At 53.1% G+C, this 68317-nt stretch overlaps 3 protein-coding genes and 2 pseudogenes across 6 annotated transcripts in view; all 5 read left to right on the top strand.

Moving 5' to 3' along the window:
* Positions 1-15927: 15927 nt before the first annotated feature.
* On the top strand, positions 15928-55974 carry KIAA1671 (KIAA1671 ortholog). 4 transcript variants are annotated; one of them, XM_066609669.1, is made up of 12 exons: positions 15928-16074; positions 16756-18475; positions 19272-19365; positions 19871-22867; positions 24018-24143; positions 47854-47972; positions 49692-49932; positions 50026-50203; positions 50753-50886; positions 51590-51729; positions 52755-52843; positions 53405-55974. In XM_066609669.1, exons 2-11 carry the CDS (start codon positions 16806-16808, stop codon positions 52831-52833), a joined length of 5778 nt encoding a protein of 1925 aa, XP_066465766.1. In that variant the 5' UTR covers positions 15928-16074; positions 16756-16805; the 3' UTR covers positions 52834-52843; positions 53405-55974. The 4 variants fall into 4 exon arrangements, with proteins under 4 accessions (XP_066465766.1, XP_066465765.1, XP_066465767.1 ...); XM_066609668.1 differs by having other exon boundaries at positions 19868-22867; XM_066609670.1 differs by lacking the exons at positions 15928-16074; positions 16756-18475; positions 19272-19365; positions 19871-22867; positions 24018-24143 and adding an exon at positions 38762-40083.
* Positions 55975-58457: 2483 nt separating this feature from the next.
* Positions 58458-61928, top strand: CRYBB3 (crystallin beta B3). Its single transcript, XM_066609745.1, has 5 exons — positions 58458-58680; positions 58999-59117; positions 59984-60116; positions 61262-61404; positions 61649-61928. The coding sequence occupies exons 1-5, from the start codon at positions 58540-58542 to the stop codon at positions 61812-61814; spliced, it is 702 nt and encodes a 233-aa protein (XP_066465842.1). The 5' UTR covers positions 58458-58539; the 3' UTR covers positions 61815-61928.
* Positions 60688-60804, top strand: LOC136634916 (5S ribosomal RNA; annotated as a pseudogene).
* On the top strand, positions 60834-60956 carry LOC136634580 (5S ribosomal RNA; annotated as a pseudogene).
* A 5371-nt stretch (positions 61929-67299) lies between the features above and the next one.
* The window catches only part of CRYBB2 (crystallin beta B2), a 3796-nt gene continuing 2778 nt past the window's right edge, over positions 67300-68317 (top strand). Inside the window, exon 1 of the mRNA XM_066609797.1 lies at positions 67300-67347. Within this exon, the coding sequence (XP_066465894.1) occupies positions 67300-67347 (48 nt within the window). The remainder of the gene's footprint in view (positions 67348-68317) is intronic.

The following is a 68317-nucleotide window of genomic DNA, read 5'->3' as shown; positions in this document are numbered from 1 at the left end:
CCTACACCTCCTCGCATTCATGAAAAGCCCCCCCAGCCTGAGCAGGTCAGCACTGTGCCCTCTTTCGCATCCATGGAACACCCCCCAAAGCCCCCTCCTTGCCCCAGTGCCAGTCCTGCCCCCTCTTCCTCAAGTCCACCCCTGCCCCTTTAGCCCCGACCTCATCCCCGGCGCCCCATTTCCTGTTCCCCCCAGAAAATCCACTCTCTGGCCTGAGACATTCTCTGCCCCCCCATTAACATCTTATCTTTGAGCCCCCCCCCCCGTTCATGAGACAGGGTCGCCCCCAAAGAACCCTGTCCCACTGCTCTGTCCTCATCCAGGTGCCCCATTTCTTGCTGGTCCCCACAAAATCCATTCTCTGGCCCCCATAAACATCTTATCTTCATGTCCTTGCATTCGTGAGGCAGGGTTGCCCCCAAAGACCCCCACTCCTTTGCCCTGTCCTCACCCCAGGTGCCCCATTTCCTGGCCCTCCCCACTAAAAGACGTTCCCTGTCCTGAGACATTCTTTGCTCCCCTCCATAAACTTCACTTCCTCACATTCATGAGACAGCCCCCCCCTTGAGACAGCTGCACCCTTGACCCTTTCCTTGCTCCTGCAAGAGGCTCCGCTGGACACCCTTCACACAGCCCTCCTCATTCCTCCCCCTCCCATCACATCTCCCCTTTGATTTTCTCCCCCTCCCCTCACATCAGTGGGCACACCCCCAATAACAAAAGCAACACCTTGCTTTCCTAGGTGCCTCTTTCCCTTTCTGGGGAGGGCTACACCACCTGCCCTCAGAGAAAAAGCCCCCCCAATCCCAGCTGTCGCCCCCACCCTTTCCTGCCTGGCAACAGCCCTGCCAACCTTGCATACCCCCTAGCCCGGCTTGGCTTTTCTGCTTGCACTCTAGTGTGTGTGTCTGCAACAGCTTGGGGAGAGAGGAGGAGGAGGAGAGAGCAGCAAGCCTGCCATTGCATGCCAAACCCTTCATCCGTGCAGAGGTCGGTGCCTGCTTCACCTTCTTTTCTTTCCCCTTGCAGAGATTTGCAAAGGGGCGGAGGGGGGAGTTGGCTTGCAGGGAAACCCTCCTGGTGGTCTTAGGGGAAGGAAGGGGGCCCTTCTGCGGCTCCCAACTCCCCAGGCGTGCCTGTTCTTGCTTTGCTCTTCGCCATGGACTCTCCCTTTTCTGCCAGCAATAAGCCAGACCCTTTTGATGGGATTAAAGGGCAGAGCTGCAAGCAGGGAGGCAGGCTGGGGTTCCTTGCTTTCCTCCTTCTCCCCATTTTCCCAGCCCCTTTCATGGGCTCATGTCTCCCCCTCTCATTAGTTAGCTGTCAACCACACAAAGGACTGTTCTGGCTGATTATCAGTCAGTCAGGCAGTTCTGCTTGGACGGTTCCAAATTTGGGTTGCTTTTTTGGGGGGGGGGGAGTGAAGGCAAAATCAGCCTTCCTTTTTAAAACAAAATTGTATAAATCTATTCTGAGAGCCTTCTCTTGTGCTGCTACCTGTCCTATTTAAACCTCGTTAAAGCCTCATGGGGTAATTAAGGGATTCTGTCATCTGTAATTTGTCTTATTGCCTTTACGATGATTACACTTGCTGGGGCTATGTTGTGAGTGTCGTGCTTTATCCTCTCTTTCCTTGAGAGATTATTAATCATTTATTTCTTGTATGCAGCAAACAGGCTGAAGGTCTGTGTTTGGGTGTGTGTGAATTGTTCTGTGCACTTGACAATGGAAAACTGGTGTGTGTGTGGTGCGGATGACAATGTCCCTTCAATTATAGGTCATAATTTTATTGTTGTAGTATTAAAAAAAATAAATCAGTGTGCTCCCTCCAGCTTCCCCTAGTCAGGTTTTGCAATCCAAATTTTGATTGCTGATTTCTCAGCTCTGCTGCTTAAATTGGTTTGGATGCATAATCATCAATACGTGATTTGTGTCTGGGTGGGGATTGTTGAGCTCATGTTCTTTGGACCTCCTGCTGGAGATGCACAAGGACCGAAGGTTGGAAGTGTGCATGGATCTAATTTCTGAATCACAGAGTAGAGATGGATATTTTATTGGGCAAACCCAACTGTTTGTAGAGGTGTGTTCTGCGCCCAGAGCAATGCTGTAAGAAGGATCTGAATACCTTTCCTGATTCAGCCAAAGTCATGGAATTGACTTTTTGAAAAAACCTGGTTATTTGTCTGTCTGGTTTCTATGTGAGGTCTTCTGAAGGTGGTAATATTTGAACCAGTTTGTTTCAAGAGTGTAAAAGCTCAATAGTTAATGTATTAATGATGCTTCAATCTTTCATTTTCTTATTCTTTTCTTTACGTTAACCTGCTGGAGAGGAGGGTTGCAGCCCAGCTTTTCTTCTTGACATGCTGGGTTTCTGTGACTATGGCATGGTCCTGGAGCAGCTAAGAACATGAAAACAGCTGCTTTTGTTGCCCACTGTGGAGGAAAGTGGGGTATAAATTGAACAAGTGAATAAATGAGTAAAATATGAGGAGCCCCAATGGGAGAGACCAAAGGAGTCCATCTAGCCCAGCATCCTACCGCCCCTTTTTCTAGATGCCTGAAAGCAGGACTTGCAGAGAAGCCCCTTCTCCCGTTGTCACTCCCCTTAGCTGTTACGTTGTGGTATACTGCACCTCAACAGGGAGGTTCTGTGTGACCACTGGTTTTACCACCTGATAGAATTGTTTGCCTAGACTAGAGGGACTTTTAGTTCAGTGCCCCACACCTAACCAGAAGTAAGCCCAATTGAAACTAATGGGACTTACAGTACTTCCTAGCTAGAATATACTGACAGCATTTGGGTCTCGGTTGTCTCTTCTATAAAATGGGGATGTTTGTGACATACTGTTCTTGATGCCAATTAGGAAAAGGAAAGTGATAAAGATTTTGAGCTGCTCTGTTTGTGCTCTAGCTACAGTTTTGCAAGCCTGTATTTTCTTGACGGTTGGTGGAATAGCATCCCTTGCTTGGCGCGTGGGGCAGAGTCCTCCAGTCTTGTTTCACTTGCTGCTTTGCCCCATTGCAAGGGTTTGGGAAGCTTGGTTAGCTCTGCTGGTTCCTAGCAGCATGTTAAAAGGCACGCTGGCCTGGGGGATTCATTGCCTGCCTCAGTGCTATGTCTTGTTAGCTGGAACTATAGGTATATTGTGGAAAAGATGCCCAATTATATCTGTTGCATCAGAGCTGTCAAACAGTGAAACAGTCTGTTTGTGCTTTGGATTTGAACATAATTTATGAAAACATCCGTTTTGTGTCCCAGTGGAATGCTGTGAGGTAGGAATGTGTGTGCTGCAGGTGTTCTGAATTTGCAATTTAAATGTTTCTCTCAAGTTCTCATGCGCTCTTGATCTCCCTCTTTGAATGCTGTGCTCAGTTTTAGCCACAAACCACCTCTGCAAACCCCACTGGAGGACGCCCTGCCTATTGTGCAATAAACTGAGCAATTTAATGCGGGCGGACAGGTGCTCTCTTAATGCCTGGATTGTAGAAAGTTTTGCATTTGCTGTGTTTAAAGCAGGATTAGAAAAGTCATTGGCAGATGGCAGGATATGAATTCTGTCCTACTACGTGGCATCCAGTTCATATGTTAGGGGGTTGTCTTCCCCCTCCCCCAGCATTTCTGATGAAATTTTTCTAATGTGAATGCCTCCTTCAGGTAATTTGAATGCTGTAAATCAGTTCAAGATAATCTGTTGAATGCAGGTTTGCACTGCCATTTGGAGACCACAGCATATGGTCTTTGATCTGTCATTTTTCTCCCCTCCCCTTGCAAACACAATCCACTGCATAGACTGTGTTGGTGGGCATGTGGCATTGCCCAGTGGTCAAGCACATGTCTTGCATTCATGCCGCCCCAGGTCCAGCCCTTGCCATCTCCTGCCTCAAGGCTGCAAAAATGCTCTGGCTGAGCAGTGCCAGTCATAGCGGGTAATGCTGTGCTTGATGGACCAGAGACTGAGGGCGTAGGCAGCCTCATGCTCCAGTCTTGCAGGAATGCTGTGACAGAACCCTGCCTCCAAGCTTGCACTCTAAATAAACAGACCCAGGAGCAAAAGGAAGGAAAGGCGGTGGCTGAGAGACAAAATGCCCGCTCTCTGGAGAAAGCAGAGACGGGGTCTTGGACTATTTGTCTGGTGCATTTCTGCCCTAGAGCTGTTGGTGGTGCAGGTTGCTACTTAGGTTACTTGTACAGCTGACTGACCTTGTATACAAACAGCAGCTTGTTCTCCCCCACCTTGTGTGTGTCCCATACATTTCCCAGGCCGTTGGCTGCAGTTCCTCCAGTGCTGGAGGTCTGGAGATAACCCAATTTGATGGAGTAGCAACAGATGATTTCAAAGAACAGAAAGCATCAGCTTGTCTCAAGTGCCTCCTGGGATCTCTCCCATCTTAAGGATTGCCCCTCTGAAAATGAAACAAAAAGTGAATCCTCCTCCTACTGCTGATAAATCTGTGGTGTGAGACTGACAACGGTGATAAGATCACAAGCAATCCCTGCTCCTCTCTCTCTCTCTCTCTTTGAAATGTTTTTGCTTAGATCTTGTGTCTCCAGCTTGTTTATATGGCTGTAGAATGGATTTTCACTGCTTGTTCCAGTACCTGGCAGAAAATGGAGCGGCTCGAGGGAATGATTTTTCCTTTCCTGCTTGGGATCACTGTCTTCTGTTACTGCCAGCTTTTGCTAAAGTTCAGTGGTCACTGATGGATGAGTAACCTCCTTGATAAAGATATATCAGTTATTTAATAACTTAGCTTATGCACTGTTGCTAGTGCGTAGGGGCAGATCAAGTTGTACAGGTTGAGACTCCTGCTCTCAAGCTATGTGAGCTCAGTCTGCTTCCTTGTACAAGAGTCAGATTTAAAATGTGATGTTGAGTCCTGCAATACGTGCAGATGAGAATCGTTCCAACCTCACTGTCCCTGGTTGTTTCTGCCTGCCTGTGTAGCTAGATCAAGGCACACCAGGCACAACTCCATACTACCCTCGAGTTTTGAACAGCAACCCTCTTGAGAGCTACTCACCTCCCTTTGCTCATGTTTCGCATGTACGTTGGTGGCGCTGAATTTACTCCTCAGAGTTGGTGTCATGCCACCCGTAAATGGGCCAAGGCAAAGGCCATGGGTATAAAGCCACAGGACTGTCTGTGTCAGGCTCTCTGGTCCAAGCCATACTTCCCTCTCACCATTGCTCCCCTGCAGCTGGTCATTCATAGGCAGGTTGCTGCTGGAGGTGGGGGTAGCACGCGGTCATCATGACTAGTGGCCGTAAAGAGATCAGCCCTCTATGAGCTCGCCAATCCCTTTGAAAGCCATTCAAGCTAATGGCCATTGCCGCGTTTTGTTACCAGAGATTCCACAGGCTGGCTATGTGGGGTTGTGCCCATCTCCACTTCCAGGGGTGTTGGGCTAGGGGGTCAGTGCCTCGTGGGGGTCATTACAGTGGGGACAGGCACCACATGTTGTACTTTGAAGTGCCACTCATTGAGAGGCACCAGCCTGCTCTCTCCCCCCCTTCTGTCCTGCCTTGGTTGCGGTCATTGGGACTGTCTTTCCCTGCTCTAAGCAGGTTTCCCGTAATGTTGGGAAGTGGGACATGAGCCCCTGGAGAGCTTTCTGTGGAGAGGTGGCTTCGCAGCAGGGCCTGAGGTGGCTTCAGTTTTCCAACTGGCCTTGATAGGCTTATTGTGTCTTCATGTGCCAAGTATTTATAGTCTTGAAATATGCCTTGGATGTTGTGATCTTCCTTAAGCGGAATCAGTGGGCGCCAGGAATGTAGACCGTTTGCTTTGGAGAATCCTCACATCACTGTTTGCTCCTTATACTCAGTGAGCTCATATTAACGTTCACTCCCTGCCAAACCGTGGCTTGGGAGCCATAGGTGGCTCTTCGACTTACAGTGTGCGGCTCTTGGAAATTTGTTGGCTGAGCTCCTTTTTGCATCACAATTAATATAAAAGAAACTTTTGAACTTTATGATTACTCAGCAGTACAAACTGAGAGTCCACTAAATTGAAACATCAATTTAATGTTCCTGATGAGTAAATATATTTAAGAATTTAAATGCTTCTTAAATATTGTGGATCCCAACCCTCTCTCTTGCGGCTCTCAACATCTGCAGTTTATCGTATGTGGCTCTGATGTTAAGCAAGTTTGGCCACCCTGCTTTCTGTTGTGCAGCAGGAAAACGGTGGAGTTGGCAAGGTGTGTGAAATATACATTATTTTCGGCATGGAGAGAGGGGCAGGTGAATGTTCTGCCAAGCTCTGTTAACGCTGCCCCTCGGCTGGCTCCCTTGGGTGGGGACGTGTGTTTTTGGCCCACTGCTTAATTGTGGCATAATGGAGCTACTGTCAGGAGAACAAAGCCCTGCTTTGCGGCCTATGAAATCCTTCAGTCCTTCAGAGGGATCTGAGAAGAGAGGTCGTTCCCTGGTGTGCCACAGTTGGGAGGGATGGCATTGAGTTGGGCCTGCAGCTGCAAAGAGTTCACAGGATGAGTGTCGGTTGTGCTCTTGCTTGAGAGTGCACTGCTGCCCGGGGGGGGGGGGGAGTTTGGTGCGCTGTGCCTTCGCTGAAAGGACAGAGAAAAGCCTGTGGCTGAGGTAATTGCTGCGTTTGCTCTGCCTCCACCTGAAACGTTCAATCCACTGACCACCATTTACTCTTCGTTCCTTGTTTGCTGCCTTTTCTACCCCTCCTCCTTTTGTGCCCCCAGTTCCCTAAGTTGAGAATGAGATCATAAGATGGCCGGGACAGGACAAAACTTCCCCCATTTGTTTATGTTACTCTGTAAAGTCTCGTGCGCAGAAATGACACAGTGCAAGAAGCAATATTTGTTTGAGCAAAACTTGTGCATCTGTTAACCAAAAAGGATCTTTGCAGTGTCACGAGGCTGCCACGTCTTGCAGCTGAAAACACCAAAAGAGAGAGAACCCAGGAGAGCTCCCATCCCTCTGGCTGGCTGTTCTTCTCTTGGTTTTGCCTCTTGTCCACCAGAGATGGAGGCACATCCTTTATTTGTGCTGAGCCTTTATAGAACGCTCTTGATATTTGTGACCAAATACCCCTCTTTCCTTGGGGCTGTGTATTTGTGGTTGCCCTGCTGCCCCTTGCTGGGCTCTTGTTATACGTCTAGCTGTGAAATGGCACAAGTGTTTGGAGTTTCTTATTCTTGGTGAGTAAATAACATTGGCCTTTTGTTCCTACTTTCAAAATACCTCTAGGATTATAAACAGATACAGAGTTAAGCCAAGGGGTTCAGTTAATGAGTGAGGATGGCGAAGGCCATTGGTGTGCCAGTAACTTCATTTCAATGTCCAGGCCACAAACTTCGCTGAGCACAGGTATTCCTCTCATGATCAGAATGGTTAAGAAACCCATTGTGAGACTTTTGTTAAATGTTGACAGTGGGGTTTCAGGTTATTTGTTCTATAAACCCCCAAGTGGTTCACAGTCCTTCCCCAGCTCTCCAAGGCCACAGAACAAGTTTCTGTTTCTGCAGTACTTTACAGGCTGCACCATATCCCCTTTAAGCACATGGGAACCAAGATGAAGGAGCATCTTAAGGCCAGGAAGAAGGCCCCTTGGAAAAAAGACTGAGAATTGACCCTCTAGGCCAGGGGTTGGCAACCTGCGGCTCTAGAGCCGCATGTGCCTCTTTCAGCTGTCTGCTACAGCTCCTCCAGGTGAAAGTGGCTAAGGGGGTAACAGGAGGCACCTGTGTTGGGAGGGCAGGCTGCTTCCCTCCGCCCCCTGAGCTCACTGCCCTCCTCTCCCTTCACCCCCACCTGCCCCACATTGGTTTCCCTTCTCAATTTTGCCCACTCTGCAGGCTTAAGCTCCCTGTTTTTCCCTTCCCCAACTCTCCAGCAGGACGCCCTCCTCAGCCATTGCGAGCCCTTGCAGGTCCCCACTCAGTGCAAGGAGAGGCTTTTCCTCCACGGCAGAGGAGACATCCTGTGTGCCTACTCAGCAGTAAGCCCCATTACAGCGGATGAAGCTTACTCCCAGGAAAGGGTGCCTGGATGGCAGCCTTGGAGCCTGCTCAAGGCCAAGCGCAAGGAAGGGTAAGTGTGAGCCCGCGCAGGTCTGTTCGAGAGTAAGCCCCGATGTAGTCCCTGGGCTACTCCCAGGAAGGTGTGGAGGGCTGTAGCCTCGGCCTCCTCCTGTGCAGGTCTACGCACAAGTAAGCCCCGCTGTAGTCAGTGGGACTTCCTCCCAGGAAGGTGTGGAGGGCTACAGCCTCAGCCCCCTCCTAGGCAGGTCTACTCACAAGTAGTCAGTGAGGCTTCCTCCCAGGAAAGTGTGGAGAGGACTGCAACCTGAGAGCTCCAACCAACTTGTCTGCTCAGAAGTCCCATTGTAGCCAATGGGGCTTACTCCCAGGATAGTGTGGAGAGGGTTGCAGCCTGAGTGAGGGAGGGAAGGCAGGCAGGGCAGAAGCTGGCCTGTGGCTGCCCCCCCCTAGCTCTGGCTTCTTCTCTTCCCCACCTCTGGAGTCTGTGTCCTTTTTTCCTTCCAGCAGGGTGCCTCTGGATGGTGGGGGGAGTTCTTTAGTATCCATGTAAGATAAGCAGATGTCATAACCGCCATATGTATTGGAATCCTGGAAGATCTGGTGAGGAGGTAGATGTGGTGTCAGCAGTGGCCCCTTTAAGCAGAGTGTGCTGCACAGCTGCAGCTACTTGAAGGCAATAGGGCCCTCAGGGATATAAGGAGCACCTCGGGCAGGAAGGGGGGTGTGGGTTGGAGAAGGAGTGCAGGTTGGAGAGGAGACTTTGACTTGGATACTCTGACTGATTTGACAGACTTACTTTGAAATCTGACCTTGGACTGTGGCTTGGCTTATTGACTTTGGACTCTGCCCTGGATGCTCTGACTGACTTTGTGACTAATGGACTGCTGGAGACACTGGAGTTTGGTGTGTGGCTGCTGTGCCCAAGACCTGCTGACGATCCACTACAGCAGTGGTGGGAGGCTGCTGGCAGGAGAGAGGACCTCTGCAGGTTGAACAGGCGAACTACCCTGGAGGTGGGGTCCAGCAGGACTGCAGGGCAGAACCAGGGTCATTTGTTGGGGGAAAGAAGGGGAGCTAATTTGCTTAAAGTGGGCATAATTCTCCAGGCAGAGAATGGCCTTGGAATCAGGCAAAACACCATAGAGGACCAGGCATCTGAAAACACAGGACAAGAATGTATGACAAAACTAACTAAAAGCTACAAGAGAGGGCTACATTATAAAAATGGGACCTATAAGAGCATAAAGGTAAAAAAAAAACAACTATATATGCAGTATTATCTTCATTTTAGATGTCAAAAGGGTTTTGTGGCTCCTGAGGTTTTTTTCCTCCGGAAAACGGGTCCAAATGGCTCTTTGAGTGTTTAAGGTTTCCGACCCCTGCTCTATGCAGAGAGGCTCTCTCGGACCACTAAAGCACCAGCGGTTTGTCGGAGAGGCAGCTGCCAAGGAGAAACCGACTGATGGCCTGCTGGTTTGGTTTTGGGCTGGCTCTCATACAGCAGGTTCGGGGAAGATTTCAGCTTGTATCAGCTGGCTCCCTTGTTGCTTCTGTGGTTGGGGCAGGTTGAATGTCTGTTGTTAAGAACGTGCTGGGTAGAGCTCCCTAACATCTCTGGCCAGGCTCCACACTTTGGCTCTCTTGGGTTGCACTGTTGTTCTTTTGCACTAGTGCTCATTTGTGCACAGAGGAACGTTCTCTCAGGAGGGGGTCGCGTCCTCCTTGTTGAATGCTTTACCAGGGGAAATCTGAGGTTTCCTTTAGTTAACCTGACATGCAGATGCACCCACTAGATTGTGGTTTGTGGTTTGTGCCCAGTAAGACAGTCTTCTGAATCATTGTCTAGATTTTGTGCACTTGTCTAGATGCATCTTGCACCAGCTACTTTAACAGTCCCGTCCTTGCCAGCGTTTGTGCTTCACGTTTGCCAAGACAATTTCTGAAGGACTCTCTTGCAAAAATGGCACATGCCTCTGGGTTGGAACTCTTGGGGAGCTGTTTTGGGTTTCTGCCTGTTTGAACTGCATTTGTGCCTTCCTTCATATGCTCACGTTTTGCCGCGCTGTCTTGGTCGCAACTGGCATTGGACTAACTTAGAGTGAATGTACGAAGGTTTAAAGCTACAGTATTGTGTGAAACTCTGGAATTGCAGGTCTGGTCTGTTTCTGGCTTCCGCCAATCACGGGAAGGAACAGCCAGGGATGACTTTCGTTGTCTGGTCCTGCTCATGAATTGCCCTGTGGCGTCTGGCTGGCCACTCCTCTGACAGAGAGCGACATTTATTTGATCCATCTGAGAGATGCTTTGATATCTTTGTGGGTGGAACTGGCTGAGTGAAAGCACAGGAGCGGGTTGTTCGTGCCAGCTTGGTCTCCTGCTTGCCGCAGGCTTTGCTAGAGGGCAGCTCTGCCTGGCTTGTTTACTCTTCAATTTTGTCTTTGGCATTTCACATTCTGAGGTCTGCAGATGCCTTAGCTGTAGGGACTGAATTAGTATAATTCATCTGCATCTAGGCTGGAGCTGACTGATTGCCCACACAGCAGAACTCAGCAGTGGCCAGCAAAGGAGAACTGGCAGTTGGCCCCCAGCTGAGCTGCTCTGCTCACGTTTCTGAAATTTAATTTTATCTGTCCAGGTTTAACAACCACAAATGCTAGTGGTTTGTGAGGCCAGCTTGATGCCAAATATCTCAGCATCTTGCAGAGTGTTCTGGCCAGTGGGTGGTTATTGATATTGAGAAATCTGAATCGCTTTGGTTTCTGTGTAAAAACAGCTAAGTTTGCAATTTGGTGTTGTTGTTTTTTACTCAGTTTCTTTATTTCTTCTTTGGTTCTGAGTCTACTGCTTCTTTTCTGTGTTTGGCATTGTTTGGCCTAGATAAGGCTACTGTGCGTAGCCCACCACCTCCACAATCCTTACTAAAGCTTTGAAACTGAGGGGGAATAAAGATAAAGTCTGGCTAGAGGGGTGAAAGTCGAGAGCCTGTACTGGAAGCAAATGGCCTTTGATGTGATCCACGGAGCCATTTATTTCGCAAAGCATCATCCCTGCACCGGCCTGCCTCACGGGAGTGTGCAATCTAGAGAACAAGAACAGAGACAAGGGCAGCAAATGGAGGCAGTGGTGAAGGCAGGGAGAATGTGTCTTGATTTCAGTTGCAGGGACTTCTGCTTGACCATTTTAGACAGCATAGTGCATAAAAAGAAGTGGATAAATTGCAAGGTGGGAGCTGCAGGTGCGCCAGGGAGGCTCCCTTAACGGGCAGGGCAAGTGCGAAGAGGGAGGTTGTTTGGGGAGCATAAGGCCCGGAACCGCTGCCGCTGTCACTTTGAATTCTTTCTGGAGTATCTCGACACAGTTCAGGCATGAATTCAGATGACTGGGGGAAGGCAGAAGCATCGTCAGAGATCGTGCACAGAGGAGAGGAAAGCAGATGGAAGATCACAGTTCTTGCAAAAGGGGGAAGCGTGTGGGCAGAGGGGCTCTATGCTCAGAGGAGAACACTCGGCAAAGAACGTGGATCCTGGCAGCAGACTGGGGGAGACCAAGCTGGAGTCCCTGAAGGCAAGTAGGAAGCTGACTTGAATGCTTTCCAGGGTTCCCGTCTCAGATAAGAGATCGAAGCAGAGGAGCTCCAGTTAAGAGTGTGTGCATGTGTCAGTAGGAGGCTGACCTTGCCTGAGCCAGGTTGGGGTTCCATCTCTCCAAGGCCCAAAAGGAGCCTTCACAATCCTACTGCTTGAAATCCATTAACTAGCGGACCTCCTGCATGCCAAGCGAGTGCCCCCTGTGGGTTTTGCAGCATGGGCTGTGTAGCCATTCAGAGATAGAGCCAAATGTTTTGTGTTCCGTTGCCTTGTGCTCCTGCAGGCGTTGTACGTGCATCCTGGCATGCATCTCCAGGGTGCACCAGGTAGGTACACATTGAAGTTAAAATGCGGATTTGAACGTAGATTCCTAATGAAATGGCATTTTTCTAACCATGTCATCTTGCACGGGGTACTCGGCAGCCCACATCTGGTAGGACTTCAGTAAATATGCTGTTTAACTGAATAACTGGGTACTGTTTGTTTTCTCAGTAACTTGACTCTGCCAAGAGGTACATTACTTGCTATCGAAAGGGGTCGCCTGCAAAGTCTTAAAAGACAAATGGGCCTCCCCTCCCACGTGGCATCCCTGAGGGTTCCGTGGGATTATGTTTGCTGACCAGGTATTGGAGCACATGGCAAACCTCCACATCTTTGACTGCGGACTGTGTGAAGTTCTTGTGTTTTGCCTCTGTGCCCCATAGACTTCTGTCTGCGTTTGTGGGGCTCGGTGGGATTGCTGTGGTCTTTCTTGGCTTCTTTCTTTAGCCAGCAATGAGTGACGTGGAAATGGAGTTAAAACGAGAGCGGTGTCCACTGTTGAGCCTGGGAGCAGAGCAAGAAAAGGAACGGAGGCCCACAGGTGTAATCGCAAGGTCCTCTCCGGAGTCCTTTTAAGTGAGGGGAATGCCCGCTGCCTTGTATCCAGACTGGTGAGGCTTGTTAGGCAGGCTTACAGTGAAGAGCAGGTATCGGCTTCCTCTCTTCCCCCCCCCCCCGCCTTACTAAAAAAGAAAAAGTGACATGTATTGAATAACCAGCCTTGGTTGCGGGAAGCCGGGGCTTGTGAAACATCATAATAGAGGGATGATGGGGAATCAGGAAGAGTCAGCAGCCACAAAGGCTTGGGGTTAACCCTTTTGGAATTCCGGCAGCCTGTGCGGTGTAGGCAGAGGAGATCTCCTTGCGCCTGCTTCCCGTGGGTATCAAAAGGTTCTGCTTTGTTCTCTTGAACTCCTTTGCACTTGTCGAGCCATATTTTTCGGTTTGCCATACACACAGAAGCCCTGCCTCGATCTCAAGACCCTTCCTTCTCCTTTTATCGCTTTGCTGGGCTGGCTGTTATATTTCCCCAGAGTTAATACTTTGGCACTTCCTTCTGGGTTCATGCAAGTGCTCAGACAGGGGAACTGATGCTTGACGTCTGAGAGATGGATTTTTCTTAGCACAACTAACTCATTTTGGCTGTGCAGCTCTCCTGAAGGAGGACTGACTGGTCGAGGCTCTTCCCAGTTAACTCCTCTGGAAATGTGGCTGCCTGGACAGAGCCTTTGGCCACTTCCTTCTCTCTGACCACCTTTTCCTGTCACTTGCTGTACTGCAGAAGGACAGCTTGTCACTCAGGGCCTGCAACATTCTTGGCTGCCCCTGTGCAAACACTTCGTTACTTGCAGGAATAGCTGCACTTGGCTTTTCATGGCTTTGTAATGTTTAACCGAGAAGACTTTTTCAGGGCCTGCATTTGTGCTTGTGGTAACTGATCTTTAGGCTTGAACTGGCCCTGGGTTTTGGAACAAACCACTTGGAGCTCCGTGCAGATCTGTTCACAGGGGTTTGACATTCATCTGCGTTCCAGGGTAGGGTCGGCATCTCATTTTTGGTGACGCTTCCTCCAGTAAAATGGTTGGAGGGCTGGCTGAACGGAGCTGCACAAGCCCTTCCTCCTAGCTTCTGTGGGTTTAAGCGGTGCTGCTTAGCCACCTAGCTCTGTAGTGAACAAGGTCTGATTGACTTGTCAGAATGGCTGTCACTAGGCTCTCCATGCTGCATTATGAACCACTAATCTTGTCCTCTGGTTGAAGGGAAGGGATGGAACCAAAAGCTTACCGTGGTGTGTAAACTAGAGTTACTCTAGCTTTGTGGGGCCCAGTTTTTCTGGGGTCCCACACATAGGACTGCACGGATATTTCAAATCCTTTTCTGCTGCCATCAAAGTTTTAGGTGCTGGAGTGATTGAATGTCTAGAATTTTTCTGTTCTTGTTCACCAACATCTTTCAAGAAGAGATCTAATTCCCCCTCCCCGTTATCCCCCCCCAAGTATCATGTGCATAATCAGTTTTTGTTTTTTTTAAAGCTGCCAATGCTTTCTTTCAGTTTTGACACCTGGGGCCTTAAGCCTTGCCTTGAGAGAGGATCTGAGTGTCCTCTCTTGCACAGTGGATGAATTTTCTTCTTCCCAATAAATTGTTGACCTGCCGGGTAATGCAGTCCTTGGAGCACGGCCTTTGCAGGGGAGGTGAGTGCCACACTCTTGATTAGGGCACAGCAGCTGCGCGCATCCTCCTGACACCCCCCCGCCTGTGAGCAGAGGTGCTACATAAGCTGGTAGGTAGTTTATGGCGCTGGGCAAGTTCCAAGTGCTGGGCGTTTTGTGCCAGCTGCCTTGTGAACCGATCTGGCCAAGCAGTTGCACTTCAGAATGTGCGCCCCCTTCTTTAAGTCTGTAAGCCTAAAGGAGGTCATAAGACCAAGGGAAAGAAAAATAATCGGGGCAGTGAATCAGCAGCACATGCCCCCGTTGCCTGGGAACCACTCCTGCAGGGTGAGCCTGGGTGGGGCGTTCTGGGTGGTTCCTTGCTAGTCCCCAGGGCTGCCTCCGCTGCTTCCCGGAGGACAAAGGGCACAGTTCAGAGGGAGTGCTCGTCCTGTGCCTGCCCTGCTTCATTGTTTCGCTGGGAGCATCTCCCAGGCGAGCCCAAGCACATGTTCCGCAAAGCATCCGAGTCCACGTGCATCTTGACCTGTGGCTTGTGGGTGTTCCTTCGAAAGAGCAAAACGGGAAGAGAGGCTTCCCTTTGGATCCATAGTGATGTTGGAAAGCAGCCAGTAGATTCAGCCGCAGGGCCAGATCTGGGGAGGGAGGGAATTGCGGCAGTTCCCTGTGCAGTAATCTTGCTAGCAGGAAAGCTCTCCCTTCTTTTCCCCAGTGGGTTGGGAGGTGGTGGTCCCCACTGGCTCCTTGCTCTGTACTGACGCAAGCATGGAACCCCTCTACACGGGCTGTCCATGTATGCAACGTGGGGGCTCTGGCTTGATGCTGCAGGGACGGGAACCGGCAGCCTGTTTAGCCTTTGGAAAGTGTTGCGTACGTGTGGTGGCTGTCAGACACCTGGCAGCTCTGAGAATTCACAGTGCTGTTTTTTTACCTCTTCCGGTTTGATCCTCATGGGGTGCAGTTTTAACATGAATCATTCTTTTGTACAAAGTGAGACAACCACATGGATCTCACAGATGTCTCAGGTGGGACTACTTGAAGAGGGCAGAGAAGGCCCAGGAGCCAGCTGGGGGAGAATACCTGGCAATGAGGCTGGCATAAAGCTGGAGACAGGCAGGTGTCATGAAAGCGCAGAGCATTTTTCAGTCTGCCTTGTGTTCTAACAGCGTTTTAAAAATGTGTGGATGTTACACAACTGTTACGTTTGTTCATGCCCCTACTTTACCCTTGGCCTTTGTGTTAAATAAATCAGTCAAATTCTCTGTGAGCTTCAGAGATCACCTGGAGGTGACATCTGTGATTCCAGCTTAGACGTAGCAACAAAATTAGGGACTTGGAAACTTTTATTCCTGCCCCTCTTGAATGGACCTTGTTTGCACACCTGTTCCTTCTGCCCTCGCCAGTCTTCCCTGCTCTTGGCACTTGCAACCCGGTTCCAGCTACCATTGTTCAAGTTGTCCAGTGGTTCTCAAACTGTGGGACCCTCCACTGGGTTGTGACCCAATTTTTTTATGGTTCACAAAACTGCAGGGCAGTTAGGCTCTGTGCATCAAGGGTTAAACAAGCTGCTCCTGGGGGGGGAGCACTGCTGCCCAATCACCATTATAGCCACACCCCATGGCATTCATAAATCAGGCAGCAGCCTCTAAGGCCTCTAAAATGTTTGCATAGTCAGTCTCATTGAGGTGTGCAGTGAGTGGTGCAGCTTGGGGGTGAGATAGATGGGTTCCCCCACATTTTGAATAACACACCCTGCAGATCTGCCTGTGGCTTGTCTACTGGGGATCCTCCTTGAACTCTAAAGGTCATCTTTGCTTTATTCACAGAAGTAGCCCAGCAGCAGGAATCCTGGGACTCCGCTTCTCTCTTGAGCTCTCATTGTGCGATGAACGGAGCAGGCTGTCTTCAGAAGGACTCCCAGTTCAGCTGACCTCCCTTTCCAGTGGCACTGCTGACAAAGGGCCATGGCCATCAAGGTAAATAGCGCTGCACCTGTGAAGTTGTCTCAGGGTAGAGCTTGTGGGCAGATTTGATGGTAAGAGTTTTAGCACCTTGACCAAGTGCCGCCAAGAAATCGCTACAAGAACACGTGCCAATTAAGGCAGCCATGTTTCTGGGGTGGTATTCTGAGGACCTTGGCGCTGAATTGTGTGTTGGGATTCTAGTGTGTGCGAGAGACTGTGGGAGATGGGGCATTACTTGTGGGGTCCCCTGAGGTCTTCTTGCAGTACAGAATAGAGGTGGTTGGATTCCACCTTGAGAAACCTCTTGCTTATTCTGTGTGGAAATCATTGCGTGGGAAGGAGTTAATCCAGATACGTTTCTCGATGAAGACCCTCCTGAGCCCTACTCTTGGGCCCCCATTGCCCCCAGTCCGTGATCTGTCCCTGGCTTCTGTCTGTCCTTGCTCACCTTTGCTGAGCCCACCTGTAATTTGCTCTTCCCTGTACATTTGAGGTGGGTCACAATGTGTTGTTTTAATGAATTGATGTTTGTATGGTGCTTTGCATGGCACCCTAACAAGGCAGGCAGTTGCTTGGCTGTCCTGCACGCCATATGCTTGCTGAGGAGTGGCAGGGCTGGTAGCAAGGGATCATTTGCTGTCATGCTGTTGGTTCTGCTCAGGTGGTAACCCTTAATTTTTCTTTTTTGGATAGCATGTTCTTCCTCACGGGATCTTCCTCGTTCCACTGGATTTTTAATTACGATGGCCATGCAGGTGGAAGTTGGCGCTGCCCTTGCTGCCTTGGCCAATCTGAGTGAACTCACGAATGAAGCGAAACTGCAGCGAGCCTTGGCCAGCCCTCTGTCTGATGCAGGCGGCCAGCCCGGCGAGCTTCCATTGTCCCCGCTGCTTCTGGAAGAAAGAGGCTCCTTTGGGAATCCCCTGAGGACAGCCACGATGACTCCTGCCACCGCAAGGCCACGCCTGACTCCCAAGCCATTTTGCAGGGAGAAGTCTGCAGAGACCTTTGCCATAGTGAAGCCTCCTGTCCCAGTACTCAAACCTAGCACTGCTGCCCCCAAACCCTCTGTGTTTGCCCAAACCTTAGACACGTCAGTCACCAGAGGGTTAACTGGAAGTGTCCCACCCCTGGTTGATCAAACACTGGTTGAAAGCAAGGCCAGCAACAACTTAGTAGCCAATATACCCTTTTACTCCAGCCCCCAGGCAAACACGGTCATCCTCTTTGAAACCGGGAGCGCTGACAGAGTCAGGATGACATTGACGCCCGACAGAAACATTGTTGGTGTGCCCAGAACACTTAGCACTTTACCAGCCCAAGAGGGGAAACTTCCTTCTTCCAAGTCAGAGGTGTTCTGCAGACGACCAGATGGTGCTGGCATCCACAGGCAGCTGTCTCTTTCCTCTGAATCCAGACCAGGCCCCTGGAACCCTTGCAGGCCTCTTGAAAGGGCAGACACCTTGACAGACACTTCTGAGGAGAAGGCTAAAGAGGGGCAGAAACAGCTCAGCAGCCACATTAGCCCGGCTGGCGAGGGGCAGCTGAGGCTGAAACAGAGACCTGTGTCTGCCATCTTCCTGGAATCGTTAAAGGATCAAAAGCCCTGCACTCTTGCCGTTTCTGATGAGAAGCCTCTTCTTGAGAAACCTTGGGTCAGGAAGCCAAGGCCGCTGTCCGTGGATCTCACAGCAAAATTTGAAAACAGAGACCTTTCTGTGCAAAGGAAGTCTTGTCCGTTTGAAGTGAAGGAGAAGAACCTTGCCACTCATTTGGCTGATGTGGGCTCCGGCAGGCCCTCTGAGAAGAGTGAAACAGCAGGGCTGGGTCGAGCAGATTTATCAAAGTCTAATTTGAAAACTGCTGTCCGTACGGCTGACTCCCCTGGTGCAAAGAGTGTCGCTGATTCTCAGGCACCCTCTGCAAATGAGGCCGCCTCTTCGTGCCCCAGCGCTCCAAAAGACTTGGTCTCTGAAAAGGAAAGAAAATGCCTGTGGGAACCCAGGCTTAAAAATCAGGATGAGCAAACTGACAGAGAAGTGGACACTGTGGCAGCCGCAGGAAAAAGCCAGGAGCGTCACAGTAGCGCAGGCCGGTCCGTTCAAGAGAGGGCACTACTGGATCGAAAGGAGATCTGCTCCATTAGTGAAAACGGTGCAGGTACCACAGGCACAAAAAGCAGAAGCTCGAAGGGAGGCGATGCGAAGAAACTTCTCAATTTGCTGGATGCATCGGCAAACGGAGCAGCTCCAGTGAGTACCGAACTGCGCCCCCCAAGTCCTGAAAAAGAATGCCGAATTCTCAACATCCAGCAGAGGATCAAAGAACTGACTGCAGAAAACACAGAAGCCAAACCGGGAAATCTGCACCGATCGTTCCGTTCGCGGCCTCTTTCCACGGACTTGACCAAACTGTAAGTTATATGAGTTGAGCTCTGCGCTTTGTGGTTTTCACCAGCATTTATGTGGTTCAGGTTGCTTCCTCCAGGGGTACTTGAGTCTTGGAACGCTTCTCCGGAGGTGTTGGTGCTTTTGGCACTTGCACAGTTGAGGAGGCCAGGTGCACAAGTGACTGGGGAAGGTGACTGTTGCTGGTGTCAAGAGAAGTGCTTTTTCCCAGACCACATTGTTTCTCTTGGAAACGGTGCATTCTGGTTGTGGGGTGGGTATCCCTTCAGATGTCGCAGTACAGCAGGGAGAGGCAGCCTCCTGGTTTTCCAGCCAGCCGTTCTTTTCTTAGTTAAGAGCCCACAATACAAGAAAGGACAAAAGTTCAGTTTGTTCTTTCAAGAATGCAATTCTGAACCAGCAAGTCTTGCCTGGTGTGGGACCAGCAAGTCTGTGTTGTTGTTGGCCTTGCAACCTTGTTGTGTCACGACGATGACCATTTGTTTGGTGCCATCAATGCACAGAGCTTACTGAGCTTTATCACTACAAAGTGAAAAAGGCAGAGGTCCCCCCCCCCCCTTGAAGGACATGCTGTCCAATGTCTTAACCTGATCAGTGCTGCGGGAGAAGCTGAGCAGGGTCTAGTCTCCGGCCTGTTCTGGGTCCAGGCTTGCCTGCCCACAAGGCAGATTTGCATGTTTACCTTGTTATATTTTTGAGTGTTAAAATATGCCAACCAACGTCCAGTTGGAACGAATGACTGGAAACTTGTTGCGCTCACATTATTGTTTCCCTCCGACGATGTGGATTCTTTGCCAACAGGTTTTCAAGTCCTGCAACCGGCAGCAGAGTGAGGCTGGAGAGGCAGGCTGAACTGAACAGGAAGCCGCTCAGTGAGACGCAAGAAGTTCCTGAGGTGAGAGGGGGTCACAAGTGCTTGGCGTTGGCTCTCCCAAGCAGAATCCTACTTAGCTGCTGTGTGGTTCCCTGTTTGCCCCTATGGCTGTATGAGAAAGGGGCCTTGTGCGTCTTAAGAATGGCCTAATCCTAATAAGCTTAGCTTGCTAATTCCTTTGCCGAACTAGGAAGGAAGCCTAGTGCAATTCCATATATAGGGCTGTGTGGTTAATACGGACACAAGAGGGAGCTAAACAGAGTCCTGCCAAGGTGATGCAGAAAGGAGCCGGGCATGGTTAAAAAGCAGGGAATGAATATGTAGGGCCATGGAAATAAGCAGGATACCTTTGCTTTTAAATGTGATATTTAAACAGTAAGTCAAGAGTTTTGTTAAAGTTTAGCATGACTTGGAGCACAGTCCTCTCCATCCCACCGATATTTACTCTTAGGTAAATATGCATGGAATTGCAGCTTTAGGATAGTTTCATTTTTCAATGGTTGGACATTGTTGTTTGTTTCAGAAGGAGGCGAGCCCCGCGTGTGGACCAGACCGTGGTGAAGAACGTGTGCTTGGACCACCGTGGAAGCCCCAGCAGCCCGTGAAAACCCCACACACATACGGGCACCTCGAGAAAGACAGCGGTGTTGTCAGAGAGAGGCAAAACATGGCGCTGCAGGGGGATCTGGCCCCTTCACTGGCAGACCCGAAGCCTCACTCCGTGGCTACTTCAGAAAACCCCCACCTGAAGACAGTCAGGGCCACTGTGTTCGAACACAGCGTGCAGAGGCACAATGTGGCTGCTGACCGTCTTGGAACTGAGCCCGTGTCGCAGCCCACGCCTGAGCTTGCCGGGGGGCACTTGGGACACGGTTGGGAGCCGTGGCTGGAGAAGGCACTGGAGAGTCAAACCAGTGCCAAGAAAGTGCCCCCCAAGCAGGCCGGTGTGTCCCCAAATGCAGTAAAATACGGACAAGCAGCATTTTTAAATGAAGACCCAGCTGTGGCTACTTGGGAAAAATACACCACGAAGGAGACACTTGAAAGGCCCGCTCAGAAGCACATCGAGGACTCCTTGAAGTACCAGAGGATAGAACCCAGGTACGAAATCCTCCAGACGGTTGGCGAGAGGGTGCAAAGCGAGGCCGTGGCCGCCGTGTCGGAGGATAAGGCCGTGACGCTACGGAGCAGGCGGTCTTTGAAGGAGAGGAGGAGAGCCGAGGAGGGCGTTGCGGCTGGGTCTTGGCCACGCAGTCTTGACCTTCAGGAGTGCAGCTGGGGGGAGGATGGCTCAGTTTCCAAAATGAAGGGCCCAGGGGAAGCTGCTGTGAAGGGATGCAGCGTCTCCCACGACCTGCAGGTTTCCCACGAACAAATAAGCGGGTTGAACAAAAGTCAGGCCAGGCAGCAGCAGGCCCCTGCGAGAGCACCCTATTTTCCAAGCAGGAACAAGGATTTGGGGACAGCAGATCACACAGTCTCCAGAGGAGAGAAGGAGAGGCCTGAAGTCTGCTTTCCTGACAAAATGGAAGGCTCCAAAGTATTGAAACGCTTCCCTGAGAGTTTTGGAGCGGGACCAGGCAGGACAGACAGCTGCGAAGCAAGAGCCCACGTGGGTGAGAACACGACTTTAGCCAGGGCTGGTGAGCACGAGAGCCCATCTTCTCCAGGGGGAACCAGCCAGTGGCCCAGACACAGCAGCAGCAAGGCTTCCCCCCCAAGTGTGGACCTGAGGACTTACAAACAGGAAGACTCCAGAGTGCTTGGATCAAGGAAAACCTCATCTGCATCTTGTGCAAAAGAAGAGTGGGGTGTTTCAGGCCGTTTAGTGGCAGGAGAGGGATTTGGGCAGCTTGATGTGGAAGAGGGGATCAGGAGAAGCACCCGGGGTGTTTCTACCCCCAAAGCTACCGAAAGGTGGCGAAGGAAAACCTTGCCTCATGGTGCCATCCGCTTTGAGGACGCTGGGGCTCTGGCTCCAGAGAGTGCAAAAGCTCTCGGCCGCAGGGACTCCTTGCAGCTTCATAGCAGTTCAGTTGCAAAGAGGAGCAGAGAGTCCAGGTGTGAAGCAGATCCCCGGGAGGGGAGCCCTGCCTCTCCCAGCCATCCAGGTGACAGTATGAGACAGCAGCTCTCTCCTTCAGAGCTGAGAGCAACTTATTTTGCTGCTGCTGCCCAGGAGCCAGGTGAAAATGAGAATGCCTTTGATTCTTTCCAAAGCAGACCTGTTTCTTCAGCAGTGGAAAACCTGCTATTGAGTCCTAGCACTTCCAGGAGATCACATCGCCAGCACAACAAAAGGCTTCCAGTCACCCCGGGCTCTCTCGATAGGCATCGTAGCAAGAGCTGGGGAGAAGGGGGCACATCGGATCTTCCAAGACCAGGGGATGCCAGGTGTGAGAACTGGAGGCCTCTGGGGCGACATCTGGGCGATGCTCAAGAAAGAGGTGCAGGTGTTGCTCCTCCGATTCAGTCAGAGCCAAAGTCCCCTTCCTATTTGAGGCATTTTCCCCAAGACCAAGGGTGTTTGGGGCTACAGAACTGTGGCAGCTGCAACCGGGGCGTAGCCAAGGGGAAGGGCACTGACGGTTATCGGTCGCGGGTTCTTGACATCGATGCTCTGATGGCAGAATACAAAGACGATTCCAAGAGGGAAGGTGGTCCTTCCCAAGAGAGCAGCTTGTCTTTGTGGGAGAAACTGGCGCGAAGAAGGAATTCTGCAGATAAAACGTATGGCAGTTGCAACTCAAGCAGTCCCAAAGGATTGGATCGTTCCCCCAGAAGCACTGGGCAAGGTGTCCGCGCAGCAGAATTCCGCTGGCCTGAGCATGTGTGCAGCAGTGAACAAGAGAAAATGGAGAGCTGCAGCCGGGAGTCAAGTCCCCTAAAGGCCAGAGATGTGGCGCTCATCACCCCTGGCTGCAGGCTGGCTGCAGAGAAACCAAAGTATTTGCCTGCTGACCCGACCAGCACGAGAAAAAAGACATTCATTGTTGATGAGGAGCATGGCGAGAGCTTCGTGCTGAGGCACCAGCGTGCCAAATGTGCCAGTGGAAACGCGCAACTTGCCAGTCCTGTCCATGTGGACCCAGAGCCAGGGGCAGGCCAGGCACCTCGTCCCTCCCAGGGGCTCCCTGATGGAGTGTCATGGAAGGGAACAAGCCCAGCACAGCAGGCGGCAGGTGTTGCACGTTCGGAGGAGGACTGCCACAAGACTGTCCACGCGAGTGGCCTGAACCAGAGGAAGGGTGGGGCAGATGTTGGCCTCCCTGCGACCGATGCTTCCAGAGTCGAGGCCCGAGCGGAGCGGCACAGCTCCGAGTCCGGTCTGGCAAACGCCCCACCCGACTTAAGACGTTCCTACTCGGAAAAGGCGCGTCAGGCCAGAGTGAGGGGCAGCTTGCCTTCAGGGCCCGACGTCAGGGAGGGGGTCCACCAGAGCTCCCTCCCAGAAAGGCTCAACGGCTGGCTGGGCAAACGAGGCACATTGGAGCAGGACGCCTCCTTCCGGGAAGGGAGAAGGGTACGTACAGCCATGAACAGAAGGAGGCCACAGATCTGCATCCTGTTCCCCGCAGGGGTGAATCGGCTCCTCCCACAAGCCTCCAAGCAGGGGCTGAGCGGCCCTTCCCTACTGTTTTGTGCTCCCCTTCTCCTGGCCGACAGCTGGTTTTCAGATGGAATGCGGAGCTTCCATTCAGTTGGTTGGTTTCAGGCTGCGATCCTTGGCATGCTTTCCTGGAAATAAGCCCCACTGAACACAGTGGGACTTGCTTCTAAGTAGACAAGCCTGAGATTGCACTGCTCTCCACTGGTTTGTCAGGCGCATCTAGTGGTGGCAAAGTCTATACAGCAGCGGCGCCCCGTAGGAAAGGAGACTTCCCTGAGTCTCCCCTGCATTTACAGAATGGAACGACTCTGGGGGTGGAGAGCAGCAGTTCTGTTGCCTTCCGCTGCACAGATCCTTCTTCCAAAACAGGAAGCCCCAAACGCTTGTCTTTCCTGAGTGGGGAGATGTCCCGGCCTCTTGTCCTTCTCTGCCTCTTTCCAAGCTCTGTAGCAGGGCTGGCCAAGCTTGCTTAATGCTCGAGCCACGTATGATCAAACTTCAGATGCCGGAGAGCTGCGATATTTACGAACCATTTCAATTCTTAGACCTTTATTCACCATATATATTTATTCATCGTTCACAACCTGTTTTAATCCAGTGGACTCTCAGGTTATGCTTGGTAAAATGATGATAAAGTCTGAGAATTTCTCCTTTCTCTCTTATATCAGTTGTGATGCAAAAATGAGCTCAGCCAACGTATTTCTAAGAGCCGCACGTTACACATCAAAAGAGCGCCATGTGGCTCAGGAGCCACAGTTCGGCCACCCCGTTATATAGGAACCTTTTCTTGAGGTGGGTGAGTTGAGCTTGGAGGAAGCGAAACCAGGGAGACAGCAGTGAGGAAGAGGGGGCGGATCAAAGTGCCTGCCCCACCACTAGCCCTGCAGGCGCTTCTTGCATGGACGTGGCTGTCATTGTGCTCACGCACTGCCCCCTTGTGGCTGCAAAGGCTCCTGCTTCCAGTGCTTTTCCTCTCAAGTCTTAGCGGTGTCGCAAGCAGTCCCCTGCTTTTCTGCTGGCTGCTCTTCTCCCACCTGAGGTGTCTCATGTCTCTTTCCTGCAGGACCTTGAGAAAGAGCGACCCGAGCAGGGTCACCGTGGCTCAGGAGCAAGAAGCCCCCCGTACCTTCCTGCACGGCGGAGGAGCCGCAGCTTCTACAAAGAGAGGAGAACGGATCACTGGGCGCCGGTAGGCTCTTATCTGAGGCTCGCAATTTCTCCTCTGGCCTGTAAAAGCGATGGTGCCGGACTTAGTGTGGGGGACGCTGGCAGAGTGCTTGTTCTCCAGCTGCACTCTCCTTTCTGGTGCCTGCCCTGCAGAGGGAGAGCTTCCTGGCTTTGGTGTGCCACTGACCTGCTTAGGAGTTGTTGCAGAGGGCCCCTGTTCCGGGCGCCAGATGTTGCAACGCAGTGCTACTTGGGAAGCACCCAGGGTTTAGAACCTTGGTGCCTGAGTGAGAGTGCTAAAAGCAGAAGCACTCTGAGGGTTTGAAAGTTAGAACTAGAGCAGTAAGAAGTCAGAGCAATGAATGAGACACAGCAGACATTCAGAGGGTTGAGAGCAGGGAGAGCTGAGCCGGAAGTAGGACGGTATGAGATTGAGAGAGAAGTCCGCCCTCTGCTTCCCCAGACTTTTATTCATTCTCAAAGCACATGATGACACTTAGGGAAAATTATTGAAGGTTGCTGAAATCTGCACTGCTAAGAAACCTGCTGGCTCTGGCTTGACCGCAATACACATTCCTAGATATGCACTTCTTTATAACATCCTCTGTTTACGGCTCTGGGCGAAAACTCAGCAACTAGCCCACTCTGGTTTGCCTGAGTGGGGGGGAACAAGCAAGTTTGCCTGCCGGTTGCCATGTTACGAAGGCTAAGCCCAGCGCCTGTGTAGATAACCACTACAAGGAGTGTTAGAAGGGACCTTGGAAGTTCCGTACCCCCCCCCCGCCCCAGTGCAGAGCAACCCGCTCAGCACAGGCATCTGCTGTAGCATCCCTGACATAAAGTGCATTCCTGACATGTGAAATGAAAGTCGCCTCCCCCCTCCTGTTCATTTAGAGCCCCTGCAGGCAGGCTTCTGGAGGAGGTAGTCGGCACTGTTTGGCTCTGCTATTTATCAGCCTTGCTGAAAGGGCGTAACCGGCACTGGGTTGATTACGGGAGCCTGCCGTCTCTGAAGTGATGCTGCCACTTCCCTGAAGGCACACATGCTTGAGCTGTCTAGCTTTTCCAGGTTTGCCCGCAGGTGGCGACTCCTGGAGCGCCCTTTTGGCTTTCAGCTCCACCGTGTGGTGACTGAAGGGATTGCTGTGTTCAGGGGTGGGGAACGGTGTGGTGGTTTCAGAAGCTGCCGGCAAAGCAGCTTGTCTGAGGAGTGAGCCTCCTGCCCTCTGCGAACTCTTTCCGCATCAGATCCCTGACGTGAGTCCCTTGCGTGTTGCCAGGAACTTGAACTCCATGTGGCTGAGCTCCATGTTGAGCTGCATGTTCTAGAGAGCAGTCTGTGGAAAGGGTCGCAAACAGAGACCTTGGTGTCGTGCAGCTGTGTGTTATTGCAAACCTTTAGGAACCTGGTCTTCTGAGTGAATCGTCTGTGGCGTCCATTAAGCCTCCCTGTGAATGACTAGTAGGCAATCCAAAGATCCCTCTGGCTGCCTTCTGAGCGAGTCCATCTCTAGTGCAAAGTAGTGGGAATCCTGCTAATCAGCGTCAAGTAGAGACCAAAAGCGCCTGCTTTGCAGAACTGCCTGTACGCCAGCGGCTGCATTTGCTTGCCCTCCTGTCGGTCCCAGGAGGCGCTGCTCTCTCGGCTTTTCAGAGAATTGTCTGGGCACTCTCCCAATTCTTATCCATTTCCTTTGAAGCTTAAACACTCAAAATTGCTTGCAGTTTGTATGTGTGTGTTTAAAGGACCCGCCCTTTTAAACAGTGGATTGAGCCAAAACCTTAAAATACCAGTCGGTTTCTTATCTCTTAAAATACTCTCTTAATTACAACATGAAAATTCTGCCTCCTTGGAGAGAGGAGGAGCTTGATGATGAAGGGATTTTGCTTTTGGAGAAACAGCGCACTGGATTCATTTTGGTGGTTGTAGGGGCCTTCCCCTGGAGGGGCCTGGAACAGGCTTGTTCCTCCCCAGGGAGGCCTCAGATTGGCTGGAGGGAGAGGGGGTTCCAGCACCCTTATCCTCCTCCCTAGCAGAGCTGCGAAACCTGGCCTAGGAGCAGGAGCTGTTGACCTCACCGCTCCCTGCTTCACACTGACTGCCTCTCATCCCTGGCCTCCCTGTTTTATGGAGCAAGCCTGCCCCCTTTGGCCCCTCCCCTTCCTCCAGGTGGGGCAGAAAAGGCCTTTCCTGTTCCTGGCTTGTTTCCTTCTGTGTTCCTTGTTTGCCCTGCCAGCCCCCTCTGGCTGGTTGAGGTGAGCCAACCTGCTTTGCCCCCTTTGGGGGCAGTGAAGCCTCCCCACCCTGGGCATGGGGTGCCTGCTCCCAGGTAAGTCGGGGGTCAGGGCATCTGGGAGGGGCCCCGACACTGGTGCTGAAGAGAGAAATGATGATGATTTTTATTATAAATTTTTTGAAGCAATTGAAACGGCTTTTAGGGAAGTCTGGCCAGACTTTTCCATCCGCCGCCGTGCTGGAAAGCAACCCTTGTTTTTCCACTGACTTTGTTCTTCAAAATGTTTTTGATTATTCGTGTTTTATGATGAGCTGCTCTGCAAAGCAGGGTGGAATTAAAAGATCCTTCTTAAGTATTCACATTTTGAGAGGAGGCAAGGCTACCCTGCTCATTCCCTCTTCCCCCTGCTCTGCTCAGAGTTAGCTGAGCAGCAGCCTTGCCTGCGAGGATCACAGGACGCCTGATAAATAATTTGTAGGCTAATGTTGCTGGTTCCTAGATTGCGAATTCTGCCAGGGATCAAGGAGCCCAGAAAATCCCAGGCTGTACGTGCCGCTGAGTTAATTCCTAGAGGGCTTTCCCCCTCTTTTAATACCAAGCCTGCATTTCCCTCTTCTGACTTGCAGCTTGAGGGGAAATGAGGTCAGGCAGCCACAAAGCCGGTGTTGCTTCTCTGACAGCCTTTTACCACTGACATCCGTTTGACACCCCACCTCGCCTTGAACACTGGTCAGGAGTGTGATCGGAAATAGAAGCTGCAGAGGCGCTCCTTTAGCCATTTGATGCTCCAGCGCTGTTGGCTGGTGGAAGTGGGCAAGATTTTGGTCTCGGAGCGAGTGGGGAGTCACCTGACCCCTGTGGCTCAGATGCTGCGCCGGCACAGGCAGCCCAGCCTGTTAAAGGGACAGACGGCAAGCAGAGTCCCTCGTCCGCTTGAGGGTTTTTCTGAATTATTCATGCTGCCTTTAACTTGGCTGGCTTGCTCATAACTTTCAGCAAAAGACTGAAACGGAGGTGCGGATTCCTCAAACTCTCCCCTGTCTTTTTCCAAGCGAGAATGGAGTATTATTACTGTCCAAACTTGTTGAAATCTGTACGGTTCCTGTGGGTAAGTAAACGCTGCCCCCCCTTGGGTTACAATGGCTTTCCTACAAGTCTGTGGCTTTGATGTCAGGCTGTTGGTAGGAAAGGAGGGGGTCTGCCTTTCAGGCAGGATCTCCTTTAAGGACCATGCTCCCCTCAAAAGGTAGATGTGGAAGTCACTTTGCTAAGGTGGGCTAATCGGCAGCGAGGCCATAGAAGCAGGAACTGAACCAGCTCCTTCAAAGAACCTTGCCTGTTGCTGGTGGGAGCACTGTGGAACCTTGGGACAGAACAGTTGATCCTTTTTCTAGCAGCGTTTGTGGATGTTCTTCTACAGCCTACAGTTCAGAGGAGATGGCTGCGAAAGCGCTTCTTGCAGTCGCCTGCCCTCTGGCTGTGGCACACGGAGGCCTAAAGGGCATGGCTTGCTCTGCTGAGTGGCTTGGTGGGGTGAGTGGGGGCCAGACAAGATGGCGTTGGGTCTTGCCTGCCTCCATGATTCTGTGTCAAAGATTGCTTGCACGTTTTCTGTTCTGCTTTGGTGGCATCATGGAAGCTTCTAGAAGCACCACTTTTTGCAGGTAGTGGTCTTCCTAGTTGCCAAGAACTTGTTTCCCTGTGTTTTTCTCAAGCTATTTTCCTACATTAAATTTCTTGTTCCTCCTGTCTCTTTTGTCTGCTGGAGTGTGAGGAAAGGGGCAGGAAAAGGCCAGCACAAGTAAGTTACAAATGTAAAAAAGAGAAGTCTTGGTTTGTGTGCATCCCGTGTTTCAGAGGAGATTTGGAGACATGTGTCCTAAGATCTGGATGGCGATTTCTGCTGCGTCTGTGAGATGTGCGCCTTGCCCTGCTCTTTCCTGCTGAGCTCCTCTGCTTTCCCGCTTTCCCCTTGCGAACAGCACGCCTTCTCGCTCTGGTCTGTGCCTGCGGGTGGCCTGGGTGGCCCTTGTTCTGGCCTGTGAAGAGCGCAAGGGAAGGGCACCACAGTGCACCTCCCCCTCTCACCCGTCGTCTCCTGTTGTCAGGCAGCTTTTGTAATCCGTTGGGCTCGGCATCTGTTGTGCTGGTCACTGGCCGTGCGTAGAAGTGGGCCTTTAGGTTGTTTTAGAGACAGGCCTGCTCCCAGCTGCCTCAGTTCCTGATGCCAGCTGCGGCTCAGTGGCCCTTGTGCGTGTGAGAGATCCCAGGTTCAGGCCCAGCGACCTCTCCAGTTAGGGGGACGAGAGAGAGACCCCACCTGAAACCCTGAAGAGCTTCACTGAGCTACGGAGACCCAGGACCTGACTTTGGTGTAGTGCAGTTTCCTGCCTGCAAATGAAGGGAGATATTAAGAGCATACGAGCATCAGAAAAGCCAAATGTCCGTCTAGTCCAACTTCCTGTATATCTCAGCGGGCCAGCAGATGCTTCAGGGAGCACACAAGATGCCAAGATACTGCATCCTGTTGCCACTCCCTTGCATCAGCCATTCTGAAGTAGCTAGCCCTAACCCTAGCTTCTAAAACCAGGAGGTGGCACAAACCCATCACAGTTTCTAGCCTGTGATGGACTTTTCTTCTAGAAATCTGTCCAATCCCCTTTGAAAAGCCTCTAGGCAAGACGCCATCACCACATCCTGTGGCAAGAGGTTCCACAGACTGATGACATGCAGGGTAAAGAAATGTTTTCTTTTGTCTGCTCTAACTCTCCTGACACTCGGTTTCAGAGGATGTCCCCTGGTTCTGGTGTTGTGTGAGAGGGAAAAAAACACCCCTCTATCCATCCCATGCACAATTTTAAACTTCTTCATCCTGTCCCGTCCCCGTCCCCCCCGGCACCTTCTTTCTAGACTGAAAGGCTGTAGCCTTTCCTCATAAGGGAGATGCCCCAGCCCAGGAATCACTTTGGTCGCTCTCTTCTGCACCTTTTTCAAGTCCACTATCCCCTTTTTGAGATGGGGCAACCAGAACTGGACGGAATACTCCAGGTGTGACCTTACCATCAATTTATACAATGGTATTATAATATTGGCTGTCTTATTCTCAATCTCTTTTGTTATAATCCCTAGCATGAAACTGGTTGCCTTCACCCCACTCCTTTGCTCCGCTGCACTGGGTAGAAGCCGGTTAGAAATGGCCTGGATGGTTTGCTCCTCCTTAGACACCCAAATGTCAGTCTGGAACACGGCATGATTTTCTTTCTGTGCCGTGTTGGCTTCCAGGAGGGACAGGGTGTGTTAGCGGGAGGATTCGGGGTTCCTGCTCTGGGTAAGTAAAAGTTCAGAGAGGCCTTGGAGGTTGTGAGCTCAGATTCCAGGGCCTCTGTGATAACCCCCTGCTGCTGATGCTACCTGGGCAAACTCAAGGGGACCCTGAATTTACAGAGCTGTTTGACTACAGAATCTGGGACCTGTCAGCGATGAAAAGGCCAGTTCCTCAAACCCTCCAACCGGCATAACCTCTGACTGGAGTGGCAGTGCATGCTTCTTTGAGCTCCCATTGCCTAGTCAGACTGTGTCAACCTGTCATTCAGCCTGTTGGCATTTTAAGGAAATGCTTTTTTTCATTTTCCAGCTCTCTATGGTGAGCATTGCTCAGCAGACACTAGACCTGCCCGTCTGGGGAGGGCTTGGCACACGTGACTTGCACAGGTGGGCGCCCCACGTGAGTGCTCTGTTACGTCGGAGGCCTCGCCAAATAAGCCTTTGTTTTTACGCAGCTCTGGTTACAAGCTTGTTTCCAAGGAGCCTGGCCTGCACACCCTCCAGCAGTATTGATTTGTAGCTCCCCAGAGCTCATTAGTTGCTCAGTTCCAACTTCTAAGTCAATTGCCTTAAATGTTGGAAATGATAATGGGCTGGTAAAGGTCTTTTCATACCTCTCTCCACTGCGGTTTAGCTTTTGAAAGCGTGCAGCATTTCCAAACACGAAGTCCCTTTTCACGACTGGTAGAAATGAGGGTGGGGGCATCGTCAGTCCTGGCAGTAATTACAGATTCAGAACACCGTTGCTGCCTCAGGCTTAATTCAGGCCCCCTACCAAACCATAGTTTACGATTGGCTGGCAAACCAGAAACGGAAACTGGGCATGCAAGGGATGGGACTTTCTAAACTGTGGCTTGACACGAATCGTCCGACCGCAAGGATTGGCTGTTGCTTCGTCTCCATGGAACAGCACTGACAATGGGAGTGCTGAGCAGCCACGAAAAGAAAGCTGAAAAGCAGCTCTAAACCACGGTTTTCCTGATTGTCCAGGAGTTTGGACCATGGTTAGTGAAAGACCACGGCCTGGTGTGATGTCTGAAGTGAGCTTATAACTTCAGACATCACTGTTAACTCTGTTACTATAGTCATCTGCAGAATGTTTGCATTCACCTCTGTTTTGCTCCCCCCACCTGGAATGGCTCTGAAGGGGAGGTGCCCCTTGCGCATTGCAGTGAAGCTTCCTGCAAAATTTAGTGCTTTGCACCCCTCCAGCTACACCACTGCCTAGGGCTAGAGGCAGTCAAAAACTAAAAACAAAATAACACCCAGTGGGTTTATATAACAATAAAACGTGATATCCTGCTCAGTTAACAAAAGAACACCAACGTTTACCTATTAAGCCTTTTCTGCCCAATGTTGCATATACACAACAGGGATCAAATGTGTACACCTGTGGGCTGGGCAGAAATGGGTTGAAGTGGCTGCAGAGTGTTTGTGGACAGTTGTGAGTGCCTCTGACTGTGTTTCTGAGCCTCTAGCTCCACATGCAACTCGGCTGATTTCTCCTCACCGACTGTAGGTCTTTTGAGAATGGAGCCCTATAGAACATGAAACTGAGCTGCACTGTGCATTTACTCACAAGCAGGCAAACGTCCCTTAGTCCATTTTGAAGGGCAGGCCAAGAGGAATGACCTTCTGAGGTCCTCCAACACAGGCTTGCAAAGCACATTGAGTCAGTCTGTAAATCACAAACCCCTGGATGACAAGGTCTGACCTGTTCTTGCAGCACAACTCTCGGCAAAACCTCTGCACCTCCTTTTGACAATCAACACTTAAAGTGTGCATGCTTCCTACTTCTCTAAAGAAGCATGAGAATGGAGGGGGTAAGGTGAGCTATATTCCAACAAAATGAACTTTGGATAGTAAGTAGGCCTCTCATGAGACCCTCTAGAATTCCTTTGCAATGCGATGACATGACTTGCCCACAAGAGGGTGCTGCTGCTTTGCAGTCACCCCCCCCCCCCAAATTGCAAGATGGAATTCTGCAATCTGTCGCGCACTTTGAGGAATCCGGGTAATACCTGTGACTTCCTCTCCCCCCCCACCCCAACTCTCTATTGTGCTTAAGTCTACATAACCGCAGATGGAGAAAAAAATACGTGTACAGGTTTTGATGTAAATGGTGCTTTTTTCTTTCTCTGGTCTTGGAGCAAAGCCAGAAACGGACGCCTGGGGACCGTCACGCAGGCAGCTTGAGTGTTTTGCGAACGACAGTTCTGAGGACAGGTGGGGGTGCTTCCCCCTCTCCGGTTTCGATATTTCTCAGGGATAACCAGGTTGCTGCAGTCATGTCCAGACTCTCAACACACTTGCTCCCTGCTGCCTGTGAGTGCCAACAGCAATGAGAGGAAACGGCAATCTCTGGAAGACAACCGAAGCCACTCAAAGCCGGTCTTTGTGTTTTCAGGCTGACTTTGAAAGCCAAAGAGAAATATTCCTGCCCTGCTTGCGAGGTGGTTTCATGCCAGCAAACCTCAGCCTTTTCTTGGAATGTTCAGTGTAGGCTGCAGCCGGTGGAGCTTGTCAGTCACAGAAAGGTGCCAGGCCTGGTCCTTGGCAGCCCTCCAGCTGAAAGGGTCTGTGGTCCGGGGGCTGGGAAGAACCTCTGCAGAGCCCTTGGAGAGCCACTGCGCAAGGAGGCAGAGCCGGGGCAGGCAGACCAGCGGCCTGACAGTAGGAGGCAGCCACGTGTTTCCACACCAGCCACGGTTGCTGGTGCTAAATCAGCAGAGAATTCTCCTCTCAAGGTGGAAAGAGAGGGCAGGGTGTTGCAGTGGTTGTTTTGGAAAGCCAGGCCTCGTCCCAGGCCCCAGGCGCATTTGGTTCAGTCCGTGTGACGATCAGTGGGCCAAACTCCATTCCCTTCCCCTCCTGGGCAGCCCTGTTCTCACAGGCTTTGCGCTGCCTTGCTTGGTTCCGGGACTGGATGGCCCGCTGTGCCAAGCTGTGAATCTGCTCCAGGTGGCCCAACTGTGCGGCTGCTTGGAAAGCACGTGGCAAGCAGCGGAGACGTAGAGCCTCCCTTGTGGCACAGAGCGCTGAGGAATTCTCAAGCGTGGAGGTCTTCACTGCTGCCGCTGGTCTGCAGGCTGCTTGGAGGGTTCTGGGGTTTGCTATGGAGGGCTAGCAAACCCCATCACCATGGCTTGTCGTAATAGCAGTATGAGCGAAGCTGGGACCACAAGGCACAGCAGCAAGTCAGCAAAGAGCTTCCTTCTCTGCTGGGCAGGGAAAGGATCAAGTAAAGATGGAACCAGAGCAAGTTCACCGTGGCCTGTTTTTTTGGGGGGGGCTCTCCATTTGCAGCAAGGTTTGCAGCCTCTTAAGGCCGTCATCCCTGCAACCATATTTTGCACTAGATATGTTTTTTCCCCCCCATTTTGCAGGTGGAGGAATTGGACTGAGAGGGGGATGGATTAAAATCACACTGGGGTTTTTAAAAAGCTGACTCTGGTCACAGATCCCCGCTTTCTAGTTCTTGTCTTTTCTGAAGAAGCAGGCAGGCTCGCTGGCTGCTGCAGAGTTTAACTGTGGCTGCTGTGGGTTTTCCTTGGAAGAGATGAGCAGACAGTGGATTCTAAACGATAATTCCTGGTTGCAACTGAACAGAGCCTTTATGCTACTGGGGAGCATGATTCAAAATCTGACCTGCAACGTCCACCTGCCTCTTGCCAGAAGTGTCTGCAGTGCAGCTTCTCCAGGTAGGGCAGAGGGAAATTCCTGCCGCAGACTCAGGAGAACCACTTTGAGTTGCTGTTGGCAGCCCTGAGCTAGATGGGGGGACAAGGCTTGGGGGAAGGTGGCTTTCCTTGTCCCTGAGAAGCCTGTCCCCTGCTCTCCCACAGAGCCCGTGCCCCTTGGTTTTTGTGACCCAGAGACTGTCATCCTGTTTTGCCTGCTCACCAAACACTGGTGCGGGTCATCTCTTTCTTCCGTGTGGTGATGGGGTGTCTCATGCAAGATATTTATAACTCCAGGCTGGCCTCTCTTTCCTCCCTACACATGCTTGTGGCTCAACTGCAGTGAGTCAAGGCAAAATATATATAAACACGCGCACAGATAGCGTGTGCGTGTTTATAAATAAAGATGAAATGTGTCATTCAAATAGGTGTATGCGACTCGCCTGTCTCTAGACCCTGTGTGCGTCTGGGCCGGAGTCAGCTTGTGTCGCTAGAGCTTCAGTGGCTCACCCTGCAAGGAGAAGAGGGTCCATCCACTGCTGTAGCTTGCCCGCAGTGTTGCTTCAGAAACAGCTTGCTGGGGTGCATTTTGGGCACACGGATTCTGCTTTCACGTGATTGATGGTGCAAAAGCCATTCAGCATGGAGATGAAGCTGGAGCTGAAGAAGCTCTCGCAACAGTGCCCTCCACACCTGGAATTCAGAGGCAGGCATGACAGCACACAGCTAGCCTGGCAAGTAGCCACTGTGAAGTTGTCCCATCTCCTCTCAAACCCACCCCAGCTAGTGGCCCTTGTCACATCATGTGGCAGTGGGTTCCACAGACTGACTTTGTGTGTCTGGTGAAGAAGTACCTGCTCATTTCTGTGCTGACCCTCCCAGCAGTCCGTTTCTGTGGATTGCCCCAGGCTGGCTCTGCCAGTGTGAGAGGGAGACAAAGCTTCTCTCTGCCCACAGTCTCCACACCATGAATAATTTTCATGAGGCTCAGTCATGTTCCCCCCCCCCCGAGTCCAAGTACCACCCAGTCCACTACTGGGGGATGGGTGTGGGTGCCATGTGGGGGAGGCCAGTGCCAGCATTGGCATCCATCCGTCAGGCTGTTGACTTCCTTGTTTGAAGAGCCCCTTCACATTGCAAGGAGTGACTCCTGGGGCCTGCCTGGCAGTCTGTGCAGGGGCTGCCTTATTTGGCAAAGCCGCTGCAGGCATTCTTGGGCTTTCCTTCCCCCTCCCTTGCTGGGAACTGAGGGTGCCCCTAAACAGCCACACCCAAAGCCATTCTGCTGTGTGGCTTTCATCACCCCCCTGGCGACGTCCACCCAGCGCATTCCTTTTCCTTCTGATACAACCTGAATTGTTCTGGGCGTGAGAGTTCAGGATATGGGACCTCAGCAGGCATTTCCTGGCCCGCCTGTTTTTGTGTCCCCGGGAAGAGAGCCCCGATTGCCGCGGCCGTGTCGGGCTATTGCAGTGCAGCGTTGCCACAGCTTAGGCTTTGCCTACTTGCCTCTTGCGTGGGTAGCATTAGAGTTTCTTAAAAAAGCTCTTCAGGAATGGAGCAAATAAGCCATAAGCAAAGGATGCTTCCAGTGTGATTATTTTTAAAGCCATGGAAACTGAATTGTAAGTCACAGAACCACCTAAGTAGTTTCTTCCCCGCTTAATTTTTCCTGATCCTCCTCAAGTGTAGCTCTCCTGCAGAACTGCTTTTCTCGACAAACGTGATTAGCACAGCTCTGGCACTTGCCATTCCCTTGTCTAGGGGGAGCTTTGGTGGCTTCCAAGTGTGCCCCTATGGTGGACAACAGGTGCTCCTTCTTGTAACCAGATGTACCTGCCTTACCTAAAGCTTCACTGCTGTGCCTGTCTGCCCTAGAGCTTTCTTCTCCGATGTGTATTGGGCGGGCCTGTGTGGCTGGTACCTGCCCCCCCATTGCCCCAGCAGCTGTTAAGACGAATAGCTTCTTTCCAGCGTGGGACACTACCCCTTGGAGGAAGGACTAGTTCACTGGTTCACAATTCCAAAAGTGAAGCATGCTTTAGGTCTCGCTGGTGTGGATTTAATGATTGACTGAGGGAGTCTCTCTCTCTCTGTTTGCACAAGAGACTCCCAGTGTGCTTTGTGCAAAGTCCACCTTGATCTTCTGCTTCTTTCTCCCTTTCCAGTCTCCGAGAAGCAACAAACCTCAGCTGTGGCCCAGCATATGGGTGTGTGTGTGTGTGTGTGTGTTTAAACTTCCCTTGTGTTAACCTTTCAGTTTAGAAGAGCAGAGGCTCCTGTTGTGGGCACCCTAGAAAGGAAACACAAGTGCTTGGCTTAGAAATCAGTGACCAAGGGTGGGGCATGATGAAAGCTTCCCCTGTCTGAGTTAACATTAAACAAGGGGAGGGGGGAGCATTGCCCCTGGCTGTGGGAGTGGCTGTCTGCTGTTGCAGGAGACCTGTGACCCAGAGCTAGAAGCTTTCAAGTATCCTCAGGGCCTTATTTCTGTACATGGAGTTAAGATGACTGAAGAAACTCTTTGAGAGCCTCATCGCCCTCCTTTGGGGCCAGTGGTGTAAGCAGGAAGACACGGCAGGAGGCAGGGGTTTGACTCCTATTGACGCAGAAGTAGGTGGGGACTTTCAGACACCTGTTCTCCTGGGATGAAGCTGAGCTCAGGCCTCTGACTATTTTTAAACCGTCTCTGGCAAAACCAGCTGGTTCAGAGGAAGTGAGCTTTCTGATTAACATGAACCAGGATTGCTATGGAATGTGTAGCCGCTGCAGCCTTACAAGGGCACGCTGAAGAGGCCTCAGGCCCTCCTGGAGCAGCAGAGCCACATAGATGGGCAGGATGGAGTGCGTCCTGCATCTCCACCAGGCTTTCAGTGCGCAGCTGTAATATACTCTGGCACAGGTTTCAGCTGTTAGCTGTGGCACGTCAGTTCACTGTTTTGAAACAAGAAAAATATTTGCCTGGGGGTGTTTTCTTTTAGGCTCTGTATAGACCTGCTCACTCCTTCCTGGGTAAGGAGCAGAGACACTGAGATTCTGCCTTAGAATTTAATCTGCCACATCAGAGTTGCAAACGGCTGGTCACCTGTGGTCAGTAAGAATGACCTGCAGGTGACCAGGCAGGGAAGCTGGAAGTTACTCTCTTTAGGTCACTGATTTGTCCCAAATAAACAACAGAGGTGGTCTAGGCCCTGTTGGGTATCCCTTTAAGAGGGAACTCTGGTGGGAGGTGTTTGGAAGTACTCCCTTCCAACGGCCACATGGCTCTTAAACAGCCTATCCTTCCACTGGCTTGTGACGTGCTGCGAATGATGCTCACCTCTCATTCAGCCCCGTACCTGCTTTGGGCTGTTGACGTTTTAAAAAAGCATGTCAGGATCTGTTCCTTCAAGAGTGATTTAAGGTCACACCGCACACTTTCACATCCCCTTCTGCATGGAAAGCCCATAAGTTGTCTGTGTTTGACCCTTGCCGGAATTAGGTGGTTTACTCAGAAATGATTCGGAAGCCCTTCTGTGTTGCAGTTGCTTCATTTCTTCACAGATTTGGCAGAAATGGCAGGCAGTGAAAATGCAAACCTTTCCATTTAAATGAAGATGCGTGACTGGAGCTGTTCCTGCTGCACCTTTGAGTTAGGATGTAGTTGGAAGCACCTTGATTTTTGTAGGGTGGGGGGGGGAAAGGAACTTTCTGTTCCTCAGGGAAGTCTGATTTCCCGTCAATGCCACGTCTTCCCCTTTCATTGTTGTGCTTGTGCACTTGGAATGTTCTAGTGGAATTCAATAAAAATGAATGTTCTACTCTCTGTGTCCCTCTAGAACCCCCCCCCCCCATACAACAGTATTAGTGTTGCATCTTTGGCCTGCGAGGCATCTTCCAATGAAAGAACATCTAGACTGACCACTGAGCTCCAGTGGCAGTTTTTAGACTGCTGAGTTTGGGAAGCCAGGAGCTTGAAATGCACAAGAAAATGGGGATGATCGTTCCCCGAACAGGCTTTCCAGCCTTGGGAAGTGTGTTTTCTTTCCAGGTAGTTGCTAAGTGACAGCTTTGAATGAGTGGGGCTCCACCCCCACCCCTAAGGAAAACAGATTCCCCTCTTTCCAGAATGCTGCAGGCAAGTGAGTCTAGTGAGGTTGGTTGGGGCGGCAGGGAGGTTACTACCCTTCTGTTGTGGGACTTTGGAAAATGCTGTCCTGACGGGCTTCCTGGTGAGGGCACTGGTTCGGACTCAGCCATCTATGGAGCAGCTATGCTTGGTGTCCGAAGCGCGCCTGATGCAGAAGGAGAGGCACTTGTACCCCGGCCACCCTCCTCCTCTCAAACCATCTGTTCAGCAGATCTGCCAAGATGCTCAGTTGGGTCTTAAGGGGGATATGAGAGAGATAGTGAGGGGGGGTTCCTAACGCACCTCAAATTAGTGCCGAAAGGATGTTCTTGGTGTGGGCATCCGGTGTGGGAAACCTCCTGAGAAGCTGCAGCAAGAGCCAGAGTCGGGTCAGCCGTGCTGTTTAGCCACCAGGCAGCCAGCAGATGGTAACTAAGTTAAGACCGTGAAGACTTTGGCTGGATTTGACCTTTGTGACTTAGAGGGAGAAGCTGGAGATCCCGTTACTCCACCCCACATGCTGTCGTCTCACCCCCATCTCTCTGGTAGTCAGCAGTAGCAACATGTCCTCTGCCTCTCATAGCCACCTGAGGCTGTTGCAAACACAGTGGGTTTTGTAGTCCTTGGGTCAAATCTGTGTCCTGAATGTCTTGGGCTTCTGTTCTTCTGCCTGGTGGGTACCTCTCGGTATGTTCCACAATTCCCCCCGAGCTGCGCACAGGTGTTTCTTGCAGTGCTAGGAGGTGAGCTGGTGGTCTGTCTTGGCACACAGTGCCAGGGCATTGTGTAAGGAAGTTGCTCCAACCCACAGAGAGTGTTAGACCTGCAGCGGCATTATTCCTGCCATCACTTTGTGCAACTTGTACTGCCCGGGTTGACGGGCGATTTGCCCTGACAGCGCCTGTGCTGATCTGAGGCAGCTTACTAGCTCTGGGAGAAGTCTTAGGAGCAAGGCTGTTGGCTGAGCAGAGAAAGATGTGTCTGTGAGGGATTTGCACAGCCTTCCTGAGAATACCTGATCTTACAAAGCAGTCTTGAAGGCTGTGTGTGTGTGATGTGCAAGCAGCAAGCCAGGGCTTTTGCAATGGAACGGCTGCTTTCCCGGGAGTACAGCCAAGTGCACAAGGGGCTTCTGCTGCCATCGCTTCCATGCAAGAGTTAAATCTGCAAGAAGTGCCCGACTTCCACGTGACCCTGTGCAAACTGTGAATCATTCCAGCGGACCTGCTCAGTGCTGTCTGCCCAGTCAACAGGCAGATGCTGTTCCCTTGGTTGCCATGGCGACCCCGCCTGTACTATAATCAAGCCCAGCCCAGCCTCTTCCTCGGGAAGACCTCTGCGGCTGTTTCACCTACCTCATTGTTTTCCTTCCTGTTGCAGAGGAGAAAGGGAAGGAGCGGAGCCAAGCCGAGCTGGGATGCCACAGCCTCTGCACCAGCAAGGGTGGTATCCTCTCCCTCCCCTGGAAAGAGCCAGGTGAGCTTGCCCAGTGCAGTCTCAGGGGATGCCGGCTGACGGCACACAGGCAGAGAGGAGGTGAAACGAAGGGCCGGGAAGCATCCCTCTCTGCTGCTTCCCCTGCATCTTCCAGGGATATCCTCCTCTCTGCAAGATTCCTCTCCCCAGCTGCGGGGCTGTTCAGAAGAATGGCTGGCTGGCTGTGAGCAGACCACAGCCCGGTGGTCTCGCAGTCAGTTCCCAGCCTTGCTCCGCTAGACACCGACTGTCTCTCTCGGGACTTCTGCGGCTGTAGCACTGAAGGAATGCAGCGGTGATGCCGAAGGCTAAAAGCACCCTGTGACAGGCCGGGCCGATTCCTGCGATGACCACAGACCCCTGCTTGGGCAGAACTGCGTGTCTCCCAAGATCTTAAGTGGCACGTCCAGCGGGCGGCTCAGAGGAGAGCTTTGGAACTTGGTCTGCCTTGTCGCTAACTCGGAAACCCAGCAGGGCCGAAGGGGAGGTCTTCTGTAGTGGAGATTCCTGCTCTGGCTCTGGAGAAGGACCTTTCTGGGAGGGAAGGGAATGCCCTTCTGCTTGGGAATGTGCCTGACGCCCCAGCTGCATTTCTGCAGGGTTCATGGAGGAAGCTGCCACTGAAGAAAAAAACACCTTTATTTTTAAACTCGGAGGCCACCCAGCCACTTGCGTGGACCCTCTCCTTTTGCACCTGTCCTCTCGGTTTGCACATCTGCTACCAGCCTCTCAGAATGTTTTGATTGTTCAGTATTCCCAGCCAGCTCCAATTCTCATCTTAGGTGAAGGTGAATTTCTTGGCTTTTCTCTCAGCCCAGCACCCCTGGGCCCCCTTTTTTGTGTCCCGGAGAGATGGATTACCTCGGAGACAAACTGTCGGTGGCCCAGACCCACATGACCCACTGGGTGGGCTCAGTGCGACGGTCCTTGCAGGAGGCACTGAACTTGGTCACGACCGCGGTGGCCCACGAACGGACGGCAGGGGATGGGGCAGGCAGAGCCCCCTTCAAGCGCACCTCCTCGTTCAGGCACTTTGCGTCCAGGAGCAGGGAGTCCTTCCGGAGGTTTTCTGTGCGGAGTCAGCAAAGGCTTTCCTCTCTGAGGAAGAGGCAAGCCAGTTCAGAGCAGCCTGACCTTGTAAGCATCTTTCTATCTGCGTGGCATGAGCTGAGCTGGGGTTGTCGTGGTGTTTGTCGTTCCGTACGTCCAGGAGTGTGTGTGTGTGTGTGTTTCATCTGAAGGGAAAGCCAAGCTGCCAGGCCTTAGTCATTCTGCCTTTTCCAAGGTTCTAACTTGCCTTGCCTGTCCGTAAGGTCCTCGAGTGATGGAGGACAGTGAGAGTTCTTTCAGTAACCGGAAGGATTGCTGTTGCTGGGACAGGGAACGTGAAAGATTGAGGGCTGCCCCTGCGTGGTTTCCAAGTAGGTAGGTACGGGGTCTCTGCTTTCTACAGATGTCTCATCCTCTGTCATGGAATTCCAGAACTCTGGCAGACAGTAGGGGAAGGGAGGAAGGCTCTGGGTTCTCCTGAGTGTTTTTGACAATGGCTTCTGGGGCTAAACCCTGGCAGGTCATGGCTGGGTCCCTGACACTGGGTGTCATTGTGTTTGGGAGCTGCCTGGCAGGGCCTTATCCAGCCCTCCTCTGAAGTGAGAGTTGGGTAGCAATGCAAAAAGTGACACGTTTTCTGAACACCTCCTTTTTGTGTAACAATCCGATCCAAGCGCCTTACATCAGTTTCTAAATGTCTGCTCGAGTTTGCCCCTTTGGCATCTTAACACCTACTGATGGCCAACCCAGGAAAGCTCCTCTGGCCTCCAATTTGGGCAGGCCAGTTCTTTCCTTTTTCCCTCTTGAGAAGGGGCCAGACCAAAAAGTGCTCATCCGCCTCGTTCCATCTTGCTGCCTTCTGCTGACAGCCCTTCGAGGGGCCAGATGGGATTTCTGGGTGGCGGTTAGTTATCCATCAGATTCACCCCAGAAGTGAGTTGCCAGGGAAGTGGACCACCACCTGGAGTCCAGCAAGTCACCCCCAGCAGCATGTTCCCCCAACTCCCCAGTTTCCTCCTCCTTAATTGGCTCCAGATTTCACTTCCTGCTGTCGACCACGTTGCAGAAGTCTGGCTTCTGCATCCAGGTGCTTGCGCTCTGCAAGAGCAAGGAGTTAAATTTTGAAACCTCATGGCCTGACCTGTTCTTTGTTTGCTCTGTGGCTGTTCCAGCCAAAGGAACTGAAAAGGAGGCTTTGTGCAAGAGCCAGGAGAAGGCAGATTGTTTCAGGAATGAAGTCACTGCAAAGGGAGTGCCCAAGGAGTGTTTGTGTAACTGGCCTTGACGTGGAGATGATCAGAATCACAGAGGTGAAAAATGGCTTCGTGATGAAGCCTTCTTGAAGGACTTGGTGACGCTTGATGAACCAGGTGATACAGCAGTGTGGCATGAAGAACAGGCCAATGAATACCACATACGCATGGCGTGTATGTGCTTTGCTGTATGTTCTCTTTGGCTCTGTGGAAAGTTGGACCAAGGAGGCAAAGCTGCTCCCCTCCACCTGTGCAGGAAGCCTCTTGTGGCTCACTGCATTTTTGCTGGGACTGCGCTGGCAGTTGTCTAAGCCAAGTTCTGTTTCAGACCTGCAAATATTTGTTCACCCTCAGGACTTTAAACTGGCCGCTGAGTTAAGGTCATGAGCACAAAATCGAGCCTATGCCAGAACATTGACATGATCAGGGCTTTGTCTGCATCATGTTGTTTACTCTTTTGGCTCAAAGCCCCCGCAGATAGAGCAACACTCAGGGAGATCCTCCTAGACAAGTCCCAGGGAAAGAAACGGGAGCTGCTCCAGATCGCGATGGTTTAGGCCCTCAAAGTTGTGGTGCTCTTGCACCCATTCTGCAAAGATTACCATTCCCAGGGTTTTCTCGGTGGAAGCCTTGAGGGCTTAACTGCTGTAAGTGTGTAATCTAGACCACCCCCCCCCCCGGATCATGGCCATATATTTCTGATTGTGCTTCTGCTTGGCTAGCGTGCACTCAATCTGGGATGGTCCCCGGGAACCCACTCGGTGGACTGGAGCAGTCGGGACTCAGGGGAAATGACTGTTGGATGTGTCAGTCGAATTCCATATTCTCATCTTGCTCCATTTTGTCCCCAAATCCTGTCTCCTCTTGACTCAGTGTCCTGACGTGATGTGGCTTCCTGATCTGTTCCTTCAGTCCTGACCACTGGCCCCCACCTAGGATTTTGGCAAACAGGGAGAAAGTCTCTGCAAACTCTTTCCAGTGGTGGTGATTGATGGACTCAAAGCTGGTCTTCTTTCTGGGTCCAGTAGCCTAGATGCTGCCCCTGCTGTGACTCTGAGCTCCCATCTCGGATGCAGTTGGAGTCCCTGGAGCTTCCTGGCCTGTGTTCTTTGCTGAGGCTTGCTTCCTACTGCAGCAAGCACCGGCAGCTGGCTCCACAGGAAGGAAGTCTGGGCTGCACAGTCTCATTGGGGAAACAGCTCCTGGCGCTCCAAATGCAGGCACCACAGCCTTGTCCTCGCTCTGTGAGACTTTGCATGAAGCTGACCTGGTCCCCACTTCCTTGCAACTCGGAGGTTAGGGAAGGCCAGCTGCTTTCCCATGCTTCTCCCACTGCTGCGCTAATGTTCTGGGTGGTACAGCACTGAGAAGCCACTTCAAGTGCCTCTTAACTGAGGTAAAAGTAAGTTACCTGCCTTATAGTCTGAGACTAAGCAGCGAGAAGACATGGGACAGTTTTAGAAGTGGAAGGACGTGTTCAGCAGTTGTGATTTGCAGGCTGCCTCCCGCAGTGCTGTTGGTTTTGCTGCTCATTTGTTAACCACTAGAGTGTTTTTCAGTAGGTGAAGTTGAAGCTCTGGCATTCAAGAACCGTTTCAGTGATTTGAAGAGTGCACCAAAGTATCCTGCCAGGAAATGGGAGGTCAATTAGTGCCTCTCTAATTGGAGAGCTTGTAGCTTGGGAGGAGAACATTTCAGGTGGATTCCTGTCCCTGAGTTTCCCATGAGCTTGTGGGGCTGTGACATGCTCTTGCACACAGCCTGCCACGCTTTCCCTGCAGCAGGAATCTCTACATTGGGTAAGAAGGTTCTCGTGGGTCTTCGCAAGGGCTGTTTCTCAGCCTCTTTGGATATGGTTCCTATTTGGCCAGGGTGTATCCCTCGAGTTAACCACACACCCTCTTGTACCGCCCCCCCCTCACAGGTTGAAGGACAAAGAAGTCTGCCCTCCTTGTTTTTCAGGAACACTGTTAATGATTTGCACAGCCACGTGCACCCAGGCTTCAAGCCCTGGTTCATGGCAAACAAGAAGTGGGAAGATCCTCCGGGGGGGCCTCAGGAGGGCTTGGTCACCCTCTGAAGTAAGGCGGGTGTTGACGCCTGAGAGGGCCTTCTCTGTGGTGGCCACTGGGCCTGTGGAACTCTCGCCCTGTGAAGCACTCTGGGTGCCCCCTCTGCCCGCATGCTGGTGCCAGATGAAGGACTGCCTGCTTCAGGGGGCTTTTGCTGGTCTGCTATCACTCCTGCTCTGAAATTTTGGCTTTTTTACTCTTGCTTGGGAGTCTTGTGTTGTAGTGCTGTGACCATTAGGTGGTCTGCTTTGGGTCAGGTGTTTGAAGTCTGATGATCATTAGCCACCCTCATTCCTGTGAGAATGGTGGAGGTGCAGGGCTTTTTGGGGGCATGTCAGTTGAGCTCCCCCTCTGCCCAGTTTCCTCTTCACTGAAGTCTCCTCTGACTGCACCACAGGGAGGTTTGTGGTCTTGTCTTTGCAGCCCTCGCCCCCCACCTTCCTGTTGCCTTCAGACCCTGAGCTTTGGGAACAGGGCGACTGTGTCTGCCTGTCACTTGTGTGCTGTGATGCTGTTAGCCCTGAAACAGGCGCAAGGAAAACTGCCCCGCAGGGTTGAGACACCAAGAGAGCACACAGAAGTGCCTGCTGGCCCCAGAGAGCGCATCCCCCTTGTGGGATGCCGTGGGAGCAAGAGGCGGCATTGCCTGGGCTGTTCAGGCGGCCTTCCTGTTGCATGGCAACCGTGGAGCTGTAGCAGCGGGTGACGTGAGCATTGGAGCTGCACAGCACAAGAGTAGGTGGGATGTGCGGCTACGTGTCAAGAGCAAAAGAGCTGCTTAAATTAGCCCTGCGCCTTGCTCTGTGGACGTGCACAAAAGTTCCGCTGCTCCTTTCTTGGTGGGAAGTGCCTGTGTTTCGGGGGGGGGGGGGGCTGGGGTGTGTTTCCAAGCCACCAGCTCATCTCCAGGATCCCCACAAGAGTCCTCTGTGCCAAGTGTTTGGGGGACCTGGGGCAGACCCTGCCCTGAACCCTGCTGTGGGGCCTCCACTCACTCCCAGTGGTGCATTGAGCAGTGCTGCCAGAGGGTCTGGTGGGCTCCGCTGCCCCCGTGATAAGGCCCCTTCCTTCCTCAAAACCCCATGTGCTTTTAAAGATCAGCCCAGTCCCAGCCATCTCTCTTCTCTCCCCCCCCCCACACTGTGAGAGTGCTCAAGGGGGTGTGCTTGGTGGCTGCCCCACAAATGTGGAACTTTCTCCCTTCGCCCAGCCTTGGCAACCTGGTCACAGTAAGCTGCAGGTGAAAGGGAACCTGGACTGTGTCATTGCAGACTGCAGGTGTCACATATTTGGGCACCTCCTGCTGACTTAGCATCTTGGTTTAGGGCCCTCGGCTGGGATGAGAGGGTGGTTGCCAAGGGCTCCTGCTCTGTGGGCATGAAGTCCCTGGTGGTCTCTCCAGCCAGGCCAGGGAAAGACTCTCCTCCCTTCCTGGAGGCCCTGAAGGGCGGCTGCCACTTGATGTAGGTAGTGCCAACCTAGACAGACCGGTCCTGTGCTGAACTCCTCTTCCTGGCATCCACACTCAGAGTGGGGAATTCTTGGTAAACCTGCTCCTGGGTCAGCCATTTCAGACAGCGAGTGAGGGACGGCACGCTCGACACCCCCATTTGATAGACCCCAGCCGAGCTGGCAAGGCGGGGGGGGGCATTGGACTGGCCTTGGCTGCTGCAGGCCTCCCCTTTCAGCCTGCCTCTCGTCAGCACGTACAGGAAAGCCTGCTGCCCTCATGCTGTGGGAAGCCTTCCAGATTATCGCTGCCGCCAGTGAAGTCAGCTGGGATCGGATCCTGCCCAGTTCTAGGAACTGTTTATCTGTTGCTGCAGCGGCCACAGCCATGTGTGGGGGAGGGAAGGGGCCTGGGGCTTGGGGAGCCGCTCTGCGCAGGAAGACTCGGCCTGGGAGGAGCGGACCCTGCAGGATGCGGAAGTCCCTGTGCGCAAAGCTCCTCTCTCCACTGGTGAGTACTTGGAAGTGTCGGCCTGGGGGGACAGACGAGGGAAGCTGGTCTCCCCAGCCTCCAATCAGATGAAGGGAGAGTGGTGGTGGTGGGGGGGCGTTAGCTCTGGCATCTGACTGGGGGTCTTGGTTGGGGACTGGCCTGAGTTCCAGTCAGGTGGTCACTCCAGTTTGCAAGAGCAGCTCTTGCATGAGAAGCATCCTTTGAGTCTAGAGGAGCGCACGCCTGTCACTGCAGGCGCAGTCCTTGGAGGAGGCATTCCCTCCTCTGGGTCCTTCTTCCAAGCCGGACCTCTCTCCTTGGTGTTTGACTATCGGTGTGCAAAGGAGCTGGCCTCTGTCTTGGGTTCTTATTGTTGCTCTGATGGGTGTGTTCCGTTGCGCTTCACGTCATTTCCCTGCCCAGCTGTGAGCGCTTTGATCCAGTGCCATGTTTTTTCAACCGACCAACCACTTGTGGGACTTTGCAGTGTAGCAGGTGGCTCTTGGCCCCACTGATGCGTGGGCCACATGGCGCTGCTGTGGCTGCTGTGGCTGGGGGCCCAGGTAGGGCAAGGTGCAGTTTAGCCACTGCCCATCCCTTTGCAAGAGACATAGGACGAGAAGGCAGGGTGTGAGGTCTAACCGTGGGGCCAGCCACCCACCCACGCCTAGACACCACAAGTGTCTCTCTTGATAGGCAATGTGTGTGTGGGGGGGGGGGGGCTTAGCAAAGTGGCACCTGCAAACCAAACCGGCAGCAGTGAGAGAGAGTGGCCAAAAAGCATCGTAGAGAAGGAACGTGGAATTTGCAGGGCTGTGCTGTGAAGCTCAGAGTGGACCTGAGGAAGCGTGTGTGTGAGCTGGCTCTCCACTGGATGTGGGCTGGAGACCACAAGTCTCGTATGGCGCAAAAAGACCATGCATGGCCTCCCCTAGCTGAGACCACTGGTGCCGCGCATAGCTGGGGGGGGGGGCTTGCCGATGGCTCTGCATCATGCTGTTTCCAGGCTTCTCACAGTTGGGGTGGGTGGGTGGGTGCTGAATATCCTGCTACCTTCCATTGGCATCTCCTGCCCATCTTTCCTGTGGAGAGCTGTTGGAGGCAGTCCTGAGAGCAAGTCAGGAGCTTCCCTAGAGCGTTACAAGCCCCACTGTGCACCCACGAGACCCCAGGGTCAGTCTCTGCCCATGTCTCCAGGCAGGCCTGGGAAGGACCCTTCTCTGAAACCCTGGAGAACTGCCAGTCAGTGCCGACGGTGTCTGAGGTCGGACTTGATCAGTGGCTGTTTCAGATGTTCAGCAGCTGAACAGAAAAAGTGATTCAGCAGTTGGAAGGAACACCTTCCACCTCTGAGCACCTTTGGATTCCTGGTCTGTGAAGAGTGGTTGTTGTGGTGGTGGTGAGGCTTGCATCTTGCACAGTCTGGAGTGGGGCTGTGTGCAAACAATGGCCCTTTCTTGTGCTGACCCAGCTCCATTCTGCTCTTCTGCTTTGCTGCCTCTGTTAATTAACACAGACCAGTTTTTTTGGTTGAGCGGAGCCCATTTGTAGTGACCTAATCATGGCCCAATTGCCAGCAGAGAGAGAGAGAGGAGGCACATGACGAGCACCCTCTCCACGTATTCTGCTGCACTGTCAACAAAAGGGGTGGCAGGTGTGCTGGAAGAGGGACGGGCTGCGGCTCTGCAGAAGGGACCCACTGTGCACCCATGAGACCCCAGGGTCAGTCTCTGCCCATGTCTCCAGGCAGGCCTGGAAAGGACCCTTCTCTGAAACCCTGGAGAACTGCCAGTCAGTCCCGACGGTGTCTGAGGTCGGACTTGATCAGTGGCTGTTTCAGATGTTCAGCAGCTGAACAGAAAAAGCGATTCACCAGTTGGAAGGAACACCTTGTTTAGGGGGCTTCTATGAGTTAGTGTAAATTGATTGGGTGCCCCATACCTAGAGTTTGGGGGAGGGGGGAGGCTGCCAGTGCACTTGATATGCTTGGCGTTGCAGGCAGACGTTGGCCATGGTGGATTGGGTTTTCTGGGGAAATTTTGCATGTTGGGAAAAGCTCCTTGGGATGTTCTGTGATGCTTTCTTACTGTGCCCCCACACGGTGAGGGAGCCTTCTGAGAACACTTGAGTTGAACGCAGGCACCTGATTCAGACCCCGCGCCAGCAGTTTATCTCCAGGGGCTCTTGAATGAAAATGGCTTTCATTCTTGCAGGGTTCTTGGGACAGTCACGCTGGTTTCAGCCTCCCTGAGAGGGGTACCTGCAAAGACAGCCTTCCCGTGGTTCCTGTCCCCTGTGACAGGGTCAATTCTTAGGAAGCAGCCGTGGAAGCATTTCAGAGATATGTGGCATTGTGCTGGTGTCTTCCAAGATGAGACGGCTGTGTCTTTGAAATGTGGTGACTGGATTCCATAGCACTGGACTGGGCAATTGTCCTTCCCGCGGAACCCCAGAAGGCCCCCCAGATACATCTTCAGGGACTGCTGCTTCAGGCCTTGCTCTTTGTGCCCCCCAGTTCTTGTTCAGTTCTGGTCCTGGGTTTCTAGCCTTTGCAGGCTGCTCACATGGTCTCCTTTTTCCTGTCTTGCAGGACCAGCTGAAAGAGTGTTTTGGCAGACCCGCTGCTGAGGCCAAGGACACGGACACCCTGGTCCAGGAACCTGACAGCCAGTATGGCACCTGGAGTGACCAGCGGCGCAGTGGGGACAGGTGAGGGCGCTGCCGGGGTCTGGGCCATTCTCCTTGATCAGCTGCAGGTTGGTCAGACCGGGAAGCCTCTCTGTCAGCAGGCCCTCTTCAGACAAGCAAGTGCTAGCCAAGCGCTCTTGCTCGACCCCCACTCCCCACCCTTTTCAGCATTAAAAACTGAATCCGTTCTAGTTCAGCCCCTGGCTGGTGGTGCCTCTGCCCAGGGACTGCGAGCTGCAGTTCCCCACTCAGTGAAGACTGCTGAGCAACCTGCTCAGCCCAGAAGTTCTGGGGATTCACAGAAGCCACAGCTGGTGGCCTCCCGTCTTCTGTAAGAGAGACCTGTTTTGTGTCTCCAGCCCTTAGTTTTCCTTTACCCTCCGTCTGCCCCAAGTGCTGTTCTTGTCCTGCTGAGCCACAGGCCTCCCTTTCTCACGTGCAGAGTTCCCTGCCCCTGTGCCACTCTCCTGCTTTTCCTAGAGCTGGCCCCTTGGCTCCCTTCTCCCACCCCCGCCTGTGCACTGCCCATGCAAGGACCAGCTTGCCAAGCCCTCCCTCTTCCTCCCCCCTCACTTGCCCCTCCATTGCTGCCCCTGCCTCTTGTTGTCAGCCTTCGGGCTCCGCCTCATCGTTGAAACCTTCCTTGCCAAGACCTGAGTCACTTCTGTGCTCTGCGCAGTCCCTGGCAGAAGATAAATATTGAACCAGGGAAGAGCCTTGCAAGTCAGAGGTGGGACCTGAGATGTCCGTTAAAAGGCACAGGCCTGTTCCCAAGAGTGCCACTCTTCCCTCACTTTGCTCTTCTCAAGGCCGGAGTCCTGGAGACCCTCCCTGGGAGACAGCCTGCACTTACTGGGACAGTTGCCAAAGCGAGCCATCCACGGAGGGCGCTTGGGGTCCCTGTCCAACCTGGCGTGGCTGCACTGCTTGGCAGAAGAAACTGCCCGGTCAATTCTCAAGGCCTGTCGGTCAGCATCTGTGCCAGGGCTTGAGGGCGAGGCCTTCTTGCCAGAGGGCAGAGAGATACGGGTCTTCCTAGTTGGAAGGAAGGCTGTGGTGCTGAACTCGCAGGGTGAGGCACAGGCCTTGGACACTGCGCTGAGTGGCGTCGTCTGCTGACCAGGCAGCAGAGCTTGCACATCAGAAGCTGCTGCCGCTCTGCGACCAGGTTCCACCTTTGTGGCGAGACACGGCGCAAAGCCTGTGGCGCCCTCCATGCCCGGTGGCCACATAATTCCGCGTCTCTCCTGCTGCCCTCTTTCCTGGCAGGTTGAGGGAAGTGTCCGGCTGGTGGACCAGGATTCCTCCCCCTTTGTGGCTGCAGTTGAGCAGGCAGCTCAGGAACCAGCTTGTCTTCCCTAGGAGTCCGCGGAGGTTTTCCACACTTGTTGCCAGGCTGGGGTGGGGGCACCACTTCCCCTGCATATTGCACCTTTGTCTGCCTGGACCTGGTGAGGGCCTGCCTGCCTCTGCCACCTGCGTTTCTGCCCCCCCCCCCGGAAGCGTAGCGGCCAGCCTCCCTTGTGGAGTGATGGGTTGCAGCGCCCCCTGCTGTTCAGGGAGGCAGCTGACTTTCTTCTGTCTTCCTAAACGAGCCTTTGGGCTGAGCCCAGAGCAGCAGGCTGCGCGTGGTGGGGTCAGGGGGCTGGAGCGGCTCACCTGCATCAGAGCCCTCCGTTCCTTCGCCTCTTCTCCTGCTGCCTGTCACACCACTTGCTCTGTCTCTGCTGGTCGTCCCAGCTTCGTGCCAGAGTCTCCTTCCTCGGAAAGCAACGTGGCCTCGGCCCAGAAGCAGCTCCCCGGCAGCCGGCTCTCGTCCTTCTCCTCCCAAACCGATTCTGCCTCCGCGGCTGATCGGCACGATTCCTCGAGGGACCGACGAAGCGCCAGCCTGGACCGCTCCGGCACAGACGTGGATTCGGCCGACGGCACCGAGGGCCCTGCGCCAGCAGACGCCTGCCCGGACTTCTCCTTCCTGGATGTGAGTTGTGGTGGGCGGTGCCCGAGTGGCGTTTCGGAGCCCTCCAGGGCGACAGCTCTGAGGCCTCTCTGTTTGTTCCTCTGTCTCCCAAAGCACACCCCTGTGCTGGACTCCAGTGCCCTGAAGACCCGGGTGCAGCTCAGCAAGCGGCGGCGCCAGCACCGGGCCCCCATCTCCCACTCCCTCAGGCGCAGCACTGGTGGAGACACAGCCCATCGGCTCTCTGTGACAGAGGAGGCGGACAGCCCCTGGATGTTCCAGGATGGGACAGGTAGCAAAGGACCGGGAGCCTTCTGACAGAGTAGAAGGGGTTCCGTGTGCGGCTCAAGTGAGTGAGCCAACCCACACACTGACGGGGTCCCCTGCCGGGCTCTTCCTCCCTGATCCCAAGCGCAACAGGCTCTGGTCCTGTGGGGAGGCGCTACCGCCAAACCGCCCCAGATTGCTCAGTGCAACTCTGTCTGTTGGGTGGGCTGGTCCGTTGCAGGGGGGTTGGCGGGAGACCCAAGCAGAAGCACCTAAGGAGTTGAGCAAAACTCACCGCAGGGTGTTGCACGTGGGGGGGAGAGGCTCCTGTCTGTTAGGGGTGTGGGCAGCCCTCAGCCTGGGTGCCGCTGGTGCCCTCATTAATGTGGAAGAGGCTGGGGTGTCGAGCTGCGAATTCTTGCCAACTGCCACAAGCCGCCTGGGCATTGGAGGGGCCCTTTGGGGTGGAAGGTCGTGGTCGGGGCTGCCTTGGAGGGATGGTGGGAGCTGCTCCGCGGCTGCGGGACCTGAATGTCCTGTGCCTGGCATGAAACTGTGCTCTTGTCTTCTTCAGACGCGAGGTCAGCAAAGAGAGATGGTTCTGAGGAGGAGGAAGAGGAGGAGAAGATGCACCCTGTGGAGAGGTCGCCAGGCTCCCAGCCGCAGAGGCTCCCCATGTTCCCAGGGATGGACCATTCAGTCCTCAAGGTGAGTGCTGTGGGGGGGGGGATGCAGGAGCTGGGAGTAGTGACCTGAAGCAGGACCCTCTCCTGGGAACACGTGAACTTGGCTCCAAAGACTCTCCTGCTGTTTGAAAACACAGCATGCAAGTTAATGTGCTTTGCTGTGAGTTTCACTTTGGAAAACTGGACAGCCCAATAATACATGTTTGGCTCCCTCCCTCCATTGCTGTTTGTTTCTAGACCCCGATGCCCTTGGGCAGATCCCTGTGGGAATGGGCTCTTTCTGCCCCGCTGGGGCTGGGCCAGTCCCCCCTGCATATTCTGAAAGCGAAGGCTGGCAGAGAGGCCATGGAATGCGAAAGAGGAGGTGCACAAGAGGCTGGGAACAGGGAGCAAAGTAACCGAAATGAGCCACTGGAGAGCTTGTTTCCTGTCCCTGAGTTGTCTTCCGGCACCACCTCTTGTGCGTTAGAGGCTCCATAACCATGAGGACTGCAACCTTGGGCTTTTAAAAATGAAAACTTTGAGATGTGCCCTGCTTCAGTGCCAGGCACCATATCCATGCGTGTGCATCGATTGCATGGAATGTGCCGGGGCTTTTGGTGTATGTCCCTAGGTGAGCTCTCGGCCCCTGGTTCAATTTCTGTGCTGTTTTCATGAAAGTACAAGTGTGACTTTTATTTAAGACAGTGCTTGTTTTCTTTGCTTTGTGTCCCCACCACTTCCAGGCTCAGCTCAGGAAGAGACAAGAAATGGAGGGGACAGGGGATGGCAGTCCTGTGCCGCTGTCCAAGTCGCCGAAATCCCCATTTCAGGGCAGAGCCTTGGGGGGCAGAGTGTTGCCCACTGGTGTGGAGAAGGAGGAGAGGTGAGGGAAGGCAGTGGCTGTGGCTTGTCTCTGACCTACACGCAAGAGCCAGTAACTTGCTGGAGAGAGAGTGAGCACACGCACTCTTTGGGAGCTGGACTCCGCCACCAGAGCCACGTTCTGCATGTCTTTCCTGTTCTGGGGCAGAATTCCAGCTTCCACGCTTGTGGGGAGGTTCTCCCCCATGTGAGGAAAGCGTTTCTGAGCTACGTGCCTCCACCGACTGCTTTGCAAAGTGGGCGCCGGCCATTCTCACCTTGGCCTCTTTCATGGGGTCTTCACTTCTCTTAGGGCTGCAGCCATTTCAGCGCTGTGAGCCCAGTCAGTCATGAGGACGTGGTGCTCTCACGGCACCGCCTGTCCAGGCAGACTTGGCTTTGTGATGACATCGCTGAGCAGCGGCATATCCCTTAAGTTGCTATCGCTCTTAATTGGGACGGGGAAGCCGGGTCCTTGCTGCTGGCTCTCCCACGCTTTGCTGCTTGGGGCTGGCAGGTTCGTTTCCAGGCAGTGCCACCTAGAGTGAACTTTCCAGCCTTTCCTTCCAACGTGGCGGCAGCAGCAGCAGCACGTGGATTTGGGGTGGGAGTGGGGAAGAGAAGTAACGTGGCATGTGACAAATGGACAAGACCCTTGTTCTGCACACACCATCTCAGCGTGGATGTCGTCCGTTTGAACATCACTGTTTTCAGCACAAGACGCATTCCCACGTCCCCCTCCTGCCGCAGCAGTCGGTTAGGGAGTGCAGCTGTCACCATTCAGGGCCACCTGGGCATCTTCCTTCCCCAGCTGCTCCCAGTGCCTGCCCCTTTCAAACTCCTCTTAATGTCTTGATTCAAATGGTATAATTTGCTGCTGCTTTTGCTCAGTTCCTGAAGGCAGTTTGCAAATTGCAAAGTAGTCGTCCCCCCCCCCCCCCGGGCTGTGGTTTGGCATTAATCTATTTCTGGAGGGGCAGCTCTGGCTGGAAAATAACTCTGTCCTGATGCTTGGGAGGCTAATGGTGCTGTTGTGTTGCATTCCAGGTCAGAGGAACCCTCTCCACAGTGGCTGAGGGAACTGAAGTCTAAGAAGAGACAGAGCCAGTATGAGAACCAAGTGTGAGAAGGTCTGGGTAAGGATGGATGCAGACAAGTCTGTGCTTTTTTCCCTAGAAGATGTATTTTGGAAAAAAAAAAAAAAACAACCTGCAGTGTGCTAAACAGGAGGCAGCTTGTAGGACAACAGAGCCTTGAATGGCACATGGAGGAGAGGGGCATCTGTGGCCATTCTCTGGTCTGGCTGAAGGAAGCCTCCTTGTTCCAAGGCTGTATGCCCCTGACATTCAGTGCTGGAGGGCGAGGGCTGCAATATTCTTGCCTTCATTCCCTGTGTGTGGGCATCCATTTGGCGCATTTTATGGCGCTCGTGGCGAGTTTGGAACTTTGTGACTTCTCCCTCCTCGGTAAAACTTGAGATTAGGTTGTCCCCCAAGAATTTCCTTCCAAGTTGAAATCAGTTCACCGTCCCTGAGACCGGCACTTTCCCCGGTCCTGGAGAGGGCCCACCTGGGCCCCTCAGCATGGCAGCATCTTTTGCCCGGTGCTCCTGAGGGGCAGCGCAGCCCAGCTGTTTAAGTCTTGTGATTCCTCCTCCTGCCAGCAGCTGTCCTCAGAGGCCTCTTGTTCCTTTCCAGGCGGGACTCTTCGCTTGGAGAAAGAGGACGAAGTGGTAACAGAAGCCTTAACTTGCCCGCGACCCCTCACCCCTTTGCTGTTGCTTCCTGCCTGGACTGCTCTGTGCATAGTGCCTTCCCAGTCTGATGGAGGGAGCTTCGGGGGTCGTAATCAAGTACAAGACCAGAGGAGCGGCTCCCTGTCATCAGGCTCTGCCGTATGCCTGGAGGGGGGCGTCCCCTCGCGTGGCAGAGCCAGTGCCCTGCAGAATCTGGGAGTGTGCCTGGAGACATGGCCTTCTGGTGCAAAGCCCTCGCTTTGCATTAGTCTAAGAACAAAGTGAGCATCTGACTGAGTGGACCTGACTGTTGCTGCGTGAGGAAGGGAAGGGAAGGGGGGAGAATCCAGAGCCCGTTTACTGCCATATTGAAAAGGAAAGTTGACTGACAATTATTTTTTTAAGTATACCTTTGATTGGCTGCGACTGTGCAAGTCTGCTGTTTGGCTGGGATACGTTGACGTGTTTTTTTTTAGGATCAAAAGGAGATTATTTTGTTTAAGTGAGATTATATATGTTTTGTCAGCACATGGAATAATTGCTTTACGAAGAGTATCCCATTCCTAGGAGGGATAAAGCAATAAAGTCAGACGGTCCTATTAAAAATAGCTGTAAATAATCTGAGGTTTTGTTTTTTATTTTGCTGAAAAAAGAAGGGAAGTGAAAGGAAGTCTGACGGCATCAGTGTCCTTCTGGGCTTGTCTTGCTGAGTGTTTCTCAATCGGCTTCTCTGTAAATACCAGGTTTTTTTGTTAATTCTGATTCCTCTCATGTTTCAAAAGTTCAACCGCGGACATGTGTGCGTGTGTGTATATATGTGTTTCCACAAATACTAAACTTGAAGATATGCTGTGGCCACTTTGGTAATATCAGTAAGGCCCCAGCAGAGAGAGGTTCCTCTCTGTGGTCTCTGGGTGTCATTGGAAGCAAATTCTGCACTCCTATAGATGTGTTTTGGCCCTCTCGTGATCTGCCAGAAATCCAGGGTTACTTGTTTCTGTCCACAAGCAGCAAAGTTGAGAGAGACTCTCATTGAAGGCCTTTTTGAAAATGGTCATTTGCTTTTGGAACAAGTAACCGTGGAAGAACTACAGGGATTTCTCACCTCCTGGTGAGATGTCCCTGTTTTTGGTTTTTTTAAGTGTCCTTTCCCCACATCTCCACATCAGTGTTGCTTTCTGAGCATTGTATCCAGAATATTTGTTATGACACTGTATATACACAGAGAAATAAGTGCACTTCTCCAACGGTCCTGGAACAGTGCTTAGGGAACATTCTCTCTCTGTAATGGGAGAGCAGCTGCTGGCAGGTGGGCAGGTCCAGTTGGCCCCTTCCAGGCTTTGAGCCGTCATTCACCTTGTGCCAGTCCTTGCTGGGGGACCAGCCCCTTCCCTGCTAAGTTTGTGCCCCAGACTCTTGCTTCCCCCTTGTGGAGGCTGTGGAGAGGCCTGTGCTAGGGGCTCCTATATGTGCGTGGAGCTCCCTTCCAAGCAGGCAAGAATAAGGAAACCACAGCTCACCCAAGAGCTCCCTGCGTGCATCGGGGGCACCTGAAGCTTGGGATGGGGTGGGTGGAGTAACTGCACTGTGTTTCCAAGGCATCCTCCTCCCACTAAACCAGGACTTTCTCAAAATCTATCCATCTTAGCGATTTTCCCCCCAGCAGGATAAACAAATAAACACATTGCTCTTGGAACCAAGAATGTATTGTGAAGCTTCGTGCATTGTCCCAGTCACAAAGCCGCCCCCTCCCCAGCTAAACAGCCTCTCTCTCTCTCTCTCACACACACACACACCTGACCCCAGGCCACAGGGAGAAACACAGGAGCTGGTGTGGGGAGGTGGGAGAGAGGGAGGTGGCGAGCCCACTCCTGGCCAGGCTATTAAAGAGATGCTGTCATCCTGTGTCCTTCCAAATAGAAGTCGCCACTTCGTGGGGTTGAGGGCGCTGAGGGCCTGGGCTTGTTGTTTTGTTTTCAATGGGCGGTGGTGATTTGTGCTGTGGCCAGTGCGCTTGGTCATCGCCTGCGCACCAAGACATTCCCAAAAGGTGTTGCGTTTCATTCGCTGTGGGGTTTGTTTCTGTTCTGGACTCGTTTGTGTGGTTCATTTGCTTTTTTTTTTTGCCTACGACTCTCAAGTGTGCACCAGCAGTTTTTTTTTCCCCTGACTGCACTCACACAGCCCCCCCACCCCCCGCAGCCAGGCAGGTTCCTCTCATCCGAAGAGCATTTCCCAGGGCGGGAGAGGCCAAGTTGCCAGTGAAGTGGGGGGACACTTAACAGGTTGACAGCATCTCATCAATGCCGAGTGATGGGGGTTGGTTGGAGTGTTTGCAAGGGGAGCTGAGCCAGGATGTCTCTGAGAGCGCACGTGGATCACTGGGCAGGAGTGGAAGGGGGACAATGTTAAATGTGCCCTGGAGATGTGCTCTTGGGCCAGGCACTGAGAATTCTGTATTTTAGTAGCTCTACTACTAAGAAATGTTTGAACCGAACTGTGTCTGATTAAAACTGAATCCTTCAGAAATGACACTGTGTGGGCGTCGAGCTTCATTTTGCAATGACATTAATCGTAGACGGAAATCTTTCCTCTGCTCCCTTTGCATCTCGTGGTCTTTACTTGAACTTTGTTCTCCTTGCCCAGGGAGGAGGAAAGCAGCTGATATGTGGGGCTCTGGTGTGCACCCCATAGGACAGTGGGGTGGCAGTAATTGGTCATGTCGCAGTGCCGTGTGTCAGATTTCTCCTCCTCCCTATCGCTTGAAGAAGTGAGGAAAAAGTGCAGACAGCACTGGGGTGGATCTCTCTTGCTTCTGGTGTTGCTTCTAGGTGGAGATCCCATCTAGCTGTGGGGCTAGGAAATGCTTCCTCTTAGAAGGGTAGATTAGGCTGGTGTGGGGGCGGGAGGTCCAGTTCTTCAATCTTATCACCTTACATGGAGACAGCAGTGTGCAGTCCCTATATGAAGACGGTGGAAGTGAATAGTCCACAAGAATAATAATAATATAATAATATACAGTATTTATATACCGCCTTTCTTGGTCTTTATTCAAGACTTTATTCAAGGCGGTTTAGGTTTGAAGGAATAGGTTGCAGCCACGTGCTGAACCTAAGCTGGTCTGGAAGTAAGTAAGTCCATGAATGCCTCCTGGAGCTCAGGTAGAAGCAATGAATCTCATGCACAAGGCATTTGCACACCTTGCTTTCCCATGCGTGACTTTTGCCGGTCATTTATGACACATCGATAGTTTTGCAAGAGAGGAAGCTCCAGCACCATTGCAACTGCAAATGGGACACCCCCCTGGGTTCCCCTGGAGGCAGTCATCAGAAGCAACTGGACACAGGCTTCAAGGACTTTCAGAAGCTGGTTCATTTGAGTCCATTCCAGTTCTCAATGACACAGCCCTGCAAACTTGAGGGTCAGAAAACTTTTTTCAAAGTTTATGGAGGTTTTGTATGAATTTCGGGTGCTGGTTCCAAAATTAGCATCAGTTTTGCCCTGTTGTATCTAGTTTCGGAGATCCTGTATAGCCGTGTTAGTGAATGGTTCAAGGAGCTTCCTCATGAGGAAGCTGCTTGAACCATTCACATGGTTATGCTGTGTCTCTGAAACGAGATGTGATTAAGGCAAAACTGATGCCATTTTTTGAATCAGTACCCCAAATATACCTAGGAGTAAGTCTAACTTTTAAGATGGTAGTATATGTCTAGGCCGGCAAGATCGCAGTTGTAGGGCTCTTTCCCAACCAAAATGCTACACGCGTACCCCCAAGCAGAGTGCCCTGCTGTTTCCCAGCCCCCCAGCCCAGAATGTGCTACAAGGGGTTTTTGCCTTCACGGGAGGACTTTGGTTTTAGGTCAGCCCCTTGGAAAAGCTGCTGACCCAGAATTTCCGCAGGGTTCTGGCAAGGAGCAGAGCCAGCATTGCTGATGGACTGACCGGTGGGCCATTAATCTTCTCTAAACTGCCTGACCAGTGTTTAAGGACTGCTGGCCGGGAGGACTCAGCAGAATGGCCCCACATTGTGGAGCCAAGCCCTTGTTGTCCAAGTGAAATGCGGTGGGTGGGGTCTGGTGGCTGCAGCCTGCTGCCTCAGCATCCCCTGAAAGCCCTGACCACGGCCAGAGACAGCCCCATAAATAGCGCTGCCCATTTCCCCCTCGCCTGCCTGTCGGAGCTCCCAGCGCCATCTGAGAGAGGAGGTATGGGTGAGGCTCCCTAGTGCACAGTTAACTCAGTGTCCTATGCAAGGGGTTTCTGTCCCCAGGGACCAGCTCTGCAAGACTTCCAGAAATGATTCCACTTTCATTGAGGGGGAAGGGAACAGTCTCACTCTGCAAAGGGGCAGGAGAAAGCTCACACCTGCCTCACTTCACACCTGTGCTTCTTTCAGCAGCACCTCTTGAGGGGGATCTGGTATTTTGTTGAGGGAGGAGAGATGGCCTTTGCTCAGCTACAGAGTTTCAAGGGTCAGCACTGCAGCGAGATGGCTGAAAACTGGAAGGACGGGTGGGATGTTTGAATCCTCTTTGGACCCGGTTGTTGGACATGGCAGGGGTGGCAGGATTTGCACCCTCCATCAGCTCTAGCTGCATGAAAGATGGAAGCCAAGGCCTGATCCCAATGGCCTTGCTGTTGCAAGGGAGCATGTCCTGTACGTTGTAGGGAACTGCATGCAGAAGCTGCAAGGACTTGGTAGAAACTGTGGCTGCTTCTGGCATCCACGTCACCCTTTCAATTCCTTGCAGCACCCTGTTTGGTCATCTCCTGCAGGTTCCCACCACAATCAACCTGTTCAGTCTCCAAAGCAAGCCAGCCTTCACCCTCTTGAAGTGAACCTTTGGTTTTCCCTGGGGTTTTGTGTCCAAATTCTGGTTCAGGGCCAGGCATAGGATCTCATCTTGCTTTGGCTAGTCCTTTGCAGGTCAGCCTCGAAATCTGGACCAGCTCCTTGTGTGGTTGAAGAAACCTGCTTCCTGGGGAGGCTGGAGCTCTCTGTGTCCCAGCCTTGCCTCTCTGCTGATCTCTGGTGAAACCTAATCTAACTGAAATCTTCAGCAGAGCAGATTTTCCACAGGATGTTAACCAACTATAATGTGTGTGTGTGTGTGTGCGTGTCTCTGTGTGTGTGTTTTTGGGGGAGTGGGCCTTTCAGGTACCATGACTGAGCAGCAGAGGCCACCAGAGGAGCTGGCGGAGGCTGAGAGCCCGGAGGAAACAGGGCCCAGTTACAAGGTAGAGTACGACACACACTGGGTGATGCTGGCAAGGGTTCGGTTTATGCCCTGAAAAACCAGTCCATCCCTGAGTTGGTTGCTCTTCCACGTCTCGCCAGGAGAGGTCACCCTTGGCCCTCCCGATCCATTCTCCTCCGGAAAAACCGCTTGTGGAAGGCAGGACTTGACATTTATGCCTCAACCGCAGTGTTGGCCCCTGAGAAATGGGAGGCTGGACTTCCTGGCCTTTGTGCTAATACAGTGGGGCTCTTCCCATGTTTTTCTTGGTGGTCAAACCACCGGAATCCAGCACTGGGTGGCTTCTTCACTCTTCTAGGTCACCCTCTACGAGATGGAGAACTTCCAGGGCAGGAAATGTGAGCTGACGGACGAGAGCCCCAACGTGACGGAGAAGGAGTTGGATAAAGTGGGGTCCATTCAGGTGGAGGCTGGCCCGTGAGTAGTGAGCATGAGCAAGCAGCCAGCAAGGCAGTGCATCCCTTGGGTGCCTTGAGGAGTAGCAGCGCACTTTTGAAACTTGGAAGTTCTCACGTGACCTACTGAAAAGCACCCAAGTTTGTGCAGGGTGAATGGAACATGAACAGCCTTGAGTGTAAGCAACAGGAGCGACTTTTGCAGAAGACCAACTTGCAGATGGTGGCGCAGGTCCAACCCCTGGCAGAGCAGGTGATAGGGGAGGTTTCTGTTCCTCCATCTTTGGACAACCCAGTGGCATAGCTAGAGGGGGGTGCAAAGCCTTCAGTTTTGCAGGGAGCTTCAGTGCAACGTTCAAGCGGCCTCTTCCCCTTCCCTTCAGAGCCGTTCCAGGCTAGGGGAGCACAGCGGGGGCAGACGGTAAAACTTAGTGCTTTGCACCCCCTCTAGCTATGCCACTGGGATAGCCACTGTATCCATCACCGGTCCACAATCCGGGTAGGTAATGTTGAGCCAGACAAAGCGAGGGTTGGACTCAGCTGTGCCTTTCTCTCTGCCCAATTTATTCTGGCTCTGCCAGATGGGAAGGTTTAGCAAAAGCAAAAGAGGCTATTGAAGGTCCAGTCAGCAGGGCATTAGTGGCAACAGGCACTGCCTGTTCTTTTCCAAACATACCTGCTTCCATGAGGACCAGAGCCTTACTTTTCAAGAGCCAAGTGGGCATTTTCAGGATCTGTACTCAGTGCTGCCTTTGGCATTTTTTTCTGCCTGCTCCAGAGTTAGCGGCCTGAAGGCAGCCCAGCTTCAGCGAGCAGCAGTGACGGCGGGTGGATTCCCTGCCCCGCCTGGTCAAGCTAGAGAGGCTCACTCTGGTTTCTCTCCCACAGGTGGCTGGGGTTTGAGCGCCAGGCGTTCAGCGGGGAGCAGTTTGTCCTGGAGAAGGGCGACTACCCTCGCTGGGACTCGTGGTCCAACAGCCATAACAGCGACAGTCTCCTGTCCGTACGCCCTTTGCTGGTTGTGAGTAACACAGCGGACCCCAAATTTTCATGTGCAGCATCTTCAGTGGAGAGCCCCAGTGGCTTTGTCACCTGGGGAGGGGGCAGTGGCACGAGTTCAAGTCCCACCTCTGTCACAGATGGAGGTGTATAGCCTCTGGCAAGTTCCTCACACTCAGCCTGTGTAATGAGAGGCTCCTTTTGTGTTGTTGCTTACTGATTTGCAGCGTTTACTGTCTTGTCCTTAGTGAGGAGTGTTAAGCCTGCAGATCTTGCCCCCCCCCCCAGTGAGCTCCTCTGGTCTTGGAGGCCTGACTCTGGTGGTGGGGCTCTTCTCTGCAGAGGGGCTTCTGGGGCCAACCTGGGCAGTGGAGGAGGTTCACACTGGAGCTGCCTCCAGCCCCCATCTAGGGCATTGCAGGTCTGGGAGAGGAGTGTGGCAGGGGGGTGGCTTTCTTTGAGGCCTCCCAGCAAGTTTGCATGTGGAAAAGCCCCTCCAAGGCTGCCTCTCGAAGCAACACAGGGCTTGGAGCAGCCCAGTAGGGGACCATTTTGCACTCCCTTCACCTGTGCAATGGAGCTTGCATAAACTGAGCAGCAACTGTTACCCTGCACATGCCTGATCTTGTCTGATCTCGGAAGCTAAGCAGGGTCAGGCCTGGTTAGTACTTGGATGGGAGACCGCCTGGGAATACCGGGTGCTGTAGGCTTCTACCATAGTCTTTCCAGACTGAAGGTTGCCAACCATCTCCCTATACTGAACACTATCTCCCGATCTCGTCTGATCTCGGAAGCTAAGCAGGGTCAGGCCTGGTTAGTACTTGGATGGGAGACCGCCTGGGAATCCCGGGTGCTGTAGGCTTCTACCATAGTCTTTCCAGACTGAAGGTTGCCAACCATCTCCCTATACTGAACACTATCTCCCGATCTTGTCTGATGTCGGAAGCTAAGCAGGGTCAGGCCTGGTTAGTACTTGGATGGGAGACCGCCTGGGAATACCGGGTGCTGTAGGCTTCTACCATAGTCTTTCCAGACTGAAGGTTGCCTACCAAACTGCCACCGTGGCCTGCTCGCCTGGACCAGCTGTGAGAGTGCTGGGCAGGTGCTGGAGAACGGTGTGGCCACTTCTGCCTGCCCACCTGCTCCTGCCCCATGTTCCTGCTGCAGGACAGCCCTGACCACAAGATCCACTTGTTCGAAAATGCCAGCTACGGCGGGAGGAAGATGGAGATTGTGGGTGACGACGTCCCCAGCTTGTGGGCTCACGGCTTCCAGGACCGCGTGGCCAGTGTCAAGGCCCTGAATGGAATGTAAGGATGGAGCGGGCGGGAGGCAAACCTTGAACTCAGGGAGGTTTCCTCTCCTGCTGCAAGTAGCTGCTACGGGAATGCAGCGGGAACCAGGAGACGCTGAACACAATGAGGTCAGGTTGTTGTGGGGCACCTGCTAGACTCGACTTCTTGGGGTCCCAGGCAGGAGTGGGTCCCGGTGCAGCAGGGACGGTGCTTGCTGCGAAGGCCCTGCTGCTGAACAGATTCTCTCTTGCCTTCACAGATGGGTGGGGTACGAATACCCCGGGTATCGTGGGCGGCAGTACGTCTTTGAGAAGGGCGAGTACCGGCACTGGAACGAGTGGGACGCCAGCCAACCCCTGATCCAGTCGGTGCGGCGCGTCCGGGACCAGCAGTGGCACAAAAGGGGCTGCTTTGAGGAGAGCTAAGCGGGTAGCAGTGCCCGTCTGCCAGGGGACGAAGGGACGGAAACCGGCTCGCCTCTGCCTGGAGTGGTGGAAGAGGCCTTGCTTGTGACTCGATACCCTCTCAATAAAGCTCTGATCTGCCAAAGCTTCTGTGGTGGGCCTGTGCTCCTCTGTTACTTGGGTGGTGAGCGTGTCAGCTCCGCGAGAGGGATGGGACCCTGCCATGCTTTTCGGGGACAGAGGTGCAAACAAGCTGGTAGAGCAGAACTTGCGCAGTCACGGCCCCCATTTCCATTTCCCCTGAAAGTCTTGACTGCTTTGTGACCCACCGAGTTCAGCAACTGGGTGAGAAGTTGTTGTCCTGCGACACGGCTGCAGGTCAGGGGAGGGGCTGGTCAATCTCCCAGTAAGGGCCACAACCCCACCCCTAAAAGCCTCTTGAAATGAGTGAGATGTTTGGGGGGGGCACAAGATGCACCTTTGGGTAGCAGTGAGGCAACAAACAGGCCCAAGCTGTGGGCAGACTCTGTCGGGCACTTGTTTCCAACCCTTGGAGGCACAAACAGTGACTGGGGAGCCTCCGGGGCTCGATCCCAGCAAACGAACAGGCCCCAGGCTCACGTCCCCCTGCCTCCATTCGCCACCTCTGAGGAGGTGGAGCTGGGGAGGGAACACCCTCTCCCCTGGCACCTTAGGGGGGACTCTGCCAGTCAGAGAGATGTGCCGGTGCTTCCGTCACCCCATAAGCAGGCCTGGAGTCTGCCAGCCAGGAGTGCCCTGGCTCCCTTTGGGGCCCAGTCAGGAGCCAACAGTCCAGTTCTGCAGTGCAGCTCCTCCTTTCCAAATGAGCCTGCAGGGTGGGCGTCTGCGACATGCTGTTCGGGAGGGGGGGCCCCTTCTCTAAGACCACCCCGGCATTGCCTTGGTTGTGTTGCATCTTGGACAGAAACACTCCCATGCACCTCTCAAGCCTGTGGCACTGATCGGAGCCTGTGCCTTGCTGGTTACACCAGCACCAGGCAAGCTCAGGGATGTGGATAGTGTGCCGCCTCTGTGCCGCCCCCCCAGCATCTCCAATCACAGGCTTCTAAAATGAGGAGAGAAGCCCTCTGATTAAAGGGCAGGGGGAAAGCTGGTGGCTGCCCGCTGGCGAAGCGTTGGCCACATCCTGGGGGCACACCTGACATCAGGTGGCTGCTGGGAGTCCTCCAAGGAACAGAGAGTAGGGAGACTTTCCTTGTGGCCGGGTCTGATCCTGTTGGAACAGGCAATGGGCTCTTAAGAAAAAGCCTTGTGCTACACCTGATCTGCGCTCAGTGAGCCTGATTCTAATAGAAGGCCAGAAGCCTCCCCCCTCCCATGGGCAGTGTTCTCTGCACTGCCTGGCAGCGGCTCTCCAGGGCTTGCGAGGGAGAAGGGTCTATCCCAGCCGAGGATGGAAGTTGGGAATGCCTGCGTGCCAAGCATGGGGGCCATCTTGCCAATCACTCCCCCACTGGTAGCCTCCAGTGCAGCTAAGACTTGGATGGACAGGTTCACTTGCCCCTCCACAGACACTCATATCCTTTCCTGGTTGCTGGCACTCAGGCTCTTTTCCTACAACCTTAGCCCCTGGTGAGTGGTGTGGGCAAAGGGTCATGCCCACCTTTGTGTGTGTGTGTGTGGGGGGGAGTTGTAGCGGTGGGGGCTCCACCAGGGTGCTGTGACATGGCAGCTTCTAGTTTCAATTGCCACAGGGTGTTGTGATGGTGTCTGACCTGGATCCCTTTCTAAGGGGATTGAACAGATTTTTGGAGAAAGTGTGTCATCGCAGGTTACAAGCCATTATGGGCATGTTGGCAGCCTTCAGTCTCGAAAGACTATGGTATCGCGCTCTGAAAGGTGGTTCTGGCACAGCTTCTAGTGTGGCTGAAAAGGCCGATTTGGGAGTGACAATCCCTTCCACACTGGGAGCAAGTGCAGTCTGTCCCTGGTCTGTCTCCCTGGCTGTGGGTGGGCCTTCCTTCTTTGCCTCTCAGCCTCAGACTGTTGGCCAAGCGTCTCTTCAAACTGGGAAAGGCCATGCTGCACAGCCTGCCTCCAAGCGGGCCGCTCAGAGGCCAGGGTCTCCCACCTGTTGAGGTTCACTCCTAAGGCCTTCAGATCCCTCTTGCACATGTCCTTGTGTCGCAGCTGTGGTCTACCTGTAGGGCGCTTTCCCTGCACGAGTGCTCCATAGAAAAGATCCTTTGGGATCCGGCCATCATCCATTCTCACGACATGACCGAGCCAACGCAGGCGTCTCTTTTTCAGCAGTGCATACATGCTAGGGATTCCAGCACGTTCTAGGACTGTGTTGTTTGGAACTCTGTCCTGCCAGCTGATGCCAAGGATGTGTCGGAGGAAGCGCATGTAGTAGAAGCGTATGGGAATGTGCAACCTCCTATTTTGGAAGTAGGCTATATCAAGAGTGGTAACAGGATGCAGGTATTTTGTTGCCTTGTAGCTCCCTGAGGCATCTGGTAGGCCACTGTGAGGTGCAGGAAGCTGGACTAGATGGGTCTTTGGCTTGATCCAGCTGGCTCTTTTTATGTTCTGATGTTCAATTGTACACTGAAGTGGAACTGGAACACACAACAGTGTGGTCCCTGATGGCTTAATCCAGGTACTGATCAGGAAACAAACATCAGTGGTACAAATGCAGTGTGTGGGATGTGTAGAAGCGAAGGCCCACAGCTGGCAAAGACCAGCACATTCCTCACCTCCCAACTTGCAGGTTCAACACATGGGGGGTGTATGAAAAATGCCCTGTTTCACTCCTGCCCCCTCTCCAGTTACATGGAGAAGAGTGCTGCTTAGTCATCGCTGGGATCCAAGGGAGCAAGCCCTGAGCTGGAGGGCAAAGGGCATCAGTTAAAGATAAAGGGATTGGGGCCAAAGAGGGCAGTGTTGCAACCAGCATTCCTGGGTTGCCTGCAGAATGTCAAGGACCAAGATGCTTTTTCATGGATTATTTTAATCTTTTGCCCAGCCTCAGGTAGCACATGGTTTAATTTCCTGCCATTTTATCCTTGACTGAAAGAGTGGCTGGTCCAAAGTCAACCAGCGCACTTAGTAGATGAGGTGGGGATTTGATCTCCCGAGCTCTGTCCCAATGCTCTGCCACGCTGGCTTTCAGTCTAGGTCTCTGGGTTATTTTGTCCACCAGTCACTTTATCTCTTTATAAAAATACTGCTATGCCCCCTGCCCCCTCCCCTATTAAGGCATCGTAATATGTCAATAAAATCACAATAAAGCAAATTTAACATGAGCACAACTAAAAATAAACCTTCAAAAATGGACCCTAAAACCAGGCTAGCAAGACTCGACTGGGCTGCGCTTAACTGCCTGGTGCAACAGGGACCTCTTCACGTGCCTGGCAAAAACCAGCCAATGTGAAGGCTGTGTGGATGTCCTCTGGCAGGCAGGGAGGGCCACAAGCTTGCTGCTGCAGAGAAGGCGCTGCCATGTGTTGTGGCCTTGGGGACGGGCAGATGCACATGGAGTAAAACGGGGCCTTGGTCTTTGAAGGGTTAACTCCTACAGGGCTCAAGAGGTGGCAGGAACCTGGAAATGAATCAGCAGCCAAGACAGGTGACAAGACAAGACAGCCAAGACTCTAGGTGTGTGTAAGAGAGAGGTGTAGGCACATAGCTTGCTCCCCAAACTGTCATCTGGAACGGGAGAAGTGAATATGGCTGCAAGTGGCTGAACCTGCATGTGCAGCTTGGGGGTGGGGAAGCCAACCCTGCTTTGCACGCAGCAGGTCCCAGGAGCAAACCATTTGCTGGCAGCCCACCCAAGTCAGAGCCTAGAAAGACTCTTCTATGCCTGAAACTTGGAGAAGGAGCTGCCAGTCAGTGCAGGCCGTGCTGCAATCGGTGGCCCTGGGAGAAGGCAGCTTCCCACTCCTCATGTGCCCCTCACCACCCAGCCTGCCCACCTTAGGGGCACAAATGCGACTTCTGGCCTGTCAGCCTGAGATGTTTGGCTGCCTCTTCCTGCTGAGCCAACAGGGAAAGCCACACATTCCTCTTCTCCAGCTGGCAAGCGCTGAGCTGGGCACTTTTTTGTCTTTCTCCTAGCTGGTGGCTGGGGAGGGGGATGTGTTGGGCTTGTCCCAAGGGCTGGGGGGGGGGACGGTCTCCAGCTTACAAAACCCTCAGGCCAGGCTGCTGGAGCGGCATTGTTCCAGGGAGGTGCCCGGGGGCTTGGCACGCACCCTGCTGAGGTCGACAAATCCGGCTCTCCTTGCCAAGAGACCTGACAAAGAGGGGCGCTCCGAATGTGAAAGCTCATGAAATAATTCTGCCTCTCGGTCTTTAGCGGGACAAAAGGCCGCCCAGGGTCAGCTGATCTTGGTTTTCATTGCACCGTAATCCAGCATTCTCGATTTTGATCACACGTTGGTGAGTTTGATCAATGTGGCTGGCGCGGGGACCGGCCTCCGGCCTATAAATGCCAGCGCTGGGATGCAGCCCGTTCAGTGGCAAAAGCAAACTCTGGCGTGACCGGTAAGCCTCTTCCCCTCTTGCTTGTCTGCCTGCTCACCAACGTTTGTCCTCTTCTTTCCCATCCAGGTTTGACAGATGCCTGAATACACCTTCCGCAGGTGGCGCGAGAGGAAGCCCCGTGCCAGGCGGTGGCCGTCCTGGTTCCTGCCTGGCCTGGCCCTCACTCCACTCTGTTTCTCCTGCCTGCCCCACCCCAACCCAATACTCTCTCCTGGCTAGATGCACCTGGCGGAGCCTTGATCTGGCTGCCAGCCTCCTCGCAGCAATTGCCATCCGCTTGGCCTTCCCTGCAGGGGAACAGGTTCCTGAATCCATTTTTCTTCCTTACAAGACCAGTTCTGGGGGGCATGAGTCTGTGTTCTTTGCCTTGTTCTCATGTGCCAGTCCAAGCTCTGTGACTGTGCCCTAAGAGTGGGCACACTGGGGGGGGGGGTTCTTTACTGGATTATAAACCCCACCCCAGAGTCCCAGAGTCCAGTGGCGGAGAAGCGCAGAGACTTTGCTTGCAGAACGTTCCAGCCACCGTCCCTGGCAGCGTCACCCGGTAAGGTCTGCAAAAGAGCCTCCTTCCTGAAGCCCTGGAGAACAGCAGGTGGCTGAGGTAGACGGTGCCAAGCTAGAGAGAGGCTAATGTGGCACAGCAGCTCCAGACACTCGTGTGCTCTTTGCGCATGTCTGCACGGCAGGAAATGCCTTTGGTGCTTCGGGGTCAACCCTGAAGGAAAAGGAGCAGGGCGTCCCACAAGGGCAGGATTGAGGGCACAGGATTTCTGCACGGCAGACCCTTGTGCAGACTCGGCCATCCCATCCCATCCCACCCCTTGGCTTGCCTGTGGGCTCTTGGCATCGGCCCCCTGGTCCCACAGCTTGGCTGCCCCTGGGGTCTGGGGGCATCTCCAGCCCCGATCTGGGTGGGCTGCGCATCACCCTATCACTGGGGTTTCTTTCCGCAGGGAGCAGCCCCCTCTTCATCATGGCTTCGGACCACCAGGCTTCCAAGCAGCAGCAGGCTGCCTCCAAGGTCAGTGGGCGTTGCTGCCCGGGGAGGGAAGAGGGCAGTGCAGGGATTTCCCCTGGGCTGATGGGATGGGGAGGACCCACCTGGCAGTCCAGGCTCCCCTGAGTCAAGGAGAGTGGGGGAGGGGTGGCAGAAAAGAGACCGCCTGATAGACTTTAAAAAATGAAAACCAAGAAAAGCTGTTATGGGGGGGCGGGGGGAAACACCCTCTGATGGCCAAGTACCTGCAAGAGACCAGGCATTAAGGCACAGCTCAGTGGGTGAAGCACTTGCTGGGCATGGAGAAAGCCCTCGGTGTTGCCCCGGGAGCATCACCAAGTAGGGTGGGGGAAGACCCCCCTGGAGAGAGTGCTGAGAGGGGAGGAACTGTGGGACTACCTCTGTTTCGGGCAGTGTCTGTCCCTGAGTCTGCAAAGGCGCCCTCTCCCCTTGTTGAGCACCACAAGGTAGCCAGAATGAGGCCTGCCCATCCTCTCCTCCGAAAAGGAATGATGGGAAGTTCAAGAGGAAGCCAGAAGCACGGAGCCAGTCCTGTTTTTGAGGAGTCCTCTTGGAGAAAGATGTCCTAGTAAAAGGGGCCTTAGCTGCATGTGGGGGGGGGAGGAGGGCTGGCAGTGAGGCGGGGATCAGGAGCAGGCCTGGGAACTGAGAAACTACCGCAGGATCCCTGGCACCATTTCAGAGATGTCCGGAGCCTCTTCTCCACCTCTTGTTTGGCAGCAAGCTTGGCAGTAACCTGCAGTGCCATAAGTGGGCCGTGATGGTGGCGGGGAGGGCTTTGGAGTCATGAACTCCTAAGTGGGTTCTGAGCTCTGGTGGTGATAGAAGCTGGGGCGGAGGGGGCTACAACAGTCCCCAAGCAGGGGACAGAAATCCCTTGTCCCTGTATCTGGTTCTCTGAAGCAGACGGCCTCTGAAGATGGAGGTGGCGATGAAAAGGACCCAGCTCTTTTCCATCCCTTTTATAGAGGTG

Source organism: Tiliqua scincoides, chromosome 14, assembly GCF_035046505.1.
Source record: "Tiliqua scincoides isolate rTilSci1 chromosome 14, rTilSci1.hap2, whole genome shotgun sequence".
NCBI classification, from domain to species: Eukaryota; Metazoa; Chordata; class Lepidosauria; order Squamata; family Scincidae; genus Tiliqua; species Tiliqua scincoides.
This window is presented reverse-complemented; position numbering and strand designations above follow the sequence as displayed.

Excerpts from the sequence above, each read along its gene's own strand:
- CRYBB3 (XM_066609745.1), top strand. The coding sequence starts at position 58,540 with ATGTGTGTGTGTGTGTGTGCGTGTCTCTGTGTGTGTGTTTTTGGGGGA. Across the intron at positions 60,117-61,261 it reads CCGTACGCCCTTTGCTGGTT|GACAGCCCTGACCACAAGAT; the intron begins GTGAGTAACACA and ends TTCCTGCTGCAG. Across the intron at positions 61,405-61,648 it reads GTCAAGGCCCTGAATGGAAT|ATGGGTGGGGTACGAATACC; the intron begins GTAAGGATGGAG and ends TTGCCTTCACAG.
- KIAA1671 (XM_066609668.1), top strand. The coding sequence starts at position 16,806 with ATGGCCATGCAGGTGGAAGTTGGCGCTGCCCTTGCTGCCTTGGCCAAT. Across the intron at positions 22,868-24,017 it reads CCTTCCGGGAAGGGAGAAGG|GACCTTGAGAAAGAGCGACC; the intron begins GTACGTACAGCC and ends TCTTTCCTGCAG. Across the intron at positions 49,933-50,025 it reads CGGACTTCTCCTTCCTGGAT|CACACCCCTGTGCTGGACTC; the intron begins GTGAGTTGTGGT and ends TGTCTCCCAAAG.